General features: G+C 28.0%; 8 protein-coding genes across 8 annotated transcripts; 5 read left to right on the forward strand and 3 right to left on the reverse strand.

The window, feature by feature from the left end:
• Positions 1-19,887: 19,887 nt before the first annotated feature.
• Positions 19,888-22,298, forward strand: OCT59_017172 (uncharacterized protein; the record flags this gene model as incomplete). Its single annotated transcript, XM_066137313.1, has 6 exons — positions 19,888-20,209; positions 20,337-20,372; positions 20,445-20,667; positions 20,736-21,218; positions 21,284-22,134; positions 22,279-22,298. The coding sequence occupies 6 exons, from the start codon at positions 19,888-19,890 to the stop codon at positions 22,296-22,298; spliced, it is 1,935 nt and encodes a 644-aa protein (XP_066003913.1).
• Positions 22,299-35,955: 13,657 nt separating this feature from the next.
• OCT59_017173 (uncharacterized protein) lies at positions 35,956-36,333 on the forward strand (the record flags this gene model as incomplete). The annotated part of the gene is made up of 1 exon (XM_066137314.1): positions 35,956-36,333. One exon carries the CDS (start codon positions 35,956-35,958, stop codon positions 36,331-36,333), a length of 378 nt encoding a protein of 125 aa, XP_066003914.1.
• A 1,564-nt stretch (positions 36,334-37,897) lies between these two features.
• OCT59_017174 (uncharacterized protein) lies at positions 37,898-38,394 on the forward strand (the record flags this gene model as incomplete). Its single annotated transcript, XM_025320225.2, has 2 exons — positions 37,898-38,226; positions 38,298-38,394. 2 exons carry the CDS (start codon positions 37,898-37,900, stop codon positions 38,392-38,394), a joined length of 426 nt encoding a protein of 141 aa, XP_025171838.2.
• Positions 38,395-38,604: 210 nt separating this feature from the next.
• OCT59_017175 (uncharacterized protein) lies at positions 38,605-39,873 on the forward strand (the record flags this gene model as incomplete). The annotated part of the gene is made up of 4 exons (XM_066137315.1): positions 38,605-38,724; positions 38,902-38,960; positions 39,022-39,403; positions 39,448-39,873. 4 exons carry the CDS (start codon positions 38,605-38,607, stop codon positions 39,871-39,873), a joined length of 987 nt encoding a protein of 328 aa, XP_066003915.1.
• Positions 39,874-45,666: 5,793 nt separating this feature from the next.
• OCT59_017176 (uncharacterized protein) lies at positions 45,667-46,537 on the forward strand. Its single transcript, XM_025320226.2, has one exon. It carries the CDS (start codon positions 45,747-45,749, stop codon positions 46,263-46,265), a length of 519 nt encoding a protein of 172 aa, XP_025171840.2. The 5' UTR covers positions 45,667-45,746; the 3' UTR covers positions 46,266-46,537.
• Positions 46,538-48,093: 1,556 nt separating this feature from the next.
• On the reverse strand, positions 48,094-48,324 carry OCT59_017177 (uncharacterized protein; the record flags this gene model as incomplete). The annotated part of the gene is made up of 1 exon (XM_025320227.2): positions 48,094-48,324. The coding sequence occupies one exon, from the start codon at positions 48,322-48,324 to the stop codon at positions 48,094-48,096; it is 231 nt and encodes a 76-aa protein (XP_025171841.1).
• Positions 48,325-48,434: 110 nt separating this feature from the next.
• Positions 48,435-48,960, reverse strand: OCT59_017178 (uncharacterized protein; the record flags this gene model as incomplete). The annotated part of the gene is made up of 3 exons (XM_066137316.1): positions 48,435-48,493; positions 48,583-48,744; positions 48,867-48,960. The coding sequence occupies 3 exons, from the start codon at positions 48,958-48,960 to the stop codon at positions 48,435-48,437; spliced, it is 315 nt and encodes a 104-aa protein (XP_066003916.1).
• A 481-nt stretch (positions 48,961-49,441) lies between these two features.
• OCT59_017179 (uncharacterized protein) lies at positions 49,442-50,377 on the reverse strand (the record flags this gene model as incomplete). Its single annotated transcript, XM_066137317.1, has 4 exons — positions 49,442-49,623; positions 49,916-50,030; positions 50,183-50,298; positions 50,371-50,377. The coding sequence occupies 4 exons, from the start codon at positions 50,375-50,377 to the stop codon at positions 49,442-49,444; spliced, it is 420 nt and encodes a 139-aa protein (XP_066003917.1).
• Between the last annotated feature and the right edge of the window lie 1,663 nt (positions 50,378-52,040).

Raw genomic sequence — 52,040 nt, forward strand, 5'->3', positions numbered from 1 at the left:
TAACCCTAACCCTAACCCTAACCCTAACCCTAACCCTAACCCTAACCCTAACCCTAACCCTAACCCTAACCCTAACCCTAACCCTAACCCTAACCCTAACCCTAACCCTAACCCTAACCCTAACCCTAACCCTAACCCTAACCCTAACCCTAACCCTAACCCTAACCCTAACCCTAACCCTAACCCTAACCCTAACCCTAACCCTAACCCTAACCCTAACCCTAACCCTAACCCTAACCCTAACCCTAACCCTAACCCTAACCCTAACCCTAACCCTAACCCTAACCCTAACCCTAACCCTAACCCTAACCCTAACCCTAACCCTAACCCTAACCCTAACCCTAACCCTAACCCTAACCCTAACCCTAACCCTAACCCTAACCTAACCCTAACCCTAACCTCTAACCCTAACCCTAACCCTAACCCTAACCCTAACCCTAACCCTAACCCTAACCCTAACCCTAACCCTAACCCTAACCCTAACCCTAACCCTAACCCTAACCCTAACTCCTAACCCTAACCCTAACCCTAACCCTAACCCTAACCCTAACCCTAACCCTAACCCTAACCCTAACCCTAACCCTAACCCTAACCCTAACCCTAACCCTAACCCTAACCCTAACCCTAACCCTAACCCTAACCCTAACCCTAACCCTAACCCTAACCCTAACCCTAACCCTAACCCTAACCCTAACCCTAACCCTAACCCTAACCCTAACCCTAACCCTAACCCTAACCCTAACCCTAACCCTAACCCTAACCCTAACCCTAACCCTAACCCTAACCCTAACCCTAACCCTAACCCTAACCCTAACCCTAACCCTAACCCTAACCCTAACCCTAACCCTAACCCTAACCCTAACCCTAACCCTAACCCTAACCCTAACCCTAACCCTAACCCTAACCCCGACCCCGACCCCCGACCCCCCCCGACCCCCTGACCCTAACCCCTAACCCGTTGCTCTCATTTTTAATATATATTTTTTTACTGTTACACGGACATGTATATGATTTATAATTTTAATGTTACGCGGACGCGTATTTGTTTTATCAAAAACACGTTACACAATCACGTCTAAAAATGTTCCTCCCGTATTACGTATACAATTAACTTATTCTTCGTATTAAAAATAAATTTTTTTTACACAAACACGTTTATAACTTTCGTTTACATATTTTATTAAATTTTTTTAATGTGAAAAATGTAAATATATATTATATTATATATATATATTAAAAAAATCTATCCTGCTACGCAAATATATATCTGACTATTAATAATTTAATACTACACGATAATTATACCTGACTATTTAAAAATTAATTTTCGTATCAAATAAGCAATAATAAATCTCACATAGGTGACAAATTTTTATATGTTGGTTAAGCAAACTCAAAACCTACCTTTATATATATTGTTCGGTCCTGCCGAAACCATTGCCGAAATGCCCGAAACTGTTTTGGCATTTCGGCAAGGCTTCAGCAGTTTCGGCATTTCAGCATTTTTTACGTTGCTCACAAAATCTAGTTTCGGCAGCTTCGATAGTTTTGGTACGCCGAAACTCCTGGCCAGGAACAACCTTACAGTCCCGTCACTGTAAAATTAAATGATTTTCATTAACCTGTCCCCACACAAAATTTAAAAATGTTACCGACTTAATCCAAAATTTTTTAAATTCTAAACAAGTCATAATAGCAGAAAATATGAATAACATCAGGAGTTCGTCTTTTTTATAGAGTCTATGTAATATCTATAATTCTATATATATCTAATGTAAATTTATTATATAAATTTTTATAAATCTGTGATATATAATATCAATTTAATTTATTTTTTATATAATTAGTCAGAAATAAATATTAGTAAAGATTTTGTATATAATTAAAGCATAGTATACAGAATCATTTAAATATAAATTTACATATAAATTGGTGATTAAATAAATTTTATATAAATATTTCATATAAAATTGCGATGCATGAATATAGTAATTATTTAAATCATAGATCTATATATAATTTATGGTTAAATAATGTTATATGCAAATAAATATATGTACAATATATAAAAAAATTATTTTATTAATATATCTATATTTCTTTAACAGTTAAACGTACTTATGTAATATGAATTAATTTTATCAAATTCAGGCATACAATGACTATTTCATTAATTGATTCAAATTATACAAATTAACATCATTTCATATATGGACAGCCTAATCTAAAATGTTAAGTATTTAAAAATACATGTACGAGCAACAATTTAACAATTATAATTAATTTTGTTAATTAATTTTTGTAATAGAAGTTTATTATTTTTACTTTGCAAATCATACGTTACAAATCCTTTAATTAACTTTCATCAATTTTGATTTATATATCGTTAAACATTAATTGGTAAATTATTATAAAATAATATAAATTTGCCCATGTCAACTAATACAAAAATATTAAATACGCATAAATTTATAACTGAAGCCGTATGTATAGAATTATATTATTAAACTAAAAATAATTTCGTTACATGATTACATAATTTGTACAACCTAAATTTTTTTAAGCTAATCTTGAAACTTTTAAACTTTTATCACTATTTTTTTTTCTTTTTTCGTTCTTTTATAAACTCTTTCTAAAATATTTTTCAATTATCTTTCTTATTATTATCATTTTTTTCTCTCTTCTTGTTCATCATCATGTTTTATGAAATCTTTTTAATCATCAATAGCTTTTGCACCTTTTTCCACTTCCAATATTTATTAACGTAAAATTATTGAAAGGCGAACTAGTATCATGTGCATAACGTGATATAATATATTTACTCACAGTTAATAATAAAAGTAACTTTTTTTTAACAAAGTCCTCCACTTTTCTTTCGTCATTATCTTTCCCTCTCTTTTCTTCCCCTTTTCCTTCTCACATTTTTCCTTTCCTTTCTCCCATTTTTCTCCATTACCTTCTCCTTTGTTCTATCTCTTTCCCCATACTTTTCGTTAAAAATATTTTAATAAACATCCTCAAATGTTTCAAATTTTTTTTTTTTGGATGGTTTTTTTAGTCTTCCTGAACACGATATTTCTGTAAGTTTTCATTTTTTTTTTATTTGTTCTTATTTAATGAACAGTTCTAAATGGCTCTTTTTTTTTTTTCTTTAAGCGGGCGGAAATTGTAGGTCTATGAACGTGCAGAATTTCAGTTAAGGTTTCATTAAATCTTTAATTTTTTTAATGAAACATATACAATGAATGTTTTATATTTCTTTTCTTTAAACAGTTATCTTTTTGGGTCTTTGGACGCGTAGTAATTCGCAAGACCCAGTGAATTTTTTTTTATTTCTTTTTAGATATACACGTATTTTTGACGTATTTGTATATTGGTATTTATTTTTCTTTAATTTATTTATTTTAACGAACTGTACTTGCAGTTCTATTCTGACTTCTTCTGGTTCTTTTGGATATTCTTTGGACGTGTAGGTTTTCAGATATCACTTTTTTCTTTATTAATTTAGTGTATTCAGTTTTCAGCAAATAGTTTTTACAGTTCTTTTTTAGGCGTCTAAAAGATTAAGTGCAGACTCCTTTGGGCAAGTTTTCATTTTGAAAACATTACTTTTTTTAAAAAGTCAATTTAGTAACTTCTTTCTTTCTACCTTATAGAAAACTGCTCCAATTCTATTACGGAATCTTGAAGTAAAGTTTCAAATATCTTGGAAACCACCTTTAAAAATGCTTTAAAAATATTTTCTTTTCTTTTTTGTAGGTTTTTTTCTGATTTCAAATTCCTAGGGTGACATGGTAAGCTTCAAATCACTCTTTTAACAAAAATGCAAATTTCCTTTTTAAATCTTTTGAGTATATTTCATAATTTTTTAGTTAACTTTTAACTTTTTTTTATTTTTGTAGAAATTACATCCAATTAATTGATTGCGGATTTTGATGAATTTTAAAAAAAAAATAAGATAAAAATCTGTCTTAGGACGAATGAATATGTAAGTTTTGAAACTTTAATTAATTAAAAAAAGAAAATTTTAAAATTTCAAAGTTAAAAGAACAGTTTTTGAACTGTTCTTTATTATTTTGTAGATTTCACGCTTTAAATAGTGGAATATAGTTATGTGAAAAGTGAGTTTCAAAATTTACTCAATTTGAAACTTATTTCTTTTATTTAAAAAATGGTTTATAAGTGTTTTTCATTTTTTTTGTAGGATCAGCTTCGGACAGAATGCTTTGTCAACATGGACAGTAAGTTATAAATCATAACTGATTCTATTGGTTGAAGACTTTGCGTTTAACATAATGTATTGGTTTAAATACTTCACAATTTGATAGTTCTTAATTTTAGTTAATAACTAGAGAAATTTATAATTTATTTGTACAATATTAAAAAATAAACAATAATAAATTCGTAATTTACAATTTATAATATTAAATATAATATCTATTTAAAATATACATAAAATTTATTTGAAGTTAAATAAAAAATTTATATAAATTCCATATAAATCTATTTTATATGTAAAAACAGATCCATGTGAAATCCACGTTGGGTCCTTAAAACTACATAGAATAGTGTATGCAGATTTTACATATATTTTTCACATAAATCTACATAGAATATAACTCCTGATGAATATATCCACTACTTTTAATTCCCTTTCCGCTTCTTATCCAAAATCTTGTTGTACAGAAAGAGCTATTTTGAAAACTACTCTCATTCCTTTTTAAAATGGTCAGAGTATTTCTTATTTTGATCAATCTTACATAAATTCTCCTGATTTCTTTAATGACTACGATTCAAGTTCCTAGTAAAACTTTATCCGATTTAGTAAGGCAAACTGGTGCTACAAGTCCTATTAGTCCAAAATTACAGGCCATTATGGAATGTATGGAATATTTAGGGTATGTAAATCTAAAAAAATGCATGAGAAAAGACCGTTATTTCAAAAATTATGCATTACTAATTTTAGTTTTTTTTTTATAATAATAATAATAATATATTAAACCTAGATATGAAACAAAGAAAAATTTGACACCATATCATCCGAAATTGGTTTATCTGCTGAGCGGGAAGTCTTAATTTTATTACACATGTACAACGCTTTTAACAATAAAATGAATTCTTTGTTATTGTTCTTAATTTGTTCATTGTAAATTTAAATGAATGTTTTGTATATTATCTCTATTAATAAATATATATATATACTGTAAGTTATATACATCAATAGAGTAAAAACTCTTTCTGCCGATCATTCAGTCACAAATTTCGCACTAGTAGTTTAAAGAAATATTTTTCGTTTATTATCGTTTAAGTCATAGAAAATATTGTTTTTTCGTTATAGAATTTGGGAAGAGTAATATGGAAGGGGTAGAATTTACCCAACCTTCAGGAAGTAGCACTTCGGCTGCTTTGACGAGCTCTTTGTTAGCTCAGTAACCTATACAGACGAATAGTAATATCAACATAGCTGATCTCTACGCACGCTCAATAAGGCGTTGTTGGCTAAAAAACTCATTTTAACTTTTGACAAAAGTCTAAACTTTAATTAGTAATAGTTTAAACTATGACAAAAGGTTTTGACAATAACTAAATATTTAAACTATGTCTAAACTTTCTAATTAATAAAATTTAAAATAAATAATTATTAATACATTATTATATATATTTAAATAAATTTTTTATAAATAAATATTACTATATAATTATTAATAAATATAGTTAGACTTCTATATAGTAACATTTCATATAGTTACATTATATAAAATTTCTCCTTATAATTACACCTTTGGGAAAACCCAATTTATATACTTATTATATAAAAAAACCTTTATATAATTACATTATAGTAAAAGCCTCTATATAGTTACTAATTTTTATAGAACCGATTAAATAACTATATAGAGATCTGACTGTATTAATAATAATATATAAAAAGTAAAATTATAAAACTGGTTAAGTGAGTGACACATATTACATCATATTCATTTTACTATGAATTCTACCCCCCTCCTCCCCTTGTCAGATTTAATAACCAATTAAATTTAATTTACAATTTATATAAATAGAATAAGTGTAACGTCAGATTTTAATTATCCCCCTCCCCCTCTAATAATTACGTCATATGTGTCACTTAAGGTTGCTTGCCGAAACCTAGGGGTTTAGGCAAGATGGCGTTTCGCCGAAAAGCGAAATTCTGCCAAAACTATATTAAAGTTATATTAAAAAACTGGCGAAACTTTGGAGAAAGGCGAAACTGCCGAAACTTATTATAAATGCCGAAACTGCTGAAACTCTGCCGAAACTATAATAAATCTATAGTAAAATTTTGACGAAACTAATCGTAGGATTTTGAAGAGGTTTAGACAAGCAACCTTAGTGTCACTTCCCTTATTAATTAAACTCTATATATTTTAATATATATAATGATTTAAATAATTAATATAATGTATATTAAATTTTATAATTGCAAAACTGGTTAAATTTATATTAAATTATATAATTTATTATAATAAATGGTAAACTTTATTAATTACTATGTAAAAATATGTCTAAACCTTTTACAGTTTTATCAGTTTCGTCAGTTTCACAGTTTTGCAAATTTTTAATTTTTTAATAAAATGTTTCAACTAGTTTCGATTTCAACAATTGTTTAAACTACTTAGTTTCGTCCAGCAACCTTAATGCTCAAACTAACGCAAGTCACCCTAGTCAGAATACAACTTCTAAAGAAGCAAAGAAAGATGATGGTTGGACTATTATTAAGAAGACTCAACGTTTTAGTATTTCATCCCTCAAGATAATCTTCCAGGCAATAATATTATTGCTAAGAAAAATTTTGTATATAGTATACTTTTCGTCAAAATGACAAAATACTAATTAAATTTATTTTGACAGACGTAATGTATTTTGACAGACGTAATTAATTCATAGTAATTTTATAATAAATAGTGAATTGGTCCGTTCGCCGAAATACGACGTAATTAATTAGTGGAGAAGTATAGTATATAGGAAAATTTCGGATGTGCTTGGGCTAATTTCATTGGCACCAACTTCCATTAAAGGTATTAAGGTGATTCGAGTAACATATGAAACGGAAGCACAAGCGGCTGAAGTTTGTGCCAAGAAAATTGCAGATAGGAATGTTAAAGGTTCCAGATTCATAAACTTAAACCAAAAGTTCCAAACCTGGTTTGAAGGAAACTCAGTTCCATTTTTGGAACTATATGTAAACTAAGTTCATAATTAGTTCAACCAATTATAAATGCAGATTTACATATAAAAATAGATTATATAAATATATTATATGATAATCAAGTGATAATTGATAATCAGTCATCTGATTATTTAAAAGTTGATCTAACGCGTTTAAAAAAAATTTTACGTGTTATTATGACTATTAAAGATGGAGTTAACCATAGCAAAAACCAGCCAGTTATAACAATTAAGAGCTGAGATACTAGGCGAACTTAATAAAGATGAGAATAATTTATATAGTGAAGAGGAAGAAGAAAATATTAATGAAGACGAAAACTTAAATAACAAAAAGAGTTCTGCTTGGAACTATTTTAAATTACAAATTTCTGGGAAAAAAATATGTAAAAATTGTTCTTAAGAATATGGTGAAAAAACGGGAATATCAACTTTAAAGAAACACCTTTATTATAAACATAATATTATTATAGATAAAATTAAAAATATTCAAACAACTTTGAATTTTCCTAGAGTTGATCCATGGTTAATTACCGAACAGCAGGTGTGAAATATAGCTTTTGTAGATTGGATAATCTCCGACCTACAACCATTTAAAATTGTTGAAAATCTCCATTTTGTTTATATGTTTAAAATATTTGATCCAAGATATCAAGTTCCTAACTGACAGAATTTAAAGGAAATGGTTGTAAATAAATTTAATACAATCAGAAAAAATATTGGTGCATTTATGGCTCAAATTCCAGGAAAAATCGCGCTTACAGCTGACATGTGGAAGAGTAAATTTACAAATGATGCATTTCTTGGCCTCACCGTCCATTATATTGATCAGAAATGGAAGTTGCAGAATTTCCTATTAGATATCATATCTTTTACTAAATGGCATACTGGAATCAATATTGCAACATCAATTAATAATGTTTTAAATGATTTTAATCTTCAAGAAAAAACTTTGGCTCTTATTACAACTGATATATAATGAATTGGCTATCGAGTGCTGAAAAGAACGCTCAACAACAATTGATTACTCAACTTGATTCTCAAAATTTTAGACATTACCGTTGTGCCGCCCATATTCTTAATCTTGCTGCACAACAAGGACTTGAAATGATATCAGATGAAGTTATTAAAGTACAAGAATTAATTAATAAAATTAAGTATTCAATAGTAATTAGCGATCAGTTAAAAAATTTGTGTTCATACACAAAAATTACATATTTGAGACCAGAATTTGATTGTAAGATGAGATGGAATTCAACTTTTAACATGTTAAGAAAATTGGAAAAAATGTGGCGTGGAATGCAATTATTGGCAGTTGAAAATAAGGAAATTCAAAATTTAATGCCTACCAATAATAAATGGAAAATAATTAAAGTCAGTATTGAATAATTGAATGAATATTAGTATTAATTTATATTCATTATAATTAATACAATTTCTTTGATTTTTTATATCATAGGATACACTTACTGTTTTGGAACCTTTGGAAAAAGCTACAGTCTATCTTTCTGCTGCTAGATATCCGACAATTGCAGATGTTCAGTTTGTTTTTTTAGGAATTTTGGATTATTTGAATGATTTGATTGGATCAGAAGAATTTAGTCAAAATGAATTAGCATCATTTATAAATCAAAAGATTGATAACTATTGGAAATATATTGATGAATAAACTTTAGTAGCTGCAATTTTAGATCCTCGGACAAAACTTACTTTATTTGAATCAGGAATACCAACCGCTAACGCAATATCCACTGTTACAGCTTTATTACGTAGTTATCATATTGTGACAAGTGAAAATTGCAAAAAAACCTAAGATGAAAATGATTATAGTAGTACACGGGAATATTTTGCACGAAAACAGCATCATTTATCTGAAAGTGATTCACGCTGATCATCTATTTCTTCTATTGCAAGTTCTATATCATTAGAAGAAACTTTTCCTGAATTAGACTGATATTTAGCTTTACTTTGTAATGAAAAAGCAGATCCGTTATTGTGGTGGCAGGTACATCAACAAGAATTTTCAAAATTATCATTAATGGCAAGAGACTACCTTTGTATTCAAGCAACTAGCGTTGCATGTGAGCAACTTTTTTCTGTTGCAGCCAATACTATTACTAAAACCCAAAATAGACTTGATCCAGAAACAGTCAGGGCTACTTTGTGCACTAAATCCTGATTGGAAAAAGAAGGTATAAGTAAAAATCATTAATACTAGTATCTGTAAATATAATTACTTACACAATTTACGTATTTGAATATTATATGTACAGTATAAATACAACAATAAAGATAATTTTTAGTGAAAATTTAAGTGTATAAGGGTACGGTTAGTGGTGGAGCTGTGGTTTTTTTATAAAAATTTTTTAAAATTAAACTAAACTTAGAGGTTAATCAATTAAACGATTAAAAATAAATTTACATGTACTCCACATAGTGTTTAATATTTTAAATATTTAACAACTTGCCGTAAAAATTGGAAGAAAAAAAAAATACATATGTACTACGTATAATATCATAAATCCCTCCATTATTTGTTGAATATCACATGATATTTGAATTGCAATCGCTAATTAAATCGATTTTTATATTTAAATAAAGAGTTCGAACCTTATTTGAACCCCAGTTCTGAACAAGTTCAAACCCTATTATAAAAACTCAGTTTCCGAGTTCTACCTATTAAAACTTTAAGGAACTGAACCTAAACCAAACCTAAACGGACTTTAACATCCCTAATTGCAGATGATAATGATATAAGATTTGCTAAATTGGAAGTAATCAACAATCAGCAACATAATAATCTTAACGATTATGAAATTAAAATCTGGGATGTTCAGATAAGCAGATGTTAGAAGTATATTTGAAAAGTTTTGGACCAATTAAAACCCTCAAATTTAATGTTAAAAATTTATACTATAAAGTAGTAGTTAGATTCAACGGTAAACAAGTGGAAGAAAAATTTAAAGACTTATGGTCATTGAGATTTTGCAAATATGTGTTTAGGATTTTTCCATCTAACTTAACCAAAGACGAAAGGAATTTACGTTTTAAATATGGGTTGAAATTAGCTAATTTACCCATAAGTACATACGCTGCAAATTTGAAAGATATTATCATACAAATGAAGGCGAAATCATGTTTTGTACCTAAGAATAGGTTTTCAAAAAATTATGAGAAAAAAAGGTTTGCATTTGTCTTTTTTGACAATGAGAATGACCTTAATAATGCTTTAGGAAAGAAATTCTCTTTTAACAATCGAGGCTTAGTTTTCGTTAATTATGATGCGGTCGCGTGCGGCATTATGTAGGCTCTCTTATCATTGAGTCGAACATGTCCAGAAAATCGGAAAGAAACATGTCATCAACACATGAAGTATATCAACAGATTTATTGTAGATATGGAGTAAAAGCACCCAGATCAAGTGTGGGGTTCAGACCATTATTCCCTAGAAATTCACAATATCAACCTGATAAGTCAGAAGGTATGCACAATTGGGATGAAGAAGTCAAACAAGAAATGTCATCACAAGGTCCTTCAAGTTATGCTGAAGCTGCAAAGAAAATTAAGACAGTACCCAATGTAAGAGCAAATGTTTTAACATCAAGTCAAGGTCCATCTCAATCTTACAAAGGAAAAGGAAAACAACAAGAGACATAAGAATCAGTAAGAAAACCTTGGAATCAACAAAATATTAATCCTACACCAGTTAATAATGAGGGTGATAGGTTGGATAGGTTGGAACAACAAATGGAAAAATTCATGAATATGATACAAAGATTGAATGAGAGGATTTCAAATTTAGAAATTAATCATATTAATCAAGCTGAGATTTTGAGTAATAGAAAAGTAGAATTAACGTTTGCTAAAGATAATAATACGTTCATGAATAATAATAATAAGAGGGTAAAAGAATTTCAACAAGCACGTGATGTATATACTGAAAAGCATGTTTCGCCAAATATACAAACTCGTACATTATCTCCTATGGAAGAAGATAGTGAAGTAAATAAAACAGTTAAGACAGAAAAGTTCATATATGAACCATCAACCGCGTTGGGTATATTACCTTCGTCCCCAAATAATCAAGAAGGAAATACACAACGATTAGATAATTTTGAAGCCAGAATGGATCAGGCATTTAGTATTTTGACAAATATGTCTGGGAAGTTTGACCATTTAATGAACAACCAAATACCATATGTTAATGAAGACAGGGCTAGGGAATTTAATAACGGAACAACTAACCCCCAATATAATCAACAATGATAGTACAACCTATAGATATTTGACCATCTATTGATGGTATTATAGACATTAATAATACATTTAAGATAACAACAATTAATGTGTTAGGATTAAATACAACACTTAAGCAAGAACAAGTTTTAAATTATATGAAAATTAATAAGATTAGTTGTTTAATAGTTACAGAAACAAAACTTCAAACTGCTAGTGCGAAAATGATTTATAAAGATTATAAGGATATAACGACTTGGTGGTCATGTGACGATGACAACCATTTTTCGACTGGAGTCGGGATTATAATGAATAACGATTATGCAAAATATGTTATCAAAAAAGATATCATTGAAGGTTGAGTTTTAAAACTTACGTTACTGTTGAAAGGAAAGATTCATTTCACAATAATCGCAATTTATAACTTTTCGAATAATAGTTATAAAGATGAAATTTTGGAATTTTATACGAAATTAGAAGAAATTTTAACAGTTGAGAAAAAATTACAAGCTAAAATAGTTTGTGCTGGAGATTTTAATGCAAGCTATGATACAGCGATAGTTCAACAAAAAGCAAATTGAAAAATTTTTTGGAAAGATCGTATTTTTCAGATATTAAAAAAGAACGTTATGGTTGATATTAATTTAATTTACCATGATAGACCGTTGAATACATGGAATAGATCAGATAAAAAATCTAGAATCGATTATATGTGGGTTACAAAAGATTTAGTACCAGATACTATCTACGCGTCTACGAATAAAGTCCATATATTTGAAACCGATCATTCAGCCGTAACAGTATATTTCCAAATAGATGACCTGTTTCATACAAAACAATTATTCAAAAAGAAAAAACATAATAATAACAATTTGAAAGTGGATTATAAGAAAATAGATAGTCAATTATGGGAAACATATGCAGAAAAAATAGAAAAGTTATTGGATAAAGAAAAAGATATAATAGATAATGTAGAAATTTCGATCAATAATATAAATAGAATATGAAATACAATTCGAGATACATTTAAAAAAGCTAATAGTGAATTGCCGAAAAAGAAAGGTAACCCGAACAAAGAAGTGCTACCAAAAACAATTGTATTTTATAAGAGATTTTTACATAAATTATCATATATCTTAACAAATTTAACGGAAAAAAAGATCATGAGTTTGAATTTAACTAATTATAGAGAGTGTAAAAAATTTATAGAAAAGCATTATGAAACAATATCAGAAGTATGTTATAAATTCGCAATAGACATAGATGGACTGCTTGATAAAAATATAAAAGAGTTTAAAGAAATAGTCAAGATAGCCTTTAAATTGGTTCAGGTGAATTTCGCTGAAGAAAGTAAAATATATAAAGAAGAGAAAATGAAGTTTTATATCCAACAATGGTGTGAAGATCTACAAGATAATAAAAAAAGGTTCCTAGATTCCACGTTGAATAGAAAAAGAAGTAAAATTATCCTGGATAAAATAGTGATAGAAAAAAATTCAGTAAAACAATTAATTTCAGATGAGGAATTGATAGAAAATGAGTTGATTGAACATTTCAGATTATTTGCGGAAAAAAAGTTGAATTCAAATGAAAGGTTAAAAGAAAGATGGATTCGTCAATATAGCCCTAAACAAGACATAAATGAATGTTAGTATAACGAGGTTATTCAACCTATTAGTAAGAGTGAGTGGGACCATATGATTAAACAGCTAGCAAATGATAAAGCACTAGGAATCTTCCAAATATCGAATGAAATGCTCAAACACATGGGAACTTCAATGAAAAGTGTCACGTTAAAATTAGCAAATTTATGTTTACAAGTTGGTGATATCCCTGAAGAATAAAGACATGCGTTATTGTATCCTATCCCGAAGACAGGACCCCGAATAATACTGATATAACAGGACCGGGAAAACTATATATAAAGGTCACCGGAAAAAAATCAGAAAATCATATATATGCGAACCATCTTATGATTGGTCAATTGGCTATTTATTCACATGTTTTCGCTCCAAAAACAGAAAAAGGAAAGATCTTCACTCAAATTTTCTTATTCTTGCGAACCAACACGTGACTTTTATTAATTATTTTTACGGTGACCTTTTTGAAAATTAAATATGGGTTCGAACCAAGAAAACCGGTGACCTTTATTAGTAGTTTTCCCGGTCCTGATATAACTCACAAACGGGTTTGCGTAGAGTTTATATGAAATTACTTTTTAAACCCATAAATTGAGTTTGCGTAGATCGGTCAATTTTAGAATAACTCACATATCACGTTTGCATAGAGTTTATAAATATATTGCATTATATATTGCGCAACACCATTAAGGATGAGTCCGTAATATATTTCTGAAATTTGCAATATTACGGATATGGTAATTAATTATATATAGTAACAAAAAGTAATGCATTTCACATTATTTTAATATTTTTTTAATAGAAAAAAAGTGCGAAATGCGCTAGTTTAACAAAAAAATGGTGGATTTCGCACCATTTTATTAACATTTTAATAGAAAAAAGTGTGAAACGCACCATTTTAATAAATAATTGGTGAGTTTCGCACCATTTAATTAATATTTTGATATAAAAAAGTGCGAAATGCACCATTTTAACAAAAAATGGAGAGTTTCGCACCATTTTATTAATATTTTAGTATAAAAAAGTGCGAACACACTATTTAAACAAATAAATGGAGAGTTTCACACCATTTTATTAATATTTTAATAGAAAAAAGTGCGAAACGCACCATTTAAACAAATAAATGGAGAGTTTTGCACCATTTTATTAATATTTTTATAGAAAAAAGTGCGAAATGCACTATTTTACAAAAAAATGGAGAGTTTCACATGATTTTATTAATATCTTAATAGAAAAAATGTGAAACGAATTATATTAGTAACAAAAATTTTTTTGAACTAAGATTTGGATTTGCGTAGCGTTACTATGAAAAAAAGTTGCGTAGAGTTAATAGTAAATGCATGCCGATCATTTGTGAGTTATATTAGTATTATTCAGGGTCCTCTGAAGACAATGAATTGGGAATACTCATTAACAAAAACTAGACCAATAATACTTCTAGAAACTTTGAGAAAAGTGTTAGTGAAAATTGTTACAAAAAGATTATCCAAAGTTATTGCAGAGCGTAATATATTAAAAGGAGGTAATCACGCAGGACTACCTGGTGGATCTACAGAGGCGCCTCTAAGAATCATTAATACTTGTATCGAAGATGCAAAGAAGAATAATAAAGAGTTATGGTTGACTTTTCAGGACCTCTCTAAAGCTTACGATAGGTAAATATTAAGATACTTAAATTAGCATTACAAAGAATTAAGATCCCAGAGGTTTTGATCGGTTTGATGATTAACTTATTTACGAATAGTAAAAAAAGTGTTATAAAAGAAAAAGGAATAATGAAACAATATACGACTATCATAGGAATAGATCAAGGTGAGGTTATTTCACCACTACTATGGACAATTTATTACGATCCATTGCTTGCAGAAATTAATTCATTAAAAATGGGATATGAAATTGAGCATTGCTTTAAAAGTAATGTACAATCTGAGCAAGAAGAAAAACTCAGGATCAATATATCATCACAGTCATACATGGATAACGTCACGTGGATTACTAAAAATAAAGCTCAGTTAGAGTAGATCTTGAAAATTGCAGATGAATTCAATATTATAAATAATATACAAACAAATTATGATAAGTTTGAAATGATAACGAATAAAAAGTTAGACAAAGATATTGTTGAAGTTAATTTCAGATCATCAAAAAGAATGGTTAAACCATTAACATCAAAAGAATCTGTAAGAATTTTAGGTGTCTGGATTAATTTAGATTTAAGAACTAATTATGTCTTTAATCAGTGCAAGAATATTATTAAAAGATATAATAAAACAATTAGCTTCAAACAAATAACAGATTTGCAGATGAAATATATATATAATCACGTGATCATTCCTCGTGTTGACTATAAAGTACAATTGTTAGTTTGGACAAATTCTCAAACAGAAAAATTAAATTCTACCTGTAGATATATGTTTAAAAGAAAAGCGTCATTGCCACTTACTACTCCTAATAGTATTATACATTCATCATTGGGCTACGCTATTAAAGATATTAATACGATTCAAGCTCAAAGACAGTTAAGTAGGTTATATAATCAAGTGATATCAAAGGGTGTGATGAAAGATATTTTTGAAATAGATTGTAAACAATTGCAAAGTGAATTATTGTCTAATAAATCTCCATTACACAGGTTGAAAAGTAAAAAATCAGGCATCAATCAGTCACCAATCGGTCACCAATCAGCTACCTGATTGGTGACCGATTGGTGACTGATTGATGCCTGATTTTTCACTTTTTGACCTGTGTTAGCAACATAAAATATCAGTCTGAAAGACTTACAAGTAAGACACTGTTTGTTAGCTCGTATTTTAGCACTCTTATACAACAACATGTTAACCATAAAATCAAGTGATGTGAAAGTTAATCAGATTCAAGGGGGATTATTACCAATAGTAGAAATATATACACATAAAGAAATATTTACAAATGGAATTAGTAAGGGATTGAAAGGGAAAAATGTTTATTTCGCTAGTCAGTTAATGTCGTCAAATGGTATACGTCTTCTGAGATATAAAGATTTGAAACACAGAATTAAGATAAATACACAGGGTAGAATCCCTAGTTGGTTCAAGTTTATAGAAACTAAACTTATTGAAGATCCTTTAAAATCTAAGAAAGTGAAAACTGATTTTCAATTAGGATATAATATACATAGTGTAAACACAAAAATTGATAATTTAAAAACAAAAAATTGGATAACAACCTTTCATGATCAAATAGGTAAACCTATAATAGGGCGTGTTTTAGATAATCCAAATGAGGACAAAATTCGTATAGAACATTGGATACAAGACCTAGAAAATGATCAAATATCACCATCAGTACAGTTACCAATCCTTAAAAAATGTGAAGGATGTGAAGTGAAAACGAATCAGATCAGGAATAAAAAAAGTAACACTAAAGTAAGATGTATAGCAGATATTAATATAGAAAATTGTGTTAAAGTTAGTGCAAATTCAATACAAAATGATCATTACATAGCAGATATGGCTATTTATGAGGCGTTAACTCAAGCAGAACACTAGTCAAAAACTAATATATCAGGTAGCAGATATGTATCAGATATGTACCTGATATGTGTAGTATTAATGCTGAAAATCGGATACCCGATATGTGTAAGATATGTGTAAATATATATATCGTCACATATCATTTACATATCATATACATATCAGTACCCGATATGTATATGATATATATATTTACACATATCTTACACATATCGGGTACCCAATTTTCAGCATTAATATTACACATATCAGGTACATATCTGATACCCGATATATTAGTTTTTGACCAGTGGAATGTAAATACTACAGAAAAATGTCTATGAATGAATGTATTATTGAAAAAGTGAATGGCTTATTCAAATATATACATCCAAGTGATTATCGTAATGGGTTGATAGAAATTGCAAATAGTTTAACGCAAGAAACTGATATAGAGATTTATACAGATGAGTCGATAAAGAATGTAGCGACTAGTGAAATAATGATGGGTTGTGCATTTGTAATTAGCGCTCCTATAAAGAAAAGTTTTAATTGTGGAATTGTAGATAATTCTTCCTCTAATAAGGCTGAATTAATGGCAGTGATATTAAGTTTAATGATCTGTCCTAAAGTTGCAAATGTCGAAATATATAGTGATTCTCAATGGGTAGTTAATACATTTGATGATTTAAACTTTTTGACGATTAAAGATATAGAAAGATAAAAGTTAATTATAAGGTTTTATGGTTATGTTTATTCAAGATAATTAGGATCTATAATCTCAAAGTAAAGATAACTAAAGTTAAAGCGCATAGTGATTGTGATCATAATAAAGAAGCAGATAAGCTCACTAAATCTGGTGCTGAGAAAAATGTATTAATAATAGAGGATAAATTATTATTACACAATGGTACGGTTTGTTGGAGAGATATGCCTATAGAACGTAACCCTATTCTTATGATAAAGGGAATAAAGGACGCTCAATTTATAGAAGAATTCCTAATGCTACACCGTAATAAAGTTTATAGACAATTAGATCTATTAAGGTTGATAGATTGGAAAATATCTTTAAAGTTAAATAACATAAATCAATATGATACATTGTTTGAGGATCATTATTTACAATCATTTAGGATTAAAATTTGTTATCAACTTGTGCTAATTTAAAAAAGCGTAAGCCAGATCTATATGATGAAGATTGGAGATGTAATTTTTGTAAAATAGAAGAAGAAACCTTTGATTATTTTTGGAAATGTAGTAAGATTCAAAATGTTGTGCAAGATATATTCAAACGATTAAAAATTTTTTTAGCTAAAATTATACAGGAGTATTCAAGAGATGATATAAATACACAAGATTTAAAAGGTAAAATTAATGAGCTTGATATGTGAGATATTGGATGCTTATATGATTTTACATTTTTAATGAAGAATCAAGTCAGTTGTCAGTTAATAGAATTATTAAGGTGCTATAAAATAACTGAAGAAAAATTGTTGTATAAGGTACTGAAACAAATAACTGAGAGAGTTTTATTAGAATTCAAAGTGCTTATTTGGGAACTAAGGAACGAGTTACAAATAAAGGAAGAAAAGCGGTGCGGTATTAGAGGTAAAGATAAAAAAGCTAAGTCACATAGTAAACGCACTGAAGTGGGTGTTAAAGATGCTGGCTGTAATATGTTAGAAAGTAATTGGAATAAATGAAATGATTTGGCATTCCATCGAGGTGGTCATTGGGCAAATTTTTAGGTAAATCATTACAGTTACCTTTGAATTTAAGGTCGCATCATGGTTTTTAACAATTATGTGATCGTTTAGGTGATAGGTCAACTTGTTCTTTATGAAAAGTAGTCTTGTTTCATAATGCTTAATTCTTATATGTATTTGTTTATCTTATATTTTGTAAGTTTATATATGTAAGTAAGCATGATTATAATAGGGACATGATCGCATCTATAATAAAATTTTTTAAAAAAAAAAAAATATATATATACATCAATAGAGTATTCTAGGATATAAAATTTTATCTTTATGTAAAAAATTTTCTAAATTTAGAAGTTTTAATTTGCATTTAAAAATCCTATATGTAATATATAATTTATTTAATGGTATAAATTATCAAAAAATTTTTAATAATTTTACAAGTTTCAAAGTTAACAAATCTTTCAAAAATAAGGAGAAATAGTAAATATTTCTAAACCATCAATTCCTTTCAAATTATAAATAACATTTTCATAATAAAATTCTAAAAAATACATGAAATGCATGGTTATATTAAATTTATATAGAAAAAGTAATTATATAGATTTTTTTTTTAGGATTTTTTTATAATTATATTAAGTTTTAATACTAAAAAATTCCCTTTATCATTATAAACAAATTAAAAAACTTTTTAAAATATAAACTTTATATAAATTTAATTGTAAATTAATATAGAATATATTTTTTTAAAATTCTTTTTTTTATAGATATTTATCTATATATAATATCAGATTTACATAAATTTACAAGGCCTACAAAGGTTTATATATTATAGTATTTTTGTAATCTTATAAAATGTAATTTTATATAGATTTACATTTTATATAGATTTGCAAAATGTAATTTTTTTTAAAATTTACCAAAAGTATGTTTCCCGCCTAATAAGGTCCTCAAAATTTCTGAATAAAAAAGAGATTAGCTTTACAAGCTATGAATCACTCCCTTGCAAATGCATAGTTACAGCCAAAAAAATATATTTCATTCATACCTTAATTGTGAAGTGTCTCGTCTGGACTTAATAATTTTTTTGTCAACACTTCTTAAACTGTGATAGGTTCATGCTTGGAGAAAATAGCATGACGGCTTGGGGGTCAGAATAAGAAAAAAAAAGTTGTACAGAGAAAATGCCTTAATTACACCAGATTTAATTTAGTTGTCATTATGACATAATTTAAAATTAATTTTATTGGCTACTAATTGTTGTTGTACAACCGAAGAATTAATAAATACCTATCTGAATAATGATAAAATCGTATGAATCACTTTTTTTCGCTTTCTGATAAATATACTTTTTTTTACTATGCTTATCTCATTATACTGTATAAACTTTTTTTTTACTGTGCTTATATCATTATATAAACTTTTTGTGTCACCAATTAATAGTTTATAAAGATCATTTTATAATTAATCATGATGTATCCAAAAAAGTATATAAAGTATATATATACTCAAGTTTCCTCAAAACTTCTTTCTCTAAAAAAATACTTTAACTAAAAATTTATTCTATTGCTTTATAGCAAAATGAAGGTGTCGTTAAATTGTATATTTCTAGGAATGACTGCTTTTTCTGATTCTTTTACGGTTTCCCTTTATGAAAAAAATAATACTGAAAATGGTGAAGTCGTCTTTGATGATCTTAAAATTGGACACATTAAGTTTCTTATCTGTCGTGAAAAAGATATTAAAATTAATAATTATAATGATCTAAACCTTTGGAAGGCTGACTTCGCTTACGGTTATAAGCTTAAAATTCTTACTGAAGAACAAATTTGTAATGATAGCGAATTGTTGGTGCCTATCATTCATTTTAAGGAATATTTTTCAGATCAAGATGCGATTAACAAAAGTCTCATCTTCGTACAAGTGCCCGTCACTAGTAAGTGTCTCCCAAGTCCCAACATTTTACCTTTCGAACAAGGAAATTGCAGTCGAAACAATGATATATATTTCGTCATTTATTAATAATATTGAATATGCTTTCTAACTGTTATTACAACCATTAGAGCTTGAGAGGAAAAGGAAAAATACGGAAGTAGAAAGTAAGAAATGTTCTTGTTTCTATACGTAGCTATATATTTCATTCTATCATTCTTACAAATGTTTCTCTACAGCAACAAGTAGAAAGAGAAAAGAATGGGCGGTTAATAGTACCATTAGGAATGAAATAAGTGGTTCAGTATACTTTGTTGATCCAGCAGAAACGAGTAAACCACTTTTTAACATGATTAAGAAAGGAGAATTTGTAGCTTTATATGGTGCACGGGCTTCCGGGAAGTCTACACGAGTAGATCAAGCTTTGATTGAGTTGGAAAGCGAAGGCTATATTTGCATTTAGTAAGTTCTATCTAGTAAATTGCATTTAGTATAACTATTGCTTACATCTCTTTTTTTCTTTGGAACAGTGTATCTGTTGAAGGAGTAAATATGAGTACCGTGAACACATTCTGGTTGTCAATAGGCGCTAAACTTGTCATTAATGCTCCAAAATATTTTAAATTAAATGAAATCAAATCTGCTGATGAATTCACGTTGCAATTTCGGAAAGAACTTTGGAATGATAAACATGTTGTTCTTTTCATTGACGAGTATGATTCATTACTTGAAGCAAATGATGATATTAGATCCTCATTCCTTGGAGCAATTCGTAACATTAAAAATTCAAAAAGAGACTATGCAATCTGGTCTTTTGTAGCCATCGGTCCCCTAAGTATTTTATTTCTGAAATCAGACAAAATAAATGTTTCTCCATTCAACGTTAAGGAGCCATTTAGGAACCCAAATTTCACTTTGGCACAAGTAGAGTCAATATATAAAGATTATGAAGATGACAACAAATTGACTATTGCTCCAGAGGTCATTAAGGATATTTATGAACGGACAAACGGGTATGTGAAGCTGGTCAGAAGTAATATGAAATCAATACTAAAATTTGTTTTCTGTTATTTGACAGGCATGCTGGCCTCGTCTGCCTTTGTGGCAGAGCTATCCAAAATAATTTAGAAGAAAAACTTGACGAAAGAAGATGTCTTGATTTCACTCTCTGGTTAAGCTTTGTTGCAAGTCCACAACTGGTGGATTGTATGGCTAATTATAGTACATTTAGAAAGATGATTGACAATCTTATTAAGCCTGATGCTAAGAAAGCTATGGACTTTCTCCGATCTGTATTTATAGGATTTTTCGATTTTGTACAAATTAATGATAATGAAGAAAGAAGACTAGCAGATTACTTAACTGTTCAAGGGGTACTCATGAAGGAAAATGAGAACAATCATAGTTACAGAATGTCATCTATTTTTGTTGATGGATTGATTCAGCAAGAGGTTATTCCTGTATTATACAAGTCTTTGCCAACTATTTCAGTTCCTAGAACGAAAGATAACTTTCTGAAGACCCTTGATATTTTAAAGGAAGCAATCCGTTGTTTCGATAAAAACATCATCTCTAATGCTTACAACCGGTCATTTAAAACTGTGCTTGTGCCAGTAGATAGCTGTCGTAATGTTGCAGTCCCTCGAAAGAGTGTTTATGATAACGAACTAAATAGAATCTTGACAAATTGGATCACCAAAGAATGTGATTTTCAAGTCACAGGACAGTGGCATCTAATAGATCACGCTGGTAATGATCAAAAAGACAAGCATTATTATAGTGATATAGTCATTATAACTCCAAAACAAACAGTCGTTCTTGAACTCTTGGCAACACCAACAAAAAATGAACTTGAAGAACATTCTAAAAGAGTTCTCAACTATGCGGAAAAACTATCTGCAAATGAAATTTGGATCGTAAACTTTACATGTGAGGATGATGTGTTGAAGCAACCCTATTGGCCATCCAATAGTAATATTAATATAGTACACTTCTCTCACGACAAGACATTTAATAATATAAGAATGAGTGCCAGATTTTTATCCACCTCTAATACTGTTGATTTTATTGAAGACCAACAGGTTATGCCATAATAACTATATAACAATAAATTCCTCATGCTTATTAGTATTTTATAATTTACATTCATTAATATAGAAACATTCATATAATATTTGCGGTGAGTATCAAGAATTAACTTGCAAATACTATGCAGAAAAATATTTCTGATTCTTCTGTGGCATATAACTACTATTCCATGGAAAATATGTATATACCTTGAAATCTTTATCTTTGGTATTTTCGCTATCATGGTGAAGGTTTTTGTGTTAATGATTAGATAGTGATTGTCGATGGGTAAAATTGCTATAAACAGAAGTTGACACTAGTATAGTTAAAACATGATAGAATAATGTATCATTAATATTACTATTCGTATTGATACTTCTAGTTATATATTATTTGGTAGCAGTTAAACATATCACTTTATTGTTATTAACTAAACTCGTAGCGGTATTATAATTTATTATCTGTTGGTATAATTGTTAAAAAATAAAATTGTATTTATGCTAAATTTGCTAAATTACAAATTCATGCAATATTGCGATATTAACACTTTATTAAAAGACGTGATAAATTATCTGTTTACTTGATGATAAAATATTATTTTTTCCTGATTAGTGATACTCTATTAATAACCAATGATCATCTATTCCAATCATTATTGTAATGAACTTGAATTGTTCTTATTGTATTCTTCTTGTATTTAACCATCGCTACATTATATTCTGTATAATAATAAACGTGATAGATTGCATACATATCACAAAGTTAAAACATAATGCTACGCAGATCCTAGGTCATATAATGCGAGTTCCTGCCTACATTTACGGTAAATTTCTACAGCTATCGCTAATACTAACTACGAGATTCTCACACTTCCATTCATTCAAAAAAATAAACAGAAGTTAGCATATCGAAAATATATTCACATAGTGTAACTGTGAAGAATCTTCACGATCAAAAATCATGTGCACGTGAACAATAGTTCACGCCGATCACTTTTGTAAGAAAAATTTTTTATTATTAAATGCAAAAAATAAATACAAATGTTCAGGACGTAGCCCTGGATACATGACGATTTTTTTCTATGCTAATTCCCTATTATACATGCTTATTTTTTCGAATAATAACCCTCTATCCTAACCCTTTTCCTTTCAGGTTTTTCCTCTGCATATGCTCTGTCCTTTAATAAACCTACTACTATGTCCAACACTCTTTTCACACCATTACGTAACGTTTGATATTCTATAGAGTCTTTATTCAAGGCATCTTCAGAAAATTCGATGCTAAGTGGTAATTTATTGCCTTGCAAAATTTTCTCCAGTGTGTACAGCAGGAAGTGCTAGTTCCAAGCTGTAGTGACAATACCATAGAGGTAATCGAAATCATTGTCATCATCTTGCTTTTATTTTCTCATATTCGTTTGGAATGAGCTCTCCAACTGTTTGATATTTTGAGCAAAATCCTTGATTAGATTTCACTCTGGTTTATTCTCAGTGACGCAAATAAGGTATGGCATTAGTATAACTTCGAGTTAGAGCTCCGCAACCTGACCTGACAGATCGGGTGACCCGACAGGTTGACCCGAAATATTCAGGTCAAGTCATCAATTTCATGACCTGACACGGGTCGGGTCAGTGCTAGTCGGTACCCGACCCGACCCATTGACCCGACATATATTTGGGTCAAATAAATTAAAAACACCGAAACTAATAGTTCTGGCATTTTTACATGTAAAATCAAAAGGAAAAACGCCAGAACTAATGATTCTGGCGTTTTTACATGTAAAATTGAAAAAAAATGCCGAAACTATCAGTTTCGGCATTTTTACATGTAAAATCAATATGAAAAATGCCGGAACTGATGATTCCGGCGTTTTTACATGTAAAATTGAAAAAAAAATGCCGAAACTAATAGTTTCGGCGTTTTTACATGTAAAATCAAAATGAAAAATGCCGGAACTAATGATTCTGGCATTTTTACATGTAAAATTGAAAAAAAAACGCCGAAACTAATAGTTTCGGCGTTTTTACATGTAAAATCAAAATGAAAAACGCCGGAACTAATAATTCCAGCGTTTTACATGTAAAATTGAAAAAAAAACGCTGGAACTATCAGTTTCAGCGTTTTTACATGTAAAATCAATATGAAAAATGCCGGAACTAATGATTCCGGCATTTTTACATGTAAAATCAAAATGAAAAATGCCAGAACTAATGATTCCGGCGTTTTTACATCTAAGATCGAAACAAAAATGCCGAAACAAATAGTTTTGGCGTTTTTATATATAAAAACAAAAGTAAAATGCTGGGACCCGACATTTTTTCAATAAAAATTAAAAAAAATCTTTTTTTCTAATTAAAAACGTCGAACCTGACATTTTTTGTATAATTAATAAAAAAAAAACGTTACATAACGTTTTTTTAATTGAAATATTTAATAATAAAACTTCGGGTAACCTGAGTTACCCGAAGTGACCCGAATACTTTCGGGTCAAATGGGTCAGGTCGGGTCAGAACGGTTTACCCGACCCGACCTGACCTGAAAAAAAATTTCAGTTCAGGTTAACCAGGTAACCCGACCCGACCCGACCCGTGCAGAGCTCTACTTCAAGTGAAGTAAAAAAAATATACACAAGAAATGATTCCATTACCTTGATTGCGAAATCGACACGTCCAGTACTTTCATCACCAATTACTTCGTATTTAGGTTTCATGCTGAGTTCTTCCCCTGTAGAATCTCTTGTAATATTGATTGCAATGTGAAAAATTGCCACGACATACTCATTACGCATAGCTTCCAAGCTATTCATGACCAAAGATCCATAATTTTTTAGCCTAACTAAAATTTCCATCCCGCAGTGCTCGAAGTGTTTGTTGGAGTCTTGAATTTTGTGGGTTTGTAGAGAAAATAATGGGATGCTGTCCGTACTATTGGAGTCAATATCATATTTTGCTAACACCTCACTCAAACTCTTGTACGAGGAGAACGCACGCTTCAGCTTTTCTTTGAGGGTCTGGACCTCTTTTGCAAGTCTCATGGCAAGGCTACTTTTTAAATCATAACTACAAAATTTTTCTTCAGTCATGTCAAGAAAGTTTTGGCCAGTAATCTTTTCGTTGCAGAGTATTCCCAAGTCATCATCGTCAAGCTTGAGGTTTTGCTCTTTCAAAAAATCGATAAGGGCTTCCGTATCCCAGTTTTCAACCAGGTAAGAGTCGTGTTCAGCTATTGAGGTAGACATAGCGCTTTTTATAGGTAGTTCGGCTTGGATAAAAAATAGTGTTATGTTCTGAAGTGAGATAAAAATTTATTTCTGTTCGGGAAAGAAATTACTGGGCGTTAATATAGGCTTTTATATCACACAGGCATTGCATTATTTCACGTGACATATTTCTCGTATACATCTGATAAAATAATACTTTATTTATGAAATAAAAAATGTTGCTGGAAGGGTCCCAGAAGGACTAAGTGGCCTACAATACATAAAAATTGGCTGTGAAGGTGCTTCGTATAACTATATCGCTACATGATATAAGATAATTATTCTGACCAGAGTATATAGTGATATGGAAGTGCTCTACTTTAGACTTAGCAAAAAATTTGGAAACTATGTCATTCAGATCCATTTGCTTTTCAATAACGTTCCCATGTCGAATTTGACAAATTTTTAGAGGGATTTCATCAAATGGTTTCCCCAATCTCCTTTTAATTTTAGTTTCAATTTTGCTAAATTCACTATATATATAAATTGTAATTGATTGTATTACTTTAGTACATGGAATATTTGAGAATTTTCCTATAGGAACGATAAGTTTCTAAGTCCATTTCGATTCCTAAATACAAGGCACATTATGAAAAAATTTCTTGATCCATTCACATTAAAAAAATTTAATAAAATATGTAAACAAAGTTATAAACATGTTTGTGTAAAAAAAATTTACTATTTTTAATACAAAGAATAAGTTAATTGTATATGTAATACAGGAATCATTTTTAGACGTGATTGTGTAACGTGTTTTTGATAAAACAAATACGCGTCCGCGTAACATTAAAATTATAAATCATATACGCGTCCGTGTAACAGTAAAAAAATATATATTAAAAATGAGAGCAACGGGTGGGTGGAAAGGGAAAAATAAGTGTTTTTCTGTTTTTTTATAATTTTACACTATAATTTTTGTAATAATCAGTAAAAGTTATTTCATTTTTACTTAGAAAATTTTTTAAAAATATTTTTTTTGACAAATTTTACAGTAAATTTTAAAAATAAAAATTCCGCGTATTGGTGGCGTTACAAAAAACATGAATAAATCCATAAATATCTATTCAATCGTGATAAAAATTTATATGTAAGTAGATTCGAACCTGCTGAACAACTTTACTTAAGAAGGTTTTGGATGTTTCCTTTGACTAAAGTGCCTAAATTACGCCCTGAAGTCACAGAACAGATATACGAAATATTAATAAGAAACATTTATAAGTTGTAATATTACAAAAAAATAATAATAGCTTTATCCATACTTTATTTCAAAAATTTTTGTTTTTTTAGTTTTTTTTATATACATATTTTATAAAAAAAATTATATATAAATATATATATGTCATAAAATAAATTGCTTAGCAGTGTAAAAAATTTATGGGTTAGATAAAAGTTTGCTTAGCAGACATGAAAAATATTTGCTTATTGACCTTAGTAAATTTTGAATTTTTTATCTGACCTATATATATATTGTTCGGGGTCCTGTTTCGGCATTATAAACATTAATATTCAAATATAGTTTTGGCATTGTTTCATTTTTTTCTAATAGTGTAATGATATAAAATCCAAGCTACCACATGATCACAAGTCTACAGCCAATCATATCTGAACACATCAAATCAATATCAAAGATAATCATAAAGATTACTTTCATCCCTTTTTTTTTTATGTCTTTAACTCCCAACTGTTGCATCAGGACCCCGCTTACTTCTAATAAAGGTCTCCGGGCAAAATTTCAGATTTACTACAGTGCATACAACTTAGTCCCAGCAATTAAATTTGATGAAATTTAAATCACTACTATTCATTCAAAAAAAAAGATAAACATAAAGTATAAACGTACAATGATAAACCAGATTAAGCTTAATAAAACTATGTTTTTAAATTTCCTGTAAAGTATTTTTTAATAAAGTAGTAGCAATTCAAAGTTGAAATATTTTACTATTAAATTAAATATTTGGCCGTTTTATTCTGACCAGAATTACATTTAAGTCTGGCCAAAATTACTTTCGTTTAATTATTAACTATGTAAATTTGGCTAGAATTAAGAATTATAACTTAAATTAAATAAATTTGACCAATAAAATTACAGGATTAGTATTACATAATGTAAAAAATTTGGCCGCTTAAAAATTTTTTTGTTGGGACTAGGTTGTATGCACTGTAGTAATTTTACCAACCTTTCTTATCTCATAATTTTACCATATATATATAGTGACCTTTTAAAATTATATTAAATTTTACCTTAGATTTTCAGAGACCTAAATTTTTTTAAATATTAAATAAACAAAATATTTTATAATCATTACAATAAATTTTAAAAATTTTTTATTTTTACTAAGTTTAATTCTTATTCTTTAAAGATAAATAACTTTTATTAGTAAAAAAAGTACTTTGAATTACAAAAATACTATAAAAAAAATCTTAAAGACACATATCTTTAACTTTACTTCAAAACTATTATTCACTTACTTTCTTTAAAAAATCTAATTAATTTTTTTTTAAAAAAAATAAATTCGTAATTGGTATTATTATGAAAAAATGCTCGTATCCCATAAGTATTAATCCAACTGCTATGAAAATATTTATCTAAATATTTTCGACCTTGCCGAACAACTTTACTTAAGCATGAAAAAGTGATTTCATTTGACCAAAGTGCCTAAATTACGCCCTATAATCACTGATCAGGAAAATAAAAAAATTAAAAGTGCGAAAATTGCTCGTATTCCGTAAATATTAAACTGATTCTTATGAAAATAAATATTCAGGTATTTTCGATCTCGCTGAACAATATTACTTAAGCTTAAAAAGGTGATTTCATTTGACTAAAATGCCCAAATTATGCTCTGAATTTAATAAACAAAAAACGTAAATTTTAAGTTAATATTAAAATAAAAAAATGCTCGTATGCAATAAATATTACTCCAACTGCTATAAAAATTCAAATATAAGTAGTTCGACCTTACTAAACAACTTTCTTAGATAGTAAAATATGATTTGATTTAACCAAAGTACTGAAATTAAATTCTGAAGTTGCTAATTGCTGTACGAATTTTTATATTTTAAAAGCTAATTTTTGTAATAATTTTCAAAAAGATAGTGCTTAGAGCTCCGAACAGGTCAGCCAAATTCAGGTAACCTGACCTGACCTGACCTGAAATTCAGGTCAGGTATGAGATTTTTGAAAAAAATTCAGGTCAGGTATAAAGATTGACCTGACCTGATTGACCTGTTGACCTGAAACTATTGATTCTACTATATAATAAAAGTGAGTTGCAGTATTGCAATTCACTTTTTTATATAGATTCTATATAAAAAAAGTGAGTTGCGGTATTGCGATTCACTTTTTTATATGATTTTAATATAAAAAAAGTGAGTTGCGGTATTGCGATTCACTTTTTTATATGATTTTAATATAAAAAAAGTGAGTTGCGGTATTGCGATTCACTTTTTTATATGATTTTAATATAAAAAAAGTAAGTTGCGGTATTGCGATTCACTTTTTTATATGATTTTAATATAAAAAAAGTTAGTTGCGATATTGCAATTCACTTTTTTATATTGATTTTATATAATAAACACAGGTCGAAATGCTAAAAATCGGCAAAAAAAATGGCGCGAAAAGTAGTGGCTATTCTTGGCTATTCTTGGCTGTTTTTGGCTATTTACGAATTAACCTATACTATTTGTAAATAGTTTATACAAATTTGCGAATAGTTTATGCGATTTGTGCCATTTTTTTTGCCTATTTTTGGTCATTTGACGTGTGAAAAATGAGTTGCGATATCGCAACTCACTTTTTTTATATTAATTCTATATAAAAAAAGTGAATTGCAGTATTGGGATTCACTTTTTTATATGATTTTAATATAAAAATGTTGAATCACAATATTTCGAGAAAAACGTTGCGAAAACATTTTTTTCATAATATTATATTAAAAAAATGTTTCGTGACGTTTTTTTTTGATATTTCAATAATAACGTTGTGAAAACATTTTTTTCATAATGTTATATTAAAAAAAAAACCTTTTGCAATATTTTTTTTCAATATTTTAATAAAAAACGTTGCAAAAACGTTTTTTTTCATAATATTATATTAAAAAAAAAAAGTTTTGTACTGTTTTTTTTCAATACTTTAATAAAAATAGTCCTGAAATTTTTCAGGTTTCAGGTCAGGTCAGATCAAACAGACAACCTGATATAACCTGACCTGACCTGACCTGAAAAAAAATTTCAGGTCAGGTTTATCAATTAACCTGACCTGATCTGACCCATTCGGAACTCTAATAGTGCTAATGCAAATAAAATTAAAAATATAAAATGGTTTTTACAAGTATAAAGAAGAGAATAAATTTTTTATTTTGAGAAAAAATTATAAAATGTATATTACCAAATATTGTAATAATTGTTGTACAATATTTCAAATTAGTATATATAAGGTAAATATTAAATTTTATATACAATTTTACCTTATTATTTACCGAAATATTTGTAAACTTATATTTGATTTTACCTTATAAAACCAGAAACCTATTTTAACTTTACCTTACATATCCGGAGACCTTTATTTGTCATATATATAATTTTACCTTTATCTATTAAGAGACCTAAAATTTTTTTTTAATATAAATTTTACCTTATATTTTCAGAGACCTCTATTAGAAGTAAGCGGGATCCTATTGCATCTTTAGAAAACTATATACCCTGTAATCTACTCAAGTCATATGATATTATCCGTCATGTTTTATGAATATTTTTGTGTTCATTTCACATTACTTTCTTTATTTAAATACATATAAAAATAAACACATTTCAATATGACCAGCACTTTAGACTTAGGAAAATTAAAAACAAAGGAGAAAGGCCACCCAGTTCCATTTGGGAGGACATTACTAAAGGAAATCACGTTGGTTCAGGAAAATATCATGCCACCTGTAAATATTGTAATTTTTCCTGATCACGAGGCGATGTCACAAAACTTAAGGAGCACCTTGCAAACTATTGCTCAGAAGCTCCAGCGCTCACTGTCAGAAAATATTTGACCAAAGTATTAGAACGTGAAGACAAAATCAATAAAAAAAGAAAGATTGTAGGAAACAATCAATTAACTATGACGGACTATCATGATTCCACGAAGATTCCTGATGCTAGAATAACTAGAATTAATCGTGCCTTGGCTAAATTTTTTGTTGCATGTGGTATTTCATTCTGAGTAGTGGAACATCCTTTTTTTATTAACTTCGTAAAGGAGCTTAATTCTTCATACGAACTACCAACCAGAGAATTTTTGTCAGATCAATTACTTGAATGGGAATTAGCGATGGTAAACTCAACTGTTGCATCCGTCATTGAAAATGGAGCTAATTTAACATTAGATTTGTCTGCACTTTTTTTTAAACGATATTCTTAACTGTTAATGCGTATTTAATTAAATAATATTTATATAATTTAGCATTTGACAGATGGACGTCACCTACACACAGGTCTATCTGGAATTTTGTTATTATGACTCCCTCAAGGTAGGAGTATTTGTTTAAACTTCAAGATTTGTCCGACTATTCGCATACAGGCAATTACGTAGTTGAAGTAATTGGAGAAGTAATTGATAAGATCGGACCAAACAAAATATCAGCTGTTGTGTCGGATAACGCCTTAAACGTTCGAAATGCATGCAAAATAATCAAAGAAAAATACCCTAATATTGAAAATGTTCGATGCATAGCTCATGCAATCAATCTTATCGCATGTGATATTCTTAAAGAAAGTTTTGGTGATCGTTTATTGCAAACACAGGTCGAAAAGTAAAAAATCAGGCACCAATCGGTCACCAATCAGGTAGCTAATTGGTGCCTGATTGGTGACCGATTGGTGCCTAATTGGCATTTTCACCAAATACCGTCACCAATCAGGCAGTTTGCTAACTTTTGATCCAGTAATCAGAAAAGAATGAAATATAGCTCATTGGAATCGTCTCAACATGACGAATCTAATGGTAGTAAAATCTCATTTCTAGGATTAATACTTGATGAGAAATTAAGTAAAATATAAAAATAAAAATGTATCATTTAAATTTTATTTAATTTTTTATTAACTATTAATCCTAGAAATGCGATTTTACTACCATTAGATTCGTCTTGCTGAGACGATTCCAATGAGCTATATTTCATTCTTTTCTAATCACTGGATCAAAAGTTAGCAAACTGCCTGATTGGTGACAATATTTGGTGAAAATGCCAATCAGTCACCAATCGGTCACCAATCAGGTACCTGATTGGTGACCGATTGGTGACTGATTGATACCTGATTTTTCACTTTTTGACCTGTGGAAAGGTTAATATATTAGGTTCATTTTTTAAAAATTCTCATCAAGCTGGCGCAAGACTTACACAATTAATCAAAGAAAATAGTATTCACAGAGGAAGAATGAAACTTTATTGCAAGACATGTTGGACAACTGCCAGTGAATCGGTAGATTCAATAATTAGATTAGAACTGGTACTAGAACAAATTGCTATTAATAACAGTAATTTGTTGAACGATAAGGTCAAATGTATTATCCAAACACGAAATTTATTTTCATATTTACGAATCCTTTTATTCGTTTTGAGTCTACTGAGAAAAGCTGTCTTGGCTTTAGAATCCCGATCAGTGATGACGCTTGGGAACTGTTTTTTAAGTTTAATACAACTATCAGTGGTTTTGAAAAAATTACCCAGATCATTTAATCAAAACTTCCGTAATCATTATTTCACCGTGATGAATGAAAGATTCAAAGAATTTGATAATGACAAATATATTACTTGCTTTTTTCTAGATCCCTGATTTAGGAATAGGCCTCTCAAAGACAAAGCTTATTCAAGAATTGTAAGATGCGCCACTACAATCGGTAAAAGATTAGGATTTGATCTCAGAGAATTCAGGGCCCTATGTGAACAAATTAAAGATTACCGTGATAATAAACCGCTTTTTGATCTTAATGAATCTTGCTCTCTAGATGATCCTCTAAATTGGTGAAATTTGATTGATACTGATCCACAACCGAATAGTCTCCCAAGAATCGCACGCCATCTATCAGCTATTTGTCCAAATTCTGCAAGCTGCGAGAGAGGTTTTTCAACTCTTGGCTGGCTATTTAATGATCGGCATTTAAATTTAAATATAAATCGATTAGAATCCACGGGTAAAATGATTATGCATTGGAAGTCCAATGCTAAAAAAGAACTTGGTTTTTACAGTATAGAAAAAAATAATACTCATATTAGTGAAACTAAAATGAACATTCGAATTGCGGAGGCTCTAACAGAAACTAATGATGATGATGATGAATGTGATGTTTTATTGAATGAAAGTTTACCTAATCAAATTACAATTCCTCCGAATAATTGTATTGTCTTAATAGAACATATATGGATCGATAAATTTGTTGATTTATCACACAAATTAGTAATTGAAGAAGTTGGGGAGATTCCAGATGATATTTTAGATGATTCTGAAGAAGAATACGAACATATCAATACGGATGATAGTAATGACGAAGAACAAGAAAGCAATGAAAGAGGAAATTATGATTATGATGTAGAGGAGTTATTGGACGAATTCATCAATGAAGACGTTGAAGACTATGAAGATGAATAAATTTTTACTTTAATAAATCAAAATTTGCGATAAATAATTTTTTTTTAATATATATTTATAAATTATAAATTAACAGCAACAGACTTTTATATAAATACAACATTCTATACCTGACAGAATTTACGTATAGACGGTATAGTATCATTTTGATAAAGTAAAAACTCGGATATCCTTTATACTTTGGTGGGCTCCAAGAACTTCTCCATTTCCCATTTTACCACAAAGTTGGCATCGCGTTTCGTAGTTCGTTTGGTTTTCAGTTTTCGAATTACTTTTGGTTTTAGTTTTAAGTCTTTTTAATTTCGTTCACTTTGTGAAATAAAAATAAATAATTATTTCTATAATTATAAATTAACAATTTCTTGTCAAATGTAATTTCGTACAATTTGATAATTTGACAATAAAAATAAATTTATTTTAAATTATACTGCGCATTATGTACGAAATAATACTTAAACATATATAAAGAATGTCAAATGCTGAAGTATTTCAGCAGGTATCGGCATATTGGCAGGTATCGGCATTTCAGCAAGTTTCGGCATTTCGGCAGGTTTCGGCGTTTCGACATTTTGACAGTTTTGGCACTATGTAAATAGGACCCTGAACAATTATAATTAAGGTCATATCTTCTATGCTAAAAATTTACCCTTGTCATCCTGAACTTACTTTTAAAGCTATAGATACAAAACTTTGTAATAATAATTGCCCTCCTATTATCTATAATTTTGTTACTTAAAAAGTAATATTTAATAATAGTAATTTTTATTTTTTTGTATATTGCTATGTATACCGATAGTGAAAAAATGTATATTTTTTTGCCAAATTTTGCCTATGTAACGATACTTATTTCAAATTCTAATCAGTAGATTTACAAGATTTTTGGTATCAAAAGATTCTTCTCTTCAAAAGAAACATTTTTTTCTATGGTAAAAAGTAAGATATGACCTCAATTATAATTATCCGGGATCTTATGTAAATAATTTTTACTTCCGGCATTGGGCTAAATGAGTTTTGGCAGGCAACCTTAGACTCAGCGTCTCACTCAACAATTACTGTATTACATAGCTAAAATTTTGTAATTTTTGAGTAGGAGATTTTTGTGCATTAATAACCAAATGAGATAAACTATATATAATCATGAGATTTTAACATGTAAACAATCTTTTTAAATACCTTTTATTATAGTCTTGAACAAATTAAGACTAGATGAATCGTTTGAAAAAATGTCTTATATCATGAGCGACAGATTTATTTATTTTATCCTTGCAGATCTTATATAATTGTTATTTTAGTCAAAGACCATCAAATAACTGAGTTATAGTTCGGTCATTAGGATTACTGCGGTGACAAATAGGAATTAAATCCTGCATATTCCTAATTGACTGAACAATAACTCATATTATTAGGCATTTACTAATTGGTAATTTATGTTAGTACAACCAGTTACTAGGTTGTATAAAAAATACCTATTACATAAGCCTGATAAAACAGTTACTCGGCACTACGTGACCTCATAACTGTGGCACTGTCGTGCCTTACATGTATTTGCAATAAGAATATGATCAGTGAAATTTACTGAGCTGCGCTCAGTAAATCCCACCAATCATATTGCTTATTGCAAATACAACAGTTATTCGCGCTAAAGAACTATTAATTACTACGTATTTAGATAGTTTAATTATAAAAATTGCACTTATGATAGTATATTATTATTACTATTACCAAATAAAGAATGTCGCTTTAGATTATTATTTGAGTTTTAAATCATCTAATAATATATAAATTTAAAATTATATATTAAAGTACATAAATCGATAAATAAATCATACATATACGCTCAAAAATCATAAGATTGTGTGAACCGATTCATAGAGTTCTAACAGTACTAATCCAACCTTAATCTTTTTAAAATCTTCATTGAATACATCATCTAATTTTTTCGATAAATTGTTAACTTACGCTGTTTGAATTGGAAATTTGAATTCGATTATCGATTTCGTAAGATGATAAAGCCAAATTCTAGTTTCTAAATGATCAGCGGTTTAAAAAAAATGTTCAGAATGTCTATACGTTAAATTTATGAAAAAAAATCTCATATAAAAGCGAAAAAAAAATTTTTTTGTTTTAACATTTTTAGTTAGTCAGTTATCTCATTGTTAACCTTTTATTAGAAATAAATAAAGCCACTAATACCAAATTAAAGAAATTTACTATCATACGATATTTACGATAAACAAAGCAAGATAATGAACAATCCATGCCCATTTCCATTTATACGATCTGAAAAAATATCTTTTTACTTATAACCTAATATAATGCTTTTATCAATTAATTTAGAATATCAAATATAAACAATATTATGCCGTTACTCTATTGTATTTGTAATAAAGAGATTATGTGTATTCAGTTATATGTTCCATTATAAGTATAACTCATAAATAAATATAAAGTCCTATTCTCTTTTACCTAATGAACATAAATACCATTTAGATATCTCTTTATTAAACTAATAAAATATTGAAATCTCCCTAAAAATATTTGTCCTGTTCTAAATTTATGAACTTACAAGGGAATAATACTGTACATGTCAACCAATTTCATATTTACCATAATTGAAGTTTAGTTATTAGTAAAATGACAACTTTGCAAGATTTAATACGCATATTAGAAGATTCTGTGCCCAATATGTATTAGGCTACATACCAGTCATTGTAATAATAGGAACAGCCCCGGATAATCATGGTCTGGGAAATAAGCTATTATGGATTATAAGGTGTCTCGGCTGCCTATTTATGGGATTGTTTTATGTTTTAAACGTAAAAGACGACCCAATATCGGCGACTACATATTGGCTTAATTCAGATCGATTTAAGGAAGATGGAAAACCGATTTCATTTAGACCTTTTGGGCATCATGCTAAAGAAATAAATTTATCCGACCAAGATTCACAAGTTATTCAATCACTTGAGGAGTGCATCGCAGAAGCAAGTCCTCTCGATCAGCTCTTATTCCTGGTTTCTGCCTATTATGTATTTGTAGGTATTTTTGCGGGTCTAACCAAGGCAATGCATCTAGCGCATTGCACCGAAGAGGATTGGCCTTATCTTCTATTATCATTAAGCTGGACCCTGCCAGTGGTCTATAAAAGGGTCTTTAGGGGAGAATGGTAGTTAGAGACCCTAGAGAAAGGTTAGAAAAATTAGAAAAGGATCCCAATGATGCCAGTATATTTGTGGTCACTTTTATCTTATTCTCATTAATAATTCCTTGGATAACAGTGCCACTTGCTTATTTCAGTCGTCTGATCAGATTTGGCTGCAGAAGCAAATATATCTCTGTCTTGTGCTCTATCTGGACAGTTAACAGTACTGTCGCATTTATTTCCCATGTTTTAGGAGAAAAATCTGTGTATAGCTGACGTATTCTTAGCATTTGGTTTTACTTTTCTGGTATTATAGTAGCAATCCTTTTGCTACTATTAGCATTATTAATTTGTACACGATCATGGTGGGTAGATTTATTCGGAGAGTCTTGTAATTTAACATGTTCAAGTCAAGATTATTAGCATATATAATAATTTAGCTATTATTTAGCTTATTTGTATTTTTTAATCTTAGTATGATTATAAACTATTATATGGTTTGAAATAGTAGTTAATGATTAATAACTATTTCGCACTAACGAAATGTAACAGTATCTTGAAATAATGAAATATTCAAGATCTTACTATATAATTTGACAATGTTTAGGACTTTTAAGTATTCCACAAATTATTTTAAATAATCTACAGAATAAAATATCTAAATAATATAATTAACGGGAGTTTAATTTAGTCGAATGAAATGAAATAAAACTCCCTTTGCCACCATCAAATAAATTGATATCTTTTTTTTTTTTAATGGAGAGCAAAATTGTTTTGATGATTTCGATTTATTTTATGTAGTAATAACAAGAAATGCCTAAATCTGAAAATGAAACAAATTATTCCATAGAATTTCCAGTATTTAAGCAAGAATATCTACGGTTAATATCTAGTAGCTTAAAATATTGATGCTCATTCTGGAATGGTTTACTACATCATTATTAGTAGCGTTAATTCCTATTGGTCACTGCAGTATTCCTAAATGACCGATGCAAATGGCCGAATATAAAATAAAATACGTTTAAAAAATCTTCGGGATTTGAGTCAGGATTTTATGCTGTTGGGATTTTGATCTATCGGGATATTTCAATATTGGATGTTTCATAAAAATATCGATCATTAAAATCCCACATATTCCTAATCGACTGGCATATTGTGAAGTTTTTGAGCTTGTGATATCACAAAAAGAATAGAAACAAATAGATGTTCAAGTTGCCGGAATATTCTTCGTGATGAGTAACGCCCAAAGCAAAAAAAGAGCTAAAGAAAAGATAAATAGGAATTTATAAATATGCAATATAATTTTATTAAATTTCTACTGACTTAATAATTATATTTATTTTGCGATAATAATGTTTGAATAATTATGTTAATTGGATCAAAAAAATTTATTATTTCAACGTATGGGCCGATATGACTCATTGCATACATAGTAATGGGGAATCAAATACTATTAAATTATCACATGCAAACGAACATATCCGCCGATATGATTATAGAATAAATGTGACAAATCACATTATTTATAATGGCTTCACGGGTTATTGCATTATGTTACGCAAAGATTCTCCCATACGAAAATTTTATTTTCAATGAATTTAAATCAATTTAAAGAGACAATCTGTCCTTCATCACAAGATGAAGAAATAGCTATTTCCATTATAAAAGATTCTTCTTCAGAATTAATTGTCGAAAATTCATTTACATACGGTTTATTTAATGACAAATATCCACTTCATTTAATAAGGTTGAATAATGTTTCAGAAAATTTTTCGATTTTTAAAAATAGAATTTCTTACAATACTACAAATGATTCTTATTATGAAAATGGGATTACAAAAAATAAATATCTCGAATTTTGGGATAAAGGTGCTTTAGAATACGATAATATTATTTATGTACCTGCCTATGGACATAATAGGTAATTAATTGCAAAAAAAATTCTAAAAAAAAAAATAATAATAATAACTAACTTTTTTTATTTTATTTTAGAGTATTTTTATCTAGCTTTAATTCAAATAAATTAGGTTATATTATATGGAAATTTGATTATAATGATCCTTATAAACAACAGCAATCTTTTCTTTAATATTCAAATCAGATTATATATTATTTGACTCCGCCACCGTTGAGCGCCTTTATTAAAAAATAAAAACTTGAACAATAACATTAATAATTCGGAATTAGGTTGGAAAAAACTTCCTGCATTTTCAGGAGAATTAAATTTAAGTGATATGGTTAAAGGAGAATGTTAAAAGTTGTATTATCAAATAGGGTGGCTCGAATATTTAATCAAAAGATGCATGAATATGGAGTTTTAAGGGATACTAAAGGAACATTTGGATTGGATGTTTGTATTGAATTAATTCAACGACAAAAAAGCTTTAGTAATTTATTAGAAGATAATATGAGATTAAAAGTAGATGAAAGCATTAAAAAAGATATTGTTACTGGATTATTCAATAATAAATATAAATTCAATATATTACCAAATGAAAAGAAGAAAAATTTATTCAATCATAGAATTTCATATAATACAAGAACCGATGCTTATTATGAAAATGGAATTACGACTAATAAATATTTAAAAAAGTAGAATCGTGGAGCCTTGGAATTTTATAATATCACTTATAATGTTGAATATAATTGGAGAAAGTAAGTACAAATTAATTATAATAAATTATATTAATTTAATGTATTAATAATATTATTTTAGATTATATTTAGCTAGGGAAAAAGAAAAAGACGTATATGATGAAACTGATGAAAATGAAGAAGATGGGAATCATTCAAGTTCGGGATATATAAAATGGAAGTTTGATTACAGACCCGGAAATTTTATTATTAAAACATTATCAATGAAATTAACTCAAGATACGTGGCATGATGATGCAGAAATTAAAATATCAATAATTCCATTAGCAACGAGACAAAATGAAGCGTCGCTAAATTGGAATCCAGTTTCATGTGATTTTATTTCTGGGTTATCATTATATTGGGTTTATAAAAAATCAGATTCAATATTGGATCTTTCATCATTTGTTAAAGGCGAATATGGTTTTATTTTAAGAATTCAATTATTAGGAAATAGTGATTGGGTAACTTGGGATAAATCTCAAATATTTAGACAAGAGATGGATAGATTAGGACCTTTGATGATGATGAAAATTTTGGGATGGATATAAAAGTTACACTTGAACCCGATATTATATGTGAAGAATTATCTAAATATGGATTTAACAAAAATGAAATAATTTCAAATGATCAAAATACAAGTGATTTTATAATTAAATTAAAAGATTCAATTTTTGAAGATAAAGAAGTAGTTTATCATGTTCATAAATCTATCTTAAATTATTATTCAGAATATTTTAAGGGATTATTTAGTTCACAAATGATTGAAACAACAGATAGAATATTAACCCTCTCAGAAATTTCTACTAACTCATTTGAAAATATTCTTAACTTTATGTATACAGGACGAGTTAAAGATGTTTTGACCGATTTGGAAGAATGGATAGATTTACTTTATGGATCTTCAAGATTTATAATTCCATTTTTAATTTAAAAGTGCGAAAAATCCATTTCAAAGTATGTTAATAATGATAATGTAGAAGAAATTACAAAGATTGTGGTGCAGAACAATTACTTAGATATTGTCAAAAGTTGGAAAGTAAAAATAGGGATGCTTTATATCTATTAGATATATAACTTATATATATAATTCACCTAAAACTAACTTATATTTTTTCATATTTAATCTCATCTTTTTCATTTTTCAACTTCACAAAATTTGAGTAAGAAGCAAGGTATAATAATTAATCTAATCTTTAATTTAATTTATATTTTTAAGATTGTTAGTATTAAATAAATAAAGCAGTTTATTAAGAAAAATACAATCAAAATATTAAATTTTATTATATTATTTTCAATATATTTCTTTTCTTTTTTGTATTTTTATATAATTTAAGTAAATTTATAATTTATTTAAAATTTTCTTTTTATTTATACTTACATTAATTAGTTACATTTATTTGCAATTCAGATAATATTCTAATACTTTAAATTTTAAAATTATAATTTCAATTTGTTATATAAATTATTATTATTAAATAAAAGTTAAATGGAATAAAACTACCTATAAAATTTAATAAATTCCTCTTATTAAAATAAATTCAATAGTATAAATTTTATTAAACTTGAATTATTAACTAAAAAACAGAAATATATAATTTAAATTTTTGAAATTTTATATGATTAGTAAATAAATTTCAAATATAATTTATATATAAATTATTTAGAATTTTACTTAAAAAATAGTCAACCTTCTTTATAGATATCTTCCATATAAAAACAACTTTTCTTTTTAAGACATACATATTTTAGTTCTAATTTTTTTTATATATAAAACACTTTTTTTATAATCATTTTATTAATTATAAGCATAATCACATCAATCATCAGTTTCATATTATAATATTAAAATATATATATAATTTTTCTTATATAAGTATACAAATTACACAATTTAATAAAATAACTAATAAAGTACTTGTTATACAGTTTGTATTCTGAATTTAATGGTAAAGAAAGTTCAATAATTAAATAATTTAAATATATCTTATATTATAACTTTTTTTACAAATTTTTATATATGAAAATACTGAATTAATATCTTTACCAATTAGTACATCTCATTCTAATTATATTATTGAATAGTTTTAAAAAGTGTAATTATAAAAGGAATTAACTGTACAGTATATATTAAATTACTATTAAATTACTTAAACATAAAGAATTACAAATTAAAACAATACTAGTACTAAATAATATTACTAAATAATCTATTTAAATCAGTGGATATATCTAGGAAGAAAGCCTAATATAAAGAATATGTGTAATAAAGCAAAAAACTTTATAGCATAAAAATTCAAAGAAAATACTATTACTGATATATCAAGTCAAAAACTCAGGTAAAATATAGCTTATACTCATAAATTAACCAAAACTGAAATTACCAGCTTCTAGTTAATAAATACCTTTTACACTGGTTGATAAAAATAAATTCTTTAAGTAACTATATTATTAGAGTTAATAAACTATCTAAGAGTAAACTAAAAAAGAACTTTTTAGTATTATGCAATTTTTAAAAAAATATTTACCTTATTTTAAATGATCTTTCCAATTAAACTAATCTGCAATAAAAAATTTATGATGTGCCATCTTGACTTTATCTGTCCAAAAATTGATCACTAAAATCTATACTCTTCTTAAATTATATTCAACTTTCTTAAAAAAAAAAATGATTAGCAAATTACTTAATATTGATCAATTTTAGAATACTCCCTTACCTTTCAGAAAAACTCTAAAACAGAAGATAAAAAAAATGAGAAAAATTTACTAAAAATCTAAAAAAAAGACATAAACTTTAGAAAAACTAATCCAAAGGAGTAAAAACCTAAATAAAGAGGAAAACTTCACCAAACTATCATTAGGAATAACATTTTATTATTAAGAAAATGAATTTTTTCTACTTGACAAAATAGAAATACCTTCCTTCCAGCTTGGAATCTTCAATTTTATAAATAAAATCACTTAAAAAATATGAATAAGTACCACTGGACCCAATAAAGACAAGTAGTAAATATCAAGTTAGTATTTTAATCAAGTATTTGTTAGCTTAACTTTAAATAAATGTATTTTAAAATAAGTGAAATATTATTTCTATGATAAAAAATGAGAAAAAGGAAATTAATAGTTAATATTAATGAAAATATTTATAATAAAATTTTTGATTAATTTAATAAAAATATTAATAAAAAATTTTCAAAATGGTAATAATAGGAATTTTAACATTTAAAATAAAATTAAGGGACAAATCGCCACTTAACTAAAGAATTTTAATAATGCTGATTTATGCAAATTATCACTAAAAATAGCTAATACTCTTTTTTTATCAGATTGTTATATCATTATGTAATATGATATATAAATTTTAAAGATGGTAATTAATAGTGACTTTTCTATGTAGGAACGCAAAATTCTGATGGTAAATTTCCTATTAACTCAAATATTGGATGAAAAATTTTTAAATATTTTTCACTATAACTAAGCTATATTTAGTTTTTTATTTAATTTTTAATCTTTATTTAGCTTTATTTGAATTTATTTAATATTCACATGCTTTATTAAACTTGTACAGTTCTTACTAAAACTATATATATATATCTATAGTGCAAGTTTATAAAATATTTTTTTTGGATATGAAAGTTATTGTATACTGTTTTTTTTTACTTATTGGAAAAAAATTTATAGTAAAGAACATGCATTGTATATAACAGAATTCTAATATTGCAGAAGGAGGATGGTATATATAACTTAACAAATAGAAAAATCTTGAAATATGATGAACAATGGTCAATAGCATTAGAAAAGCAAGACAATATATAAATTAATTCATTAGAGAAGGAAATAGGGTATTATGAAAGGTATAAAATATACAAATTTAACATAATCTTGTTTTTTTTTTATTTAAAGGGTAGTAAAAGCATATACTGAAGCCTTATGATACTATATAATTCAATAGTTATTATTGAAGGATACAGGTGAACTTTATAAGGTGATGGTAGGATATAGGAGCAATCTTATAGATGGAGAACTGGTTTGGAGTTTTAATAAATTAATTATATAACAGTTATTCTACTCTCTTACATATAATTAATAAACTCACAAATTGCACTACCTTACAAAAAAAAAAATTGGAATATATTTAATATAACTATATATAAAAAAGTGGCTCATATACAGACTTATTTGGCACAAATTTAGATATAAAAATGGTATAAATCTATGTACAAAAATAGATTAAAGCTGGACTATAACTTGATTAAACTTAAAATAAATACAATACAAATTTTATGCCAAATGGGCTCACTATATAGTACATAACTTATGGATATAAAATTTGGTACAAATTGATGCAAAACTTTTTATTGGGCAGTAAATAATATAGAATAAATTTATTTTTTTAAAGTAGACTAATCAATAAAAGTTTATGCAACTATATACAGTTAGCTCTCAATATAACGAAGTTGGTAGTTTGGCCAATCAGGCCTTCATTATAAGAAAATTCATTAATAAAATATAGCGAATTTTGATATAATGAGAAGGGTATTGCTAAATATCACCAGTGATGATCGTCACCACATGTAAAATATTTTTTGAATTTTCAAAAATTTTTGACTGAGATATTATTCTAATTATAATATAAATATTATTACTATATGTAAATTTATGGGTAGAACAAGTTTGCCTTAGATTATAAAGGCTGTTGTTTAGATAGTTTTTGAGAAAAATAGGAAAGTTTGATTTTATAAGTAAAATACAATTTTTTGGTTTAAAAAAAGATTTTTTTTAGTCAAATTTTCAAAATTTTAGTGTGATTAGTATCTACTCAGGTTTGTTTTACACATTTATTATTTAAATTGAAATTTTTGAAAAAAAATTTATGATATGTTTTTTAACTCTGGCCAAAATTATAATTTTCGGCCAGAATTAAGTGGTGTGGTGACGATCACCACTGGTGATATTTAGCAATACCCTAATGAGAAAATCTGGTATATGAAGCTTATGATTATGTACAACGTATATTACACAAAATATCATCATTGTATTTATAAAAGTTCGTTATAAAAAGAAATTCGGTATAAAAAGAGTCATTTTATTATGTACAGTTTATAGACTTCCTTCGTTAAACGGTATACAGCATTTAATTAGTAATATTCGTTATAGCAAATTTTTTTCATATGTTAAAATTGGTACAACACTAAAGATTCGTTATACCAAATAATTCGTTTTATCACCTGGCTACTAATTGGTATTTAGGATTTTTTCCGCCATTTATAAACTGGCGGACCAATTAATCTAGTAGTATTTAAATGGGTTATCATCCAACCCATTTATATACTAAACTAGATCAGTAAATAACTAATACATATCAAAATTCGTTATAACGAGAGACGACTGTAAAGAATTTTGTCCGTTATTTCTGTAAAAACCCGTAAGAATGAGCCTTTTATGGATCCATTCACGGAAAATGTAATTATTCAATAAATTCCATGATATAAGGTTACTAATTCCGGAAATATGAGCCCTTTACAGAAAAAATATGGAATTTTTATAGGGAAAAATAAAAATGAGATGTAGGTTAATTTTGAAAAAACAATTTGAAAAAACAATTAATACTTGTCATTTTTTTATAAGTATCCCATATGGAATTATGTAAATTATATGTTGGTTTTATCTGTTATGGAGTTTTTTTTAGAATAAAATGGTATATAACTATACTTATGAGCAATGTTGTCATGGGACCGGACAGTTGGTCCATGTCCGCTACAGTATAATTTCATGTCCGGGACATTATTGCCAGCCGTTTTTCTTGTTTATTCCAGTCAAAAGTTTTTTAAGGTTGGGTTAACAGCTTGTCTGTATCCGGACTATAGACGCAGACATGGATTATTTGACACAAAAAAAATCGCCGGACATACAATGTCCCGTGTACAACACTGCTTTATTTTGTATCCTAATTACTAAAATTCACAAAATTATTGGCAGATGTAGGTAATTGGTTATTTGATGAGATTTACGTGAAGTGTATTATCAGGTAAGGTAGCTTTATGAAATCTGAAATGAACTAGAGATTTATTGGTGGTAACGATTTCATGAACCTTTTCACAAAAATGTATTTAATTTTTTACTTGTAAAATTATTTACTAAAAATAACAACATTAATGTACGTAAGATTTTTAACAAAGTCTTGGCAAATTTTTACGCACATCAATGCAAGCATTAGATCAGCAATTGAAATTTTCTTCGTTAGTGCAAGAAAATGAATATCAATATCTATTTTTATTTTTGGAAACAAATTATTTTATATAATTGTATTATTTTTCCTTCTTTTTCTGTATTATAATTTGGTGGGGGGGAATAATTTAAAACAATTATGATATTTAAACATATTAAGATTTTCGGAAGTTTTCGGTAAAATAGGAAATAATCGGTACATCAAATTTGAGGGGCGCTTTAAACATATGTGAACATATGTGTTTAAATTATTTTAAAATTTCCAAAAATAGAGGGGGGGGAAGTTAAACTAAAAATTAATTTGGAATGGCCTTAAATTCAGATATAAAATTAGAACATACAAATCATATACTCAGAGATCTTAATTCGTCAATGTATACACTATTTAACTAAATATAGATGACATACGGATCAACAAAAAAAGGTCTTGTCCAAAAATATTCTAATTCCTTTTGACAGTAATTCTCTATATAAACTTCCTCGAAAATTCGAAAAAAAGGAATTAAAGCTAATCTTATTATTTAAAATTTATTTAAATAAAATTAATTCAATTCCGCTTTAATCAATTCATTAATACAAATGGCTAAATTATCCACACTTATTATTATTCTTGCGATCGTTGCATCTGCCCATGCCGCCGCTGTATGGTTAAGGCGCGCAACACCTCAAACCGTAACGGTGGAAAGTGAAGAAGTATTCTGCTCGTTCCTTCCAAAAACGCCTGGGGAAGAAATCGGGGATAGTGAAGACGATGCTATACCATTTTGCACTGAGGCTAACCCTGCCAATGCACCTGGAGCCAAAAAATTTCCCAACGGTTTCATTAAGTCTGCTAACTTTGCTAAAGGAAAAGGGTTTGTTCAAATAACCGGTACCATTGACAGAACTAAGTACAATTTGAAAGAAAGTGATGGAGGCGGTCAATATGATACTAAAGCACCTTCTGGTGCAGTATGCAAAGGATTTAAAAATTTCGTGAACTTGGTTGAACCTGATATTAACACATTCTGCATTCGCTGCTGCACTGACACCAAAAAGTGCAATACCGGAAAGAGTACTGAAGGTTGCGCTGTTGTCGTCCCTGGTGATTACAGTTAAAATCAGATATTTTTAATATAGTAGTTATTATTAATTACACTTAGTTTAATTATACCATTAGTTAACAATTTATACCTTTACATTAATTAATTTTATAAATTAAAATTACGTGTTTATGAAAAAAAAATTAATGATTTTTTCTTAGATTTTTAAACTTTGCAAAATGATGTCAAATGGACTAGTTACACGAATTATCATTATACTTTATTATTAGACCTTAATAAAAAATTTTTAAATATTTTACTAATAAAAAAAATAATATTTCGATATTTAATATTTTGCATTTGTTATATATTGTATATTTTCTATGCACATACAGTACTTTTTTATTTTTCTGATATTCATACATATGCATACATCAGATCAAAAATTCTAATTACACAGAACCTTATAATCACGTGATGTTAATTATGCAGCGACTAAATAAAACATGACAACTGTTCGAAAGTAAAATTACCTAATGCAAAATTAAAAACTATTGTTGTTAATGCTAATTTTAAAGGGCAAAAATGAAACACTAGCTTGGAGTTGAATATTACATTTGCGTATCGAAAAGTTTTTTACAAGTTTCATTATTAAATTGCTGCAAAAGAAGTTAGTAAACTACTACAGCTTCGTCATTGACAATTGTCGTTATCTTGTTTAATAACACGAATAACAAATTTTGCCTTATCTTGTTAAACTCAAGTTTAATTCTCAAATAAACACGTATTATAATGCAATGTCTCAACATCATTGCTAAAAGTTTGTCTTTGTATTTGTCAATAGACATTATGGAGAGTATCATATACACAGTGAAATTCGATATAACGGAACCCCAATAAACCGGAACTGGCCTTATACCGGAACATTTTCCGGAACCAAATCACATATATAATATATTACAGCTGTTTTCATAAGAATTTTTGAACCCGATCCGCCGATCCGCCGATCCGGTATTTTTAGCTGGGCACGCGATCCTGATTTGATAGTTTGATTTGTAAAATTTTTGTCCCAGGTCTTATGAAAACAGCTGTAAAATAAATTTGATATAACGGAATTTATTAGTAAATTCTCGATAATGGTTATAACGGAACAAATAACGAATCAGTTATATTAAAAATTATTCGATTTATCGGAACACGTGACGATTCACGGTTTAAAGCAACCTTTTAAGAAATTTTAGTGGAATACGCAAGCTTTGAAGACTCAGATGAAATTTTTTTTGACTAGGAATGTTAAAAATATTGAATATTTGAACACTTTATAAGGTTGTAATATAAATAGAATTTCCTAAATAAGATTGTTTGTTTGGGAATATTAATATATGTGAAACCCTAAAAATAAATCGAAATCTTTTTTTTACACTTTAATCACGAACTTTTTTATTGAAAATATGTCTAATAGTGAAGTAAGAAAAGCAAAAACAGGGTAGGATAGGTGATTTTTTTTAAGTTTTAGTTAATTTCAGTGTATAAAATTTCTCAAATAATGTTTTAAATAAAAAATAATCTAAATTTTCAATGTTCGTCGCACATGTCGCACAAATAAAAACGGAATTTCACATGATTTATATATAAAATCCGGTATATCGAAATTTTTTGATATATCGGAAGTCTCGATATACCGGATATTTTACTGGAACGGATGGTTCCGTTATATCGAATTTCACTGTGTAAATATAGAAATATAGAACAAGTTTATAAATGATTGATTACTTGGGATCAAAGGCTGTAATTGCGGAAATTTAGAATCAAATCGAGCATTATCAATGCATTATCAATTGAACAGTAAATTTATAAAATAAAATTCATTTTATTTATCATTATTAATAACTTTGTCCGTCTGCTTAACGAATTATACATCCGCCAAGGACAGATCCTGTATTTTCTTTATCACTGTTTTTAGATTTTTCATTTTTTCTTGCGTTTTGAAATACCCTCCAAAATTTCAAATTTTCATCACTTGCTGCCGTGGCAACTACTTGATTATAAGGACTGATAGTCGAGTGTAAGATACCAGATTCATGAGCTGGAATGTCGGCAGTTTTATTTAGAGTAGGATAAGACCAAATCGTCATATTATGATTCGGAAATCCATGAGTTGATAAAAGTTCTTTAAAATCTTTGGACCAAATGATCGAAGTCACTTGAGATCCTGTATCAATAGATTTTACACGAGCGTCAGAGCTCACGTTCCAGAAATGAATATGCCGATCATAAGAACCTCCTCCTGAAGCAAGAATATGACTTTGCCAAGGGCACCATGATAAAGCCTTATTAAGTCCAAAATAGTAAATTATAATTACTTTTAAAGAAGTTGCAAATCATAATCTTACCTTTACAGCAGTAACATGATTGTTTTTTTGTTAATCTTGGAGTGCTTGCTCTTGCGTCCCAAATATTCACCCGATTGTCGTTACCCCCGCTCGCCAATTGATCGCCATTAGAGTTCCATTTTAATCCATAAACTTCACTAGTATGGTCAATCAACTCAGCTACTTTATGTTGAGCAACTCTGGTATCATGATGCTAAATATTTCCATCTTTACATCCAGAAGAGTATGTCCAACATAGATCTAATTTTTTGCTCTTTTAAAACATCCCAAATTTAAACTTATACTTCTATAACAACTGTCGGCTGTAGCCAGGCACAATGTTATAGGATTGCAAAGTTTCATTGCTAGCTCCATTTCATGCTCACCAGATGTAACCATGCACGGTGAACAGGATTGCAAAGTCTCGAATACTAGCTCCACTTCACACTTCCATGTATCAGCCACCGGCTGTAACCAGGCGTGGTAGTCATGGGTCAGAAACTAAAATGATTAGTAGCAAGAGACAATTTTTACATGTCAAGTTGTCAACCCATCAAAGGATCATCATCAACTTAAATTGAAAACGCTAAAAAATTATTGGTTGATTTAATCGTGACTCGTACTATACTAAGCCACTGACACGTACTAAGATGCGCGTTAGTTTATATATTTGATATACTTTTCCACAAATTTTCAGTCACATATTTTATTCGATACGTTCTTAATATTCTACATCCTTTTAATTACTGGTTATTTTTTTACTCTTAATCCCTTTAAATCCCTACTTAGTAGAAACTCTTTTTGATGGATGACAATCTCAAAGAATCACGCTTGAAGAGCACGAAGCATTTTAAAATATATTTTTTTGACATGCTGTAGTCTATCTTGAAATACGTCCTTTAGTTCTAATTAGGTTTGTATTAGCACGCATTCGTTCATATCTCAAAGCAGTTGCTAATTCAATTGGGCCATTTTCTGTTTCAACTACAAAATTCTTTGGATTATTTGCTGCCTTATTATTGGATTTCTGATGTTCTTTTTGAGTATACTCATCAAATATAACTAAAAAGAAATATAATTTAATGTAATAAACCCTTTGTAATACACTTCTTATATGTAATATTGTAAATACTTTACCATTTTTTGCATAATAAACATACAATCTACTCCTTTTTTTGTTACACATCATGATTAACAATATCAAAAAATGAATTTTTTATAGGGTTATGCTCTAATTCAAATTTATCATCACTCTCAGATACTAATTGATCAAGAACATTTGGCAAATTGTTTCTCATCATAATGCGCTGTTGGTGTTGTAATAGCATCTGACTAATCTGAGTATCTTAAGTACTATCTTTAGAAGTTTGATTAGATAAGCTATCACCATCATTATCATCATGAGTATTATTATTATTTATCATAAGATTTGATGCAAAGCTATTGTGTTTAAAGGTACATAAAGTATTCTAGATAATGGCAATATATTCAGATGATTTGTAATTAATTCCTACGCTTTGTAATATAGAATTCATTGCCTTTAAAATCTATAATAAATATTAAATTTATTAGTAATAATTACATAATATTAAATTCAAAATTAAGTTTTAACTTTACAGACCTTTATTATATTAGAATCTATATCATAAATATTCAGAAAATTTGATAGAGTTTCTGGAAGTCTATCTTTTGCAGTTGAAAGATAAATATTATATCCATCATTATTATCTGGTTTTCCTTAAAGGCCAAAAGTAAAATTAACATTTGATTTTAACATATTTAATTAATACAAAAAATTAAAAATCTTACCTTTCATTTTGTTTGAAATTGTTTTAATTATTTTTTCATTCATTATTAAAAAATCCAACACAGCAAAATCTTCTATAATTCACTTGCATAACCAAATATATGCTCCAAAAAAGCAGTAGAAATAAGTCAAGGATATAATGGAATTCCAGCATAATGATTTAAAAATTGATGAATTAAAAATATTAAAGTAGTGCCAAGGTAAATAAAATCATCATTTAATTGCCAAAAAATGCTATATTTTTGAAAATTTCATTAGTATTGATTTGATATTAAGTAATGATGTGTTATTGCAAAAAATATTGTTGCTGCCCATGCAAATTGAATTCTTTTTAAATGTTTCATTATACATAATTTCTATAATTCAAACAATAAACCTGCAAAAAAATGATATATAATATCTTTATAAAATGAATCATCATTGTGTTCAATAGTATGTTAAACTATAGTTAAATTTAAATAAATTAAATTTAATTTATTATTTATTAATAATAAAAGAATTATAAAATAAATATTTATTACCTTTTAATATATTAGAAGAAAAAAATCTTTCTGCTGCTTGTTTATCTTTCAGATTTAATACTTCATTTGTCAATCCTGATTTGCTTCCATATTGCTCTTTTAAATACCAAAGATATTCAGTTGACATAATAAAATTGCCAATTGGACAAATTCATGCATATGTTTTAGCCTATATTTGAACTTTATTTATTAACTTAACAAATTATAATAATATAAAAAACTTTAAAACCAATTTATACCTTTTTTAACACAATGAAAAATATCAGTTCTATTAATTAAAAGCTGACTATTATCAGATAATATTCCAATTTCTATGGGAAATTTTTTTGAAAAAAATGTGTCATCCTAAATTTTAAAAAAAGTTATTAATATAATAAATATATTAAATAATAATAATTACAGTATATATTTATTAATATTAAATTAAGATTATTAAAAACTGATGAATTTTTACTATAAATTTCTCCAATCCTAAGACCGATCATATGCAGCACTATCAAAATAAAGTCTAATAGGTTTTGCATCTGATTTTATTAATTTTTTTAAAACTGTATTATTTTCTAAAAATGCATCAGCTTTAGTCTTTTTTTAATTTGATGGTATTATAGCTAATACTAGTGGCAGAATACCTAGTAAAATAGCTGATAATGTAAAAACAGTAATATATGTAGTTTTTTCAAATGATGAAAATTTTGCATAAAGTTCCTCAGTAGTCAGTATTGTTTAACTATCAATTGGAATTGACCCTACCTATTATTGACGTGTTTTGCAAATTTTGATTATTTTAGCAACTTTTGTTTGATTTTTTGCACATATAGTTAGACTATTATAATTGTATGCTGTCTGCCAGATTGCAATAAGTTCTTCAAATACACAAGGATTAATATCATGAATATTAAAATCCTGGCTATTTTCATTTCATTTCTTATATACAAATCAAATTGTTGCTCTAGTTATATTCGCAGTAATCCATTAAACTGATAATGTACTAATTGATATTAATATAATGAGAAAATCTACAAAACTTTCATTATATTACTCAATTTTACGCATTGAGGTTACCTCACATTCTATTTTATCAAGAACCTTAGTAACTGCTTGTGTTATACTAAAAAATACTGAGCATTGTTCATCCATAGTTTATCAATCAT

The sequence above is a fragment of the Rhizophagus irregularis genome, chromosome 26, assembly GCF_026210795.1.
Source record: "Rhizophagus irregularis chromosome 26, complete sequence".
NCBI classification, from domain to species: Eukaryota; Fungi; Glomeromycota; class Glomeromycetes; order Glomerales; family Glomeraceae; genus Rhizophagus; species Rhizophagus irregularis.

What these genes read in the sequence shown, in the direction of transcription:
- OCT59_017176 (XM_025320226.2), top strand. Translation starts at nt 45,747, where the DNA reads ATGGCTAAATTATCCACACTTATTATTATTCTTGCGATCGTTGCATCT.